This window comes from Anomaloglossus baeobatrachus, chromosome 4 (assembly GCF_048569485.1).
Source record: "Anomaloglossus baeobatrachus isolate aAnoBae1 chromosome 4, aAnoBae1.hap1, whole genome shotgun sequence".
NCBI lineage: Eukaryota > Metazoa > Chordata > Amphibia > Anura > Aromobatidae > Anomaloglossus > Anomaloglossus baeobatrachus.
Genome location: NC_134356.1, coordinates 613,628,307 through 613,700,395, shown reverse-complemented (window position 1 = coordinate 613,700,395; position 72,089 = coordinate 613,628,307). Strand labels below are relative to the sequence as shown.

Here is a 72,089-nt window from a genome sequence, read left to right as displayed (position 1 = left end):
TGAGCATGGTTTTCAGGGTTTTATTGAAACGCTCGACTAAACCGTCCGTTTGAGGATGATACACAGACGTACGCAACTGCTTGATCTGGAGTAGCCGGCATAGCTCTTTGGTCACTTTAGACATGAATGGGGTCCCCTGATCCGTAAGGATCTCCTTGGGCAACCCCACCCGGCAGAACACAGCAAACAACTCCCGAGCTATAAGCTTTGCTGCAGTATGTCTGAGAGGTATCGCCTCGGGATACCGGGTGGCATAGTCAACGATCACTAGGATGTGTTGGTGCCCTCGAGCGGACTTTACGAGGGGCCCCACCAGATCCATCCCTATCCGTTCAAAAGGGACTTCTATAATGGGTAACGGTACCAACGGACTGCGAAAATGGGTCAGGGGTGCGGTAAGCTGACACTCCGGGCAGGTTTCGCAGAACCGTTTTACCTCCCCAAAGACTCCGGGCCAATAGAACCTTTGCAATATTCGCTCCTGCGTTTTCTTGACCCCTAGGTGGCCACTCATCAGGTGTTTATGAGCCAAGTCGAGGACCCGCCGGCGATGCGGCTGGGGCACCACCAACTGCTCTACCCCCACGCCCCGTATTTCATCTACCCGGTAGAGTAAATCCTGCTTAAGAGCGAAATGGGGGTACCTTACCTGGGCACCGGGCAGCTGTGCCACCCCGTCAATTACTGTCACCCGACTCCGGGCATGTATTAATGTAGGTGTAATACTACTGTATGTTCTGAGGATTTCGATTGCGTTAGGGCAATGACAACAGAGACGAGTTCTTGGTACAAGATGTTATATAATGTCACCACGGTAGATACACAACGGGAATAAACACAGTAAAACAACACACAAAACGGAGCGAAGGGGATTCCCGGGGCCACGCACCGGACTCCCCCAGGGAGACCACCAGAGCGAACCCCTGTACAGGGACTGTCCGGCAATCAACCCCGGAAGGCCTAAATGTGCGGCAGCCGGTACACAAGGGGCAAGTGGTATAGTCCAGGAGTGTCCGTACGGGATGATTGTCCAGAGTGGTTACGAACCGGGCAGAGTGCTGATCAGAGACGGCAGACGGAGTCCGGGCACAGCTTGAAGAAAACCGGGTATGGTCCAGAGTCGGTCGGTAGAGTTTCAGGAGAATCCAAGGCAATCAGGAAGTAGAAACAGCAAAGCAGGAGCACACAGCAAGCAGTATACTCAGGCACTGGACTGGGCTGAGAGGCGGCCTTTTAAGCAGCTGGACAGGAAGTAGGGCAACAGAACCTTAAACTCCATGTTAACTGAGGGCAAGCTCATTCAAAAGAGAACTGGAAAACCTGGAAACCTGACAGTAGGGTCCTGGAGTTGGGCAGTCCCAAACGTATCCGGGGACGCCTCCAACTCCGGGATGGGTTCGACCGTCTCAGCCTCTCCTGCCAATACCTCTAGGGGCGACCTATCGGGTTCACATTCTGTCCCTATCATGGGGACCCCTACGGCAGGTGTCCCGGATTCAGGATTGTAGGGCTCAGGTCCCGGACTGACCAATATCTGAGGAGACTTAGGGGGTCCCTTCCATAAAGTCCTAAAATAGGGCAGATCCCTTCCTAGGATCACGTCATAGGGAAGAGTGTTAAGAAGTCCCACCTCATGTTGCACCTGACCGCAAGGTGCTGTGATGGTGACAATCCCTGTGGGATAGTCTCGGCGGTCCCCATGTATGCAAACCACCCCCACGGTACGTCCTGTGGCCTTTACTTTAGCCCTCAAGGTGGATCGCACAAGGGTCACTAAGCTTCCGGAATCCAACAATCCTGTAACCGGACATCCATTCACCTGTATTTGGCACAAGTGGGGCTCCGTCTCTGGGGAGCCAAGGTCAGCGGTACACACCACCTGAGCATACATTGAACCCCGCCGGGTAACCCCACAATCCATGGGCTCCGTGGTGAGTGGACACTGGGCTTCCATATGTCCCACCCGCTGGCATCGCCAACATCTAATGGGGACAGAAACCCCCTTGACGGGTTGTCGTTTAGGGTACAGAACCTTCCGGACCTCAGGAATGGCGGCCGCGGCCTCAGACGGGACGGTAGGGGACTCCTGCACCGTTGTCAGCGGTGGGTCCTTGGCCCTAGGCTTGGAGGGGCCGGACCGACGGGCGGTACGCAAAGTCTCAGTGTCCCGTATCAAGTCCTGCGTAGCCACATGCCGCTCTACCAGGGACACTAATTGGTCGAGGGTACTCGGGTCACCCTGTCCTACCCACCGTTGAACGGTGACGGGTAAAGTGCGCACAAAACGATCCACTACTACCCTTTCCACCATTTGCGCTGGGCTCAGGGTGTCAGGCTGCAACCACTTTTTTACAAGATGCAACAAGTCATAGGCCTGGGAGCGTACGGGTTTGGCTTCCTCATAGAACCACTGATTTACCCGCTGAGCCCGTACATAGGTATTCACCCCCAACCGAGCCAGTATTTCGGCTTTCAGGGTCACATAGTCAATGGCGTCCTCGGTACAGAGGTCCAGGTACGCTTTTTGGGGTTCCCCCGTCAGATAGGGCGACAATACCTCAGCCCACTGGGGGGTCGGCAGCTTTTCCCGCTCGGCCACCCGCTCAAACACCGCCAGGAACGCTTCCACATCATCCCCCGGGGTCATCTTTTGCAACGCTTGTCTCACCGCTTTCCGTACGCTGCCGTCGTCACCCGGTCCCGGGGTTGTTGCTGCCGGTCCGGCACAGATCGACTTGGCCAGGAGAACCATCTGTTCTTGATGTCTTTGTTCCTGCAATTGCAAGGCTTGCTGCTGACGTGCATTGGCCTGAACCAGCTGTTCTTGGTGCCTTTTGTCCTGCCCTTGCAAGGATTGCTGCTGACGTTCCAACGCCCGGAGCAGGTGTGCATTGGTCTCTTGCTGCTGTGCATTAGCCTGAGCCAGCTGCTGTAGTATGTCCTCCATGGCGTCACCGGGTTTGGGCTGTAGTATAGCCGCTCGAATCCAGGACATGTGCTACTGGGTCACCAGGGATGGATGCTACACCTCACCGGCTGGCATGCCCGCATTCTCCACCATATGTGAGGTAGCACGGTCGGCTGCGCAGCAGAAGACACGGGATCCAGGCATTAAGGTTCACAGCACACGGTTTTAATGTCCAAACAAAAGTCCACAACAATATACATGTGCCTCTCCAGCAGATAACTCAGGGAGTTCTGTTCACTCCCTCACACCCGGCACACCTGCCCTTGTTCCTGTTTCCATTTAACCCTTCCTTCAGCCTGTAGGGAAACAGCATTAACCCTAGAGTGGATTTACTTTCTATCATGGAGTGAGCACAACCGGGGCGATACATACCGGCCGTCATAGATAACCCCGGTCACAGTCTCACAATATATATATATATATATATATATATATATATATATATATATAGTCTTTGTATATTCGCCGACATCATGATTAAGAGTGCTGTGTTACTTGAAGCACTGAAACACGTCGCTGACGTCGGTCATGATATCATCTTGACTGCAATGTGCCATTATACTTGTGCCAAAGAAAAAAAAAGAAAGAATGTTGAAGCTGGACTTCATTTCTTCTGTGGATTTTGCTTCAGGCATAGCAGTACCTTGTCCGTTGCTCCAGAGGGTGTTTGAGACTGATGAACACAATGAGCTGAATCTCTTTGTCTCTTGTAATGCAGTATGAGCCCCAGATAGCCTCCTATATACATTATGAGTCCCACATAGCCTCCTGTATACATTATGAGTCCCACATAGCCTCCTATATACATTATGAGTCCCACATAGCCTCCTATATACATTATGAGTCCCACATGGCCTCCTATATACATTATGAGTCACACATAGCCTCCTATATACATTATGAGTCCCACATAGCCTCCTATATACATTATGAGTCCCACATGGCCTCCTATATACATTATGAGTCCCACATAGCCTCCTATATACATTATGAGTCCCACATAGCCTCCTATATACATTATGAGTCCCACATAGCCTCCTATATACATTATGAGTCCCACATGGCCTCCTATATACATTATGAGTCCCACATAGCCTCCTATATACATTATGAGTCCCACATAGCCTCCTATATACATTATGAGTCCCACATAGCCTCCTATATACATTATGAGTCCCACATAGCCTCCTATATACATTATGAGTCACACATAGCCTCCTATATACATTATGAGTCACACGTAACCTCCTATATATAGTATTAACCCCCACATACCCTCCTATATATATTATGAGCCCCCACAAAGCCTCCTAAATACAGCATGAGCCTTCACATAGCCTCTTGTAATGCAGTATGAGCCCCACATAGCCTCCTATATACATTATGAGACACATACAGTATGAGCCCTCACATAGCCTTTTTATAAATATATATATATATATATATATATATATATATATATATACATATATGTATATGTATATATATATATATATATATATATATATATAAATATATAGCTCTGAATCATGCTGCATACAAGCCATTCAAGGTTATCCTGGAAAAACAGTTGCTTCCTTCTGCTCAAGCAATGTTCCCCAACTCTGAGGACTGGTTTTTCCAGCAGGACAATGCGCCATGTCACACAGCTAGGTCAATCAATGTGTGAATGAAGGACCAACACATCAAAACCCTGTCATGGCCAGCCCAATCTCCAGACCTGAACCTCATTGAAAATCTCTGGAATGTAATCAAGAGGAAGATGGATAGTCACAAGCCATCAAACTAAGAACTGCTTACATTTTTACACCAGGAGTTGTATAAAGTCACCCAAACACAGTGTGAACGACTGGTGGAAAGCAGCCAAGACGCATGAAAGCTGTGATTAAAAATCATGGTTATTCCACAAAATATTGATGTCTGAACTCTTCCTGAGGTAAAACATTATTAGTATTGTTGTTTCTAAATGATTATGAACTTGTTTTCTTTGCATTATTTGAGGTCTGAAAGCAATGCATTGTTTTGTTATTTTGACCATTTCTCATTTTCAGAAAATAAATACAAAATTGATTGCTTGGAAATTCGGAGACGTTGTCAGTAGTTTATAGAATAAAAGAACAATTTAATTTTACTCAAAAATATTCCTGTAAAGAGAAAAATCATAAAATCTGAAAATTTGGAAGTGGTCTTAATTTTTGCCAGAGCTGTATATTATGAGCCCCCACGTAGCCTCTTAAATACAGCATGAGCCCTCACAAAGTTTCCAAATTATGCTGAGTCCTTCATAGCCTCTTATATACATTATGAGCCACATATTGCCTCCTATATACATTATGAGCCCCTCATAGCCTCCTATATACAGTATTAACCCCCACACAACCTCCAATACACAGTATGAGCCCCGGCATAGCCTCGTATATGCAACATGAACGCCCACAAAACCTCCTATATACTTTGAGGCCAACTTAGCATTCTACTGTATATACATTATAAGTCCCACTTAGCTTCATATATACAGAATGAGCCCCCATGGCCTCCTATATAAATGATGAGCCCCACATAGCCTCCTAGATATGTAGCGCCCCTGAATACATCAGGGTGCTACAGGGAACTGCATCCTGTCCCCCAGGGAGTAGTGACAGGGGGCACGGTACTGCCACGGAGGGCAGACCGGCAGCCTTGTGTTACAACCGGGCAGGGGCCAGGGCACGACGGGGTACGTGGACCCTAGGTTGGGAAGTAGCTTCACGCAGCCCAGTAATTCACCCGACGGGAACGGAATCTTCACGAACCGCTCTCCACCCGCTCCAAAATCGAGGTACTAGCGCAACGGAGGGATAGCACTTCCCAAAACTGTCCAGAAAATCCCAAGCGTGAACCCTGAGAGCAAGCTCACCCTGCTAGCCACGCAGGTGAGCGGGACCCAAGTATTTCTAGGCGAAGGGGATCCACCAAGTGTAAACACGGTGCCAAGGGACAAGGCTTCAGACCAACCAGCAACGCCAAAAGGGCATGGACCCAACGTGTTCGGATTAAGGCTGCAGGACGTTCAAGACTTTGGTTTACCTGGTGTCAGTGTCAGCATCTCTGGACTGTGTGAGTATGTGGTGCCCCTTTGCTCCAGCACCGAGCCCCGGGACAACCTTCCCCTGCCCACGGAGGGGTTAACATCTACAGCTGCCATTCCATCGCTCCCGGGCGCTCCCTTTTCCCCTAAATGCAGCAGCGGTGGTATCCCAATTTTTACCACAAACCGTGGGTGGCGTCACGAACATTATCCAAATCCACCCTTTCTACCCCCCTTTTTATTTTTGAGAGGCTGCGCGACCCCGCCTCGGGTCCGGAGACCCCTCGAGCCACTGCGGATCCGGAACTGAGCAGCCCGTCGGCTGTCGCGGGTGTGAAGCCCCACAGGTGTAGTGTCGGTGCATTACCTTCAGGGACTCCACTCAGCTGGATCTTGTCACAGGTAGGAGATCTTCTTCTTGTCGTGACGCCACTCTCAGTATTGCGGCCAGTAGGGACCGCCACTGCAGGTTGAGGGTCGCCTGGGGCTGATGGTATGTGCAGTTAGTTGGAATAGCCTCCTGAGAGTGAGGCAAGCCCCAGGGCCCTGTGTAGATGCGTAGAACTACAAGGCGCAGAATGACTCAACACAGGCAGGATGTCTTTCAGGGTTTTTACTCACAGTTGATGGCAGGGTGAGTAACCCGGGCGTAGCTGGGATGAACCAGGCGGGAACCAGGTGTCCTTCAGGCTGACTTGTGAGGGTGACTACTAACTCGCCTTCCTTAGCCCTTGGTGGTTTGGGGTGACCCCGACTTTGAGTCCCTATGGGGGTCACCCAGGGAAGTTGCTGAAGCCTCACTCCCCTTCAGTTGCCGTTTGCTTGTCGCCTGGACCAGATCACTCCAGCTGCTTGCCTCCTGTGACCTATGGGCCCTAACTGTGGCTACGTGGCTGCGGCTTTTGTGGTGTTGTGGCGTGGGCTTTGAGAGCCCCACACCGGCAGGTTTAGCAAAAGAAAGCTGGATCTATCTCCGCTTCGGGATCTGCCGCCCGTTTGGGCCTGGTACTCTCTAGCAGTCTCCTTACTTCCCACTCCGTTGCTCTCTCTCTAGCTGAAGATGGATTTCGGGTAGCACTCCTAGTTGACCGTTCTCCCCCGTCGGTAGCCACTGCGCGGACGCTGTCAGACTACAGCAGCCCAGGGGAAGGGGTCAGCTCTCCTCGGAGCTCCCTGGACTCTGCTCTGAACCGGCTCACATCTGGGACCTTCACTGCTGCTCCTGTCTGAGCTTCACTTTCCTGCTCCTCACTCCTCCACACTCTGCTGCAGACTCTAGACTGTTTACTCCTCCTTCTCTTTTCCCTTTTTGTGCCTGCCTACGCCACCTAGCAACCAGACTCTCTTACCACACCCCTTGAGAGGAGATGGAGGCTTTTGGCCCCCTCCACTATTCCAGTGAAGGTGAAGGCTTTTCCCCCTCCTGGGATCCCCAGGGGTCCTCTCATGGGTACATGTGTGAGACCTGATCACTATGCGCCTGTGTTCCACACCCCGGTCAGCCTTCTGGATTACCTGTATTGTACTGTTCCCAGCATGGGTGCAGTACTCAGTGGTGCCTGACCAGGTCAGGGGCGCCACATTCCCCCTTAGTTATCACCAGCACGTCCTCGGGCTGCAAGACAACATTTTAAAATGCATAAAACATTAAAACATGTAAAACATTTTAAGAGCACCAGGTACCATACATCACCACCCTCCACCCACAAGTCCGTTAACCCACCCAAAACCCTCTCACGTTGGCCGCGACTTCAGCCACTTCTGGCAGGATGTAGAGGCGGCTTTCATGGGCTGGTGGTTTCAGGGTATACCTGGCCTGGTGGATCCGCGCCTTCAGCCGCTTCTGGCAGGATGCAGAGGCGGCCTCCACAGTTGGTGCTGACCAGGTACCCTCTTTGTGGTGGAGAGCCAGGCCCCATAAACAGGCATGCTCTCTGGTCGCAGGCGAGCCAAGGCCCTATATACGGACGGGCTCCTCCTGGTTGCAGACGAGCCAAGCCCCTAAACAGGCTGACTCTGGTGGTGGTGGCGCCCTTTTGGTGTAACTATTTACACTGCGAGAGTTTGTGGCTATAGCCAGTTCATAGCCTTAAGGTTTATTTCTCACATCAGTTTATGTGGGCACATACTTGAACTTGTAAAACGTTGCAAAACAAACTTTCCAAACTGGTAACTTGCTTACTTTACTTGAACTTATGCAGACTCCTCTTCACCAGGGCTTGGGCCTGTAGGGCTGCGGCACCTGTTGGTTTCTTGACCTTTTTCCTCATCTGTAGTTGTCTCTTCAGTAGGTCCTTTGTCTTTTCTTTCTTTATTACTGTCTTTCCTTTCTTCTTCTTTGGGACATGGTACTACATCTAGCGCGTACCAGCCTCTTTCGCCTTGATGCAGGGTAAACTGTACGGAGTCTCCCATCTTTAAGTTTCTGCCAGGGTGTCCTCTGGGCAGATTAGCTCTGACGTCTCTCCTATTGACAAAAATACCTTCTTTTATACCAGGTGCTACGATGAACCCATATCCTGACTTCAGGCTGAAGTCCTCCACTACTCCTCTGCAAAGGGGTCCTCTGGCCTGGGCTTTGGCTCTTCTCAGGAACCTTTTTTCTTGTAGGTCTCTGGCCGTGATGTCATCTCTCTGCTCTGGGGATGGCGGTGCAGGGGAAAACTGAGTTCTGCTGCGGCGCTGTATCTTGCGGGTTGGATTCTGCGAGGTGCAGCTTACAAGCTCCCAGGTGAGGCTTTGGGGCAGGTCTTCTTCGTCAGCAGGAGGTGTCAGGTCTTCCTCGTCCCAACGGGAATATGGCAGCATCTCCGGCTCTGGGACTAGCACTGCTGCTGGCTCCGGGGGCAACTCCTCAGCTTCTTGCCCTCCTCTCCCCCTTAGTTCTTCGCTGCACTCTGGTCGTGGCAGCGCTGGGGATGAGTGTTCCTCAGCTGGCCCAGGCGGTGGACTCTTCAGCGTGGTTGCTGCAGGGGTTGCCTTAGGGGTGTTCGGAGGGAGCATGTATCGGTCCACCATCTCCTGTGGGAACTTAGCCTCCAGGTCAGCCTTCAGCTGCCAGTATGCGGAGTCTTCACCTATCAGGGATTTCCTAGTAGGGACTTCCTTAGGCTGGGGAGCGGTGTCTGCTCTGGCCTTGCAGGCCGGGGTAAATGGTGATGCAATCTCTTGGCGGGCCGCGCCCTGTATGGCGGCGGCCTGGTCTTGGCGGGCCGCGCCCTGTATGGCGGCGGCCTGGTCTTGGCGGGCCGCGCCCTGTATGGCGGCGGCCTGGATCTGCGTCGCTGTTGCGGCCAGTTCTTGGCGGGCCGGACTGGGCGTTGCTGCAGGGACCGGGTCTTGGTGGGCCGAGCAGGGCATCGCTGCGGCGGCCGGGGCTTGGCGGGCCGAGCAGGGCATCGCTGCGGCGGCCGGGGCTTGGCGGGCCGAGCAGGGCATCGCTGCGGCGGCCGGGACTTGGCGGGCCGAGCAGGGCATCGCTGCGGCGGCCGGGGCTTGGCGGGCCGCACCTGGCATGGCTGCGGCCTGGCTCAGCGTCGCCGCGCCGGGCGCCTCTTCTGGGACCGCGGTCGTAGCAGCAGGGGTTGGAGCACTTGCGCTGGCCGGGGCAACTCTGGACTCACCCATCAGTGGCACCATCGGGATCTGAGTCGTCGCCGCTCGATCTGGCAGGCGTCGCGCGGCTCCCTCCTCGTAGGTCCGAACCGCCGCAGCCATCTCCAGAAGCTCCGTGCGTCCCTCACTGAGCTGTCGCATAATCCTGGCCTCCAGCTGATCGCAGAAGATAGCAAGCTCCCGGCACCACCAGGCAGCAGAGCCTGGTTCTGGGTATCCACGTCCGGACTCCATCTCTTCTCTCTGCAGCAGCAGGCTTGTGGCTCCCTTTCCTTCACGCCGTCTCTGGACGCTTCCGCTCTCTTCACAAGCGAGGTCAGAACTCTGCAGGGGATCTCTGGGTAGCCACGCCTCTTCGTGGGCGGTAACTTCTTCCAGCGCGGGCTGCTGTTGTTTTTCAGCGCGCTTTCCATGGTGGCAATATGGCGGCGCTTCCAATTTTTCAAGCGGACCGCCCAGGCACATGGTCACCTGTCTGAACAGGTCTAGTCCTTATCCTGTTCGTGACGCCAGATGTGAAGCCCCACAGGTGTAGTGTCGGTGCATTACCTTCAGGGACTCCACTCAGCTGGATCTTGTCACAGGTAGGAGATCTTCTTCTTGTCGTGACGCCACTCTCAGTATTGCGGCCAGTAGGGACCGCCACTGCAGGTTGAGGGTCGCCTGGGGCTGATGGTATGTGCAGTTAGTTGGAATAGCCTCCTGAGAGTGAGGCAAGCCCCAGGGCCCTGTGTAGATGCGTAGAACTACAAGGCGCAGAATGACTCAACACAGGCAGGATGTCTTTCAGGGTTTTTACTCACAGTTGATGGCAGGGTGAGTAACCCGGGCGTAGCTGGGATGAACCAGGCGGGAACCAGGTGTCCTTCAGGCTGACTTGTGAGGGTGACTACTAACTCGCCTTCCTTAGCCCTTGGTGGTTTGGGGTGACCCCGACTTTGAGTCCCTATGGGGGTCACCCAGGGAAGTTGCTGAAGCCTCACTCCCCTTCAGTTGCCGTTTGCTTGTCGCCTGGACCAGATCACTCCAGCTGCTTGCCTCCTGTGACCTATGGGCCCTAACTGTGGCTACGTGGCTGCGGCTTTTGTGGTGTTGTGGCGTGGGCTTTGAGAGCCCCACACCGGCAGGTTTAGCAAAAGAAAGCTGGATCTATCTCCGCTTCGGGATCTGCCGCCCGTTTGGGCCTGGTACTCTCTAGCAGTCTCCTTACTTCCCACTCCGTTGCTCTCTCTCTAGCTGAAGATGGATTTCGGGTAGCACTCCTAGTTGACCGTTCTCCCCCGTCGGTAGCCACTGCGCGGACGCTGTCAGACTACAGCAGCCCAGGGGAAGGGGGTCAGCTCTCCTCGGAGCTCCCTGGACTCTGCTCTGAACCGGCTCACATCTGGGACCTTCACTGCTGCTCCTGTCTGAGCTTCACTTTCCTGCTACTCACTCCTCCACACTCTGCTGCAGACTCTAGACTGTTTACTCCTCCTTCTCTTTTCCCTTTTTGTGCCTGCCTACGCCACCTAGCAACCAGACTCTCTTACCACACCCCTTGAGAGGAGATGGAGGCTTTTGGCCCCCTCCACTATTCCAGTGAAGGTGAAGGCTTTTCCCCCTCCTGGGATCCCCAGGGGTCCTCTCATGGGTACATGTGTGAGACCTGATCACTATGCGCCTGTGTTCCACACCCCGGTCAGCCTTCTGGATTACCTGTATTGTACTGTTCCCAGCATGGGTGCAGTACTCAGTGGTGCCTGACCAGGTCAGGGGCGCCACACGGGGGTGGTACACTCCCCTTACCACAACCTGCAGGTGGCGTGACAAACATTTATCCCCTGTAAATACCCCTTTACATTTGAGTGGCCCCAAGCCCTTGGGTCCGGAGACCCTCGAGCCACAGCAACCCCGGATCCAAGCAGTTTGACTGCTGCAGGGGCGGCACAGATACTCCTTGTGGATGCAAATAGCGGTGACATCAAGCGGCTAGCAGCAGTACCAGTGGACAGGCGGCAATGGAGGGCAGAGTGGGTCCCATGGTCACCTGTTTTCAACACTTTGGCTGTCTCAGTCTAAAAAGCAAGACTTGAACAGCCAGAGGGCTGGATGTGGCCACGGGTCACACTTTGCCCAGCCCTGGATTAAGTTCTTGAGATCAGGAATATTTCTATACAGCATCTCATTGCTCTGAGTGGGGTCAAAAGTGGTCAGGGGGATTCCTTTTATGATGTTACATCTTGTTCTAATAGAACAAACCCTTAAATATGTCAGCTTTTTTATATTGATCCCTCTGTATAACACCACACACAAGAACATCTGAAAATCTCTTTAAATCAAGTTTATTAGAAGAGAAAGTTAATAACCAATTCTACTCTGTTCGGTAGCAAAACAACAGATCTGTTCACAATCCTATGCCTGTTATCTTTTACAGCCCTGCACAAAGACGGATATTGTGGTTTACATGCGCAGTAATTACAGTCTATGCACACAATAAGGCACAGAAGTAGTTGTCTTAAAGGAAGTAGACACTTTTTTATGAATACATTAATACATATAATGTGAACATTATATTGAGTTTTGACTTATTTATGATATTGCCTGTTGTTGCACCCCACACCCCCCAAAAAAGGGCTCTGTCTACTAGTCATGTGTTTTGTCTATTCGTAGGAACATCGTACAGTGCGGCATAACTAACTCTCAAGTTCATGGTTCTGTGTGAAAGTTCTTTGTACAGAATCACCTACTAGGTAGAAGCAACAGATCTACGGTAAAACAGAGACTTGACTGTAAATGCACTGCTTCTCCTGCGCATGCGCCGAGTACAAAGGTTGGCACATGCCCAAAAGCTGAATGTCTGCGCATGACTAAAAGGATGAAGAATTTGTAACATGTGGAGTAGAAACTAAAGAGCAGGAGAACATAGAGTCATGGACGTGTTGTCAAGTGAACCCCCCTAAATTATGATGTTGCAAGTTTTTCATGACTAGTAGAGAGCACTGTTTACCGATAGCTGGGGGTTGGGGGGGAGGGGAGTACAGCAAGAAGGGAAATCAGTAATTTAGCATAATTAAAAATAATATTATATTATTAATATCTAGAACTTAAAGGGTAATTTGGGACTATGTATATTTTCCCCATATGACTAAGAACTCGCAGGCAGGTAGTTGCTAACTACCGGCTTGTTATGACCGGTGCCGACAGACCTCTCCAGCTGGCAATTGTCTGCTTTTGGTGATGTCACATTAAAAAAGCAGCATCTGACATCATGCTGATTGACAACCTCCTCACCACAGTAAGATAGTGGGGAGCCAGCTGTCAATCAGCATGATGTCAGCTATGACGCTCCATCGATAGGGCAACATGGAAGGGGAAGAGCTACCTCTGTTGATATAAGGTGAAATGAACCAGCAGAATCGCCGGCTGGAGTGGTTTGTGACCGCTCTGAGCCGATGCCATGTAGAATAGGCAGATAGTCACCAACTACCTGCTTGTATGTTCTTAGCCCCATAGGGAAAAATAATCAAAGTCCTACATAATCACTTTAAATATAGTTATAACAAATTGACCAACCACCTTAAAAGAACACGGAACCTAATGTTATAAAACCTCATCTTATAAAAGCAACTGGAAATAGCTTTCACACACGTATAGAAACATTTTGGAAGGTCATCAGAATGGAACATGTGAGATAAAGCAAATATCACGAGGGGCTGAGATCTTACTGAACGTCCTGGCAATAAGCCATCCCTAAAGTGGCCAGTAACAGGAACTGATAGGCTTTATTCAGCCAGAATATGGAGAGAATATAGACTTTACATGAACAAATGTGAACACCAGGGCATCAGTGCATTGTCCATAGACTTTGAGAGCTCTGCCGTCACAATAAAGTCATACATACAAATGAAGAAGCAAAATATAGAAAAAAAACGTACACAAAAAAAAAATCTACAGGACCATAACATGTTCTTATTATGCTCCTCAGTGCTGTAGGCAAAGACTCCACCCCATGGCAGGTGTACATAGGGTTTTGAGGGTCATCTGAGATCTTCATCCTTACATTCGTTGGGCAGTAATGAGGTGAGAGCACAGTGAAAGTAGAAGTCATGGAAGAAGAATATTCTGCAGATCTTTATGGGTGTTATCAGATATGGCTTCCATCTGTTTTATCCTGGTCTCTATGTTATTCCATGTTTTGAGAAGTTGAAGAGTCAACCATTCTTCTCATCTGGTTCAGTTTCCATCCGTTCTGCTGACGATGGCGCTTCATCCCCACCCCCACTGAACTGAGCAGCAATAACAATAATCACAATAATTATAAGCAAAAGGACTATCCCTCCAAAAATAAGGTACCAGCGCCATTTCTCCCAGTACGTTTTACGTTCCACAGTTTGGGCTGTCTTCTGGAAGTTCATGGCCTGTAGGTGGAAACATGGAGTTAAGGTAATGTTTCACTATATTCTCTACATATAGAAGAGCTCAGTAGTCATGCTTATCAGTGAAAATAATGCTTTGGTTTCTTGAGTTCAAAGGTTGCAAGGTAACAAATCTCAGATTATGGCTGCAGGTTTACCACAACAAACTTATTAGGTTAGAAACAGAATATCCATGATGAGAGCGATGATACCAGGAGACTTCTCTTGTATGCTCAGTTTACACTTCATCATAGATTTAAAGAGAGATTGAGCTTAGGCGACTCACCCAACGCTAAAATCTAGAGACTCCACCAAAAGGAAGAGACGCCATCTACAGGTGGCTATTTCAGAGTTATTGCTTTCTGTAGGTAGGTCCCTCTTTCCTTTCGAGTAGTCTTTGATTTGGTGGATCTTACATAGATATTACTCAAGAAGGGACCAGAACATATCCAAATAACAAAATGAATAGTGTTGTTAATTCTCCAAAAGCTGCACAGTGAGCTGAAAAAACTATACCATGAAAGGGGTTGTCCCGTATAGAACGGCAAGTTTAAGGTCACTGTATGTGACTGCAGACTTGTGAATCCTCATATCACGCCCACTGCCACACTGTATCTCCGATGTCAGCACCAGGAATGGTCAAGTAATCACAAGTATGCGATAAGCAGAAGACTAGACTAATTCTGGCCTCGCACAATACACTTTTATTTAGAGCCCCGGAAACAGTTTAGTGTATTGTGGCCGGGTAGATGCAACCTGAAAACTTGACGTCACATAACCGCCGTTCCTGGCACTGACACCGAATAATCCTTACAGTGCGCAGTACATGTCATGTGAGGATTCACACATCTGCAGTCACATAGAGTGACTGTAAACTTATTTTGGTTTTTAGACCGGACAACTCCTTTTATTTTGCTATTTTTAGGTGTGATGTGGTCTCTTGATGAATTAAAGGGGTCCTGTTACCATGTTTTTCCCTTATAAGCTGAAGTCAACACCAGTGAGCCCTTATATACAGCATCCAGTATACTGTGTATAAGAGCACAGGCTGCTCTGTATAACCTAAAAAAGACCTTCATAATACTCACCTAGGGTGTGGACCAGTCTGATGGGTGTCACTGCTCTCGGTCTGGCGCCTCCTCCATCTGGCGCCGGCCCCAGTCTCCATGATTCACTGGGCTGTGGGCGGAGTTTCCCCGCTGGTCACAGCCCAGCGTAACAGCGCAGCACCTCCCTGCTCCCTCCTCCTTCACTGCAGAGCACAGCAAGCAGGAGACACGCTGGGCTGTGACGAGCAGTGAATTGCCGCCTACACCCCAGTGACTCACGGAGAATGGGGCTGGCCACGGTGATGTCAGGTGAACAGGAAGTTGATGTGACATCACCGGATCCCCAAGGTCACAGAGCCCGAGGGTCAGGCAATGGGGAAGAGTAGGCTGCAATAGCACCACCCATAGGCACTATTGGCAACACAAGGTATTTGTTAGAAACCTTGTTTCTCAACATAATATCGTTGTGGCCAATAATAACTATGGGTGAACCCCTTCTTTAAACACTATGAAACTAAGATGGCAACGTCTCCTCATTTGAAAAACCATGTGACACTATAGGTGACAACCTTTAGACTATCTTTTGGTGTTTGTCTTCTGCTCAATAGTGTGGATCTGTTGACAAATGAAATGTGTCTAGACGGCGTGAGGCAATTTTACGAACACTGACCACATACCATGTTCTTGAGCTCATCTGCGCGAACTTCTAGATTGTCAAGCTTTCCTTCTCTCTCAAATATTTTGTCCACGTTGTCTTTCATTAATACCTTCACCTCGTCAGCATTCCGCTGACATTCCTCCAGCTTCTGGGAAGTCTGCAATTAAGGGAGAAAAACAAGATATGAATAATCAAATTACTATTTTTATTTTTTTTTTACATATTTACTACAGTGTATTTCACCTTTCATCTCAGTCAATTAAACCACCTGTAATCTTTATTCAGGCAATAACCTACATTTATCACACTCATTACACCATTAATAATTTCCACCACTTCATATGCGCTGTACCAGCCCTTACACTCTTTCTATTCTGCAGAACTTCACTTCTAATGAACCAGCCCTTATATTCTCCAGGACTTATCTCAGGCTACACTAGTCCTTATATCGTCTCTACTTTCCAGGATTTCTTTTGTACCCCACCAGCCCTTATGTTCTTTTTATTTTAAGGACTCCTTTTACGCTGCACCAGCCCTTACATTTTTTCTAGTTTCTATGACATCATTTGTGCTGCACCAGTCCTTACACACTTACCAGCACTTTTTTGATGTTGCACAATCCTGTACATCTTTTCCACTCTCCAGGACGTCTCTTCTACCACACCAGCCCTTATGTTCTTTTTATTTTAAGGACTCCTCTTGTGCTGTACTAGTAGCCCTTACACTTTTTCTAGTTTCTAGGACTTCATTTGTGCTGCACCAGCCCTTACACTGTTTCTAGGACTTCATTTGTGCTGCACCAGCCCTTACACTGTTTCCAGTTTGTAGGACATCATTTGTGCTGCACCAGCCTTTACACTGTTTCCAGTTTCTAGGACTTCATTTGTGCTGCACCAGCCCTTACACTGTTTCTAGGACATCATTTGTGCTGCACCAGCCCTTAGACTGTTTCTAGTTTCTAGGACTTCATTTGTGCTGTACCAGCCCTTACACTGTTTCTAATTTGTAGGACAACATTTGTGCTGCACTAGCCCTTACACTGTTTCTAGTTTCTAGGAATTCATTTGTGCTGCAGTTTACACACTTACCAGCACTTCCTTTGTACTGCACAATCCCTTATAACCTTTCTACTCTCCAGGAAGTCTCTTCTACCGCACCAGCCCTTATGTCTGTTATATTTTAAGGACCTCCCTTGTGCTGCACCAGCCCTTACACTTTTTCTACTTTCCAGGACTTCAATTGTGTTGCAACAATCCTTATGCACTTACTATTTTCCAGAAATTCTCTTGTGCTGCACCATCCGTTATATCCTTTTTACTCCCCAGGACTTCTCTTGTGCTTTACAGCCCCATGGAACTTTTTCCCTTGGATCAGTAGACTATTACTTACCATTCTGTGTACAAAAAAAATTGTTTAAAAGAACAGAGAGTCCTCAGTGGTTGATACCTTTTAATGGCTAACTGAAAAGATGGTAATAATTGCAAGCTTTCGAGACTACTCAGGTCTCTTCATCAGGCATGGTATAACACAAAATCTGAAGAGTCACGTATTTATACACAACAGGACTTAGAATAGTGCAGTAAAAAAAAAAAAAAAAAAAAAAGAACAAGTTATATGAAACAGAACTATCTCTATGGCAGGGGGACAAGCTGTTCTAGCCATAAATACTGATGCAGTTCAGTGTGAAAGTTTTATTGTCCTTTGATAAGGGTCTGGTCCAGGGCTGTGACATGCTCGGATGGTCAGAGGAGCACATCTTTTAACTGATGTAAAAAGACATGAATCCATGAGACACATTCATTCCTTCTCTGAATGTGTCAAAGGTCATCATAAGGAAAAAAGGATGGATCTACCTGTGGCCAAACATTTTTGTAACCCAGACCACAGCATCATGGACATGAAATTGCTGGTATTGAAAGGAAACTTCAAGTCCCAGAGAGACAGGAGACTATGGGAGTACAAACTTATGATGACCTTTGACACATTCAGAGAAGGAATGAATGTGTCTCATGGATTCATGTCTTTTTACATCAGTTAAAAGATGTGCTCCTCTGACCATCCGAGCATGTCACAGCCCTGGACCAGACCCTTATCAAAGGACAATAAAACTTTCACACTGAACTGCATCAGTATTTATGGCTAGAACAGCTTGTCCCCCTGCCATAGAGATAGTTCTGTTTCATATAACTTGTTCTTTTTTTTTTTTTTTTTTTTTTACTGCACTATTCTAAGTCCTGTTGTGTATAAATACGTGACTCTTCAGATTTTGTGTTATACCATGCCTGATGAAGAGACCTGAGTAGTCTCGAAAGCTTGCAATTATTACCATCTTTTCAGTTAGCCATTAAAAGGTATCAACCACTGAGGACTCTCTGTTCTTTTAAACAATTTTTTTTATCTCTACTGGCTAACACGGTACAAAGATATATTTTACTTGTATCATTCTGTGTACAGTACTTTGAAAACCGATTTCATTGTAAGCGATTTTATCACACAGGCTCCAATTCATAATTTGAGGGTTTATTTGTCATTCTCTTTTATTGTATTGTGGTACAATTTTCCATTTTTAGTGCCAAATTAATCAAAATGGTGCAGGTGATTCATGAATTTGCCACAAAGTAAAAAATGAGCTTTTTTTCCTGTCTTGAACTGTTTTTGTGACTTGTGGCCTACTATTTTGGTGTCTTCAAAAATATACCAAGGGGAACTGAGGTGGAGTTGCGCCAAACTTGGAACTTTTTAAAAAATGGCATTTTAATCAGGCTAAAACATGTAAAATTGCTGGACTCTGCCCACAAAGCAGAAAAGAAACACTCCAGCGAGCATGTAAAAAATAGATTTTAAAAAGGTACAAATAGAATGATGAATTAAATGCAAACAAAAAAGGCGCAAAACACACAAAACTAGACAAAAAACAGGCACAAAGGACTGATAGCCAAATGAAATGAACACATTTACAGCTAATGGCCCACATACAGATAACTAAAACGATTGTAGTGCGCATGCGCGGGCGGTCTACGACCTTTCCTTGCGCCTACGCATTACAGTACTTTGCTTTGCTCTCAGCATGGCAGAAAAAACTGTGCGTGTGCGCAGGAGCACAATGGGGGCCTCTGTGTGTGTGCCGCCCCTGTGCCAGCAGCCGGGCTGTTCGGATTCGGATCCGCGATGGCTCTCCGCACCTGGGAGTCGTGCAGCCACTCAAATGAAGGGGGTATTTACAGGAGATTGTGTTAGAGTTTGTGACGCCACCTATGGTATGTGGTAATTTGGAGTACCACCGCTGCAGTTGGGAGTACCCGGGGGTGATGGAATGGTGCAGCCAGGTGTAAGAACCCTCCACGGGTAGGAGGATGCCCCGGGGCTCGGTGATGGTGAGGGGGAGTGTCGTGAGGAGTGAAGATGTCACTTGCGTACTCACTCAGTCCATTAAGCTGACACCAACAACTGGATAAACCAAAGTTCTGGATACTGCTGCCGTTGAGGGGAGCTAGTTCGGGTGCCGTCCCCAATGGTTCTGCCTGGGGATCCGTGACCTGCCTCCTGACACTAAGTTTACTTCTCTGTTGGTCCCGGTAGTATGCAACTTGCCGGGATCCGCTCCCCACTATGGATAAGTGTGGGAGCTTGCTCTCAGGGTTCACGGTTGGGATTTTCTGGATCGTTTGTGTGGAAAGTCCTATCTCCCTTGTTGCGCTAGTACCCCGATTTTGGAGCAGGTGGAGAGCGGATCTTGAAGGCTCCGTTCTCGTCAGGTAATTTGTCAGGTTGCCTGAAGTTACTCCCTGACCTAGGGTCCACTTACCCCGTCGTGCCCTGGTCCCAGTCTGGTGATGGTGCAAGGCCGCCGGCTGTCCTCCTTGCCCCGATCACCTGCGACCGGGGGTCCAGCTCCTCTAGGCCCAGACCACCATCTGCCACCTAGATAACTACCTAGGAGCCCTGCTCCTGACCTCCTCTCTCCTTCACTTCCAAACTACTTCTCCCTGTTCCTGACAATCCTGACCTCCCCTAACCAACCCACCAAGTGGGCGACCCTATTCCACTCAGGCCGTCCACTGGTGTGTCTGGTGGGTGTGGTGCAGAGAGTACCTAGGATTTTGATTAGCTGATGTAGGCAACACCATGTAGTTGGGGACCTGTAACCAAGAAGGAGGTGCATATTGCACGGGAGGGCAGATTGTGCAATACCCTGTGACGACATGATAGTCCAGGGGTGTCACATGTGGATGACGTAGGACGCGTTATCCACACACAGCAGGGAAGAAGGATGGCGATGGAAGGAAGAAAGGAGGCGCCAGACCGAGACCAGTGACGGACATCGGACCGGACCACCCCACAGGTGAATATAATAAAAGTTGTTTTTTTATGTTATACAGAGCGACCTGGGCTCTTATATACAGTATTCTAGAACTGGTGGTGGCCGCAGCTGATAAGGGAAAATCCTAGTGACAGGTTCCCTTTACGATCCACTTTAATTTATGCTAATGAAAAAAATCTGAAAAGATGTAAAGTTATATGTAAACAGGAGACAGTGAAGGAGGTTTACTTGCTCGCAGACAGGGCCGGCGTCAACACCCAACACACCCGGTCAAATGTCAGGGCCTGGAAAAACTGGGAGGTCAGTAGGGATGGTGGCTTTCTCTGTAGGTCATAGGCAGATTCCCAGGGGGATGCTGGTGCTGCGCCTCCTCTTCATCTGTGGGAGGGGAGCGCATTGTGCACTTTCTCCGCCCAAAGATTGACTTCAGTGCACATGCTCGCACTACAAGTGGGGGTTGAAAGGGCCCGCAGCCAGCAAAATACCAGTGCCAGCCCGAGCACTGTGCGAGCATGAGCATTGAAATTAATCTGTGGGCGGAGTTAGCGCGCAATGCTCTCCCATCCCACAGATGAAGAAGAGCCGCAGCGCCAGCATCCCCAAGTGCTGTATGCCCTCTGCTCTATCAACGTGTATGCCCCCCAGTGCTGTATTCTCCACCAGACCAGCATTGTGTATGCGCCCCCAATGCTGTATGCCCCCCACCCCAGTAACTTGTATGCACCCCCAGTAATGGGTATGCCCCCAGCAATATAATGTGTATGTCCCCCCAGTAAAGTGTTTGTGTATATAGTAACGTGTATGCCCCACCAGCAACATGTATTCCACTCAGTGCTGTATGCACCCCAGTAATGTGTATACCCCCCAGTGATGTCTATGCACTTCCAGTAATGTCTATGCCCCAGTGATGTCTATGCCCTAATGATATCTATCCCCACTGATATCTATGCCCCCCAGCAATGTGTATGCTACTCAGTAACATGTATGCCCCCAGTGGTGTCTATGCCCCCCAGTAATGTCTATGCACCTCAGTAATGTGTATGCTACCCAGTAACATGTATGCACCCAGTAATGTCTATGTCCCCAGTAGTGACTATGCTTCCCCCAGTAATGGGTATGCCCAGTAATGTGTATGCCCCCACAACTGTCTATGCCTTTAGTGCTGTCTATGCCCCACAGTAATGTCTATGCCTCCAGTGATGTCTATGACCTCCAGTCTCCCAGTGATATCTAAACCCCAAAATTTTATCAAAATTATTGTCCCACAGACTTAAGGCCGCTTTACACGCTGCGATATCGTGACCGATATCCCTAGCGTGCGTACCCGCCCCCATCGGTTGTGCGACACAGGCAAATCGCTGCCCCTAGCGCACATCGTGCAGATCCCTCACACTACTTACCTGCCTAGCGACGTCGCTGTGACCGGCGAACAATCCCTCCTTTTAAGGAAGCGGTTCGTATAGCATCACAGCGACATCACAGCAGCGTCACCGAACCGCTGCCCATTAGAAGCGGAAGGGCGGAGATGAGCGGGACGTAACATCCCGCCCACCTCCTTCCTTCCTCATTGCGGGCGGCCGCCAGTAAGGTGAGGTTCCTCGTTCCTGCGGTGTCACACATGGCGATGTGTGCTGCCGCAGGAGCGACGAACTACTTCGTACACCGAGCAGCAGCGATATTCGAGAATAGGGGGGCATGTCACCGATGAGTGATTTTGACCGTTTTTGCGACAATTCAAAATCGCTCATAGGTGTCACACGCAAAGACATCGCTAAAGCGACCGGATGTGAGTCCCAAATTCCGTGACCCCAATGAGATCGCTTGAGCGATGTCGAAGCGTGTAAAGCGGCCTTTAGTAAAATCCTCCCATCCCATTTCTGATCTCTATGGATCAGCTAAGATTTTTAATGGGCAGACAAGCGAGAGATGACACAAGATGCATTGTAGATATACTATATATAGCGGATAAATCTGGGAACCCCTGTGCACTATTTTCTCTTTTGATAGGGTGCTCTGAGGATACCTGGATTATTTTTTTTTTCCGAGTTTGACTTGTCTGTCTTCATTAAATAAGCAGTAATGTCCTTAAATACTAACCCTAGTGCTAGAGTCTTGGCATCTGGTTCCTGTCTGCCCCGTTCAAAATAAGAAACAATACTCGTCAAGGATGTCCACTGTCGCCTGTGACTTTTGCAGTGGTACAATGTAAAGGAGCCTTTGGCTTTTGAAAAAAGGTATCACTTGTTATAACCGAGTAGCTACATATCCAGACGGCTCTAACACTAGAACAGACCTTCTTAAACTTTCACATATGGCAAAAAGATAAGCTATCATCCAAATTATCCTCAATCATTATTGCAGCCGGCAAACTCCTCATATCCCCACTATGGCGCTCAACTAAAGGGATACGTAAGAAGAATCTCTTACTTAAAAATGATCAGCTACTGTATATCATATTGAGGAACTAGTTGCTCTCACCCAGCATAATATAACTCCTTTCCGGAGAGTCTGGAAACCATGGCAGGCGTATAGAACGGCACCTAAGTGCACATCCTCCACCAGTACCTACACATAACACGAAGAGGAGTTGAGGAGATTTCTGGTTGCAGACTGTGGCCGGAGACTGAAAACCTAAATAACCTTGCCATACCCGAAGAGAAATATCGGCAACCCTACTACAGCAGTTCCTGTAACAGCTGCTACCGAACATTCCTGCCCTCTACCGCCTATTTTCCTAAATTATCCTCTACACCCCCTCTCCCCTCCTTTTTATACCCATATCACTCACCTCTCCTACGCTTTTGTTTCCCTTTGCACCTCTCCTTTTATCTTTATTCCCCACTAGTTGTAGTACCCAGCGTTGCACAGGATAGTAACTCTTTCCCTCTCTCTCTGTCTATCTCCCTCTACCTGTCTCTCTCTCTATCCATCTCTCTCTGTCTCTCGCTCTGTCTGTCTCTCTCTGCCTCTGTCTGTCTCTCTCTGCCTGTCTCTCTCTCTCTCTATCCATCTCTCTCTGTCTCTTGCTCTGTCTGTCTCTCTCTCTGCCTCTGTCTATCTCCCTCTACCTGTCTCTCTCTCTCTATCCATCTCTCTCTGTCTCTCGCTCTGTCTGTCTCTCTCTCTGCCTCTGTCTGTCTCTCTCTGCCTGTCTCTCTGTCTGTCTCTTTCTAACTGTCTGTCTCTGTCTATCTCTCTCTCTCTGTCTCTCCCTGTGTCTCTCTATCCGTCTCTCCACAGAAATCATATTACCTCACACATAAGCTTCTCATACTAAGAATGTCATTCATTGCCTATAGCAACCAATGACAGCTCCTATTAATGACGTGTAGCTCCCAGCTCCATTGACTTTAATGGAGGTAGGTTTTTTGGCAAATAGCTGTAAAGCGCGGGGTTAAATTTTCCCCTCAAAATATAGTCTATGACGCCCCCTGAGTCAAATGAGGCGGCTGTGCAAAATTATGTGATTGTAAATGCAACGGTGTGGATTCCTTTAGCGGACATACACACACACATACATACATACATACACACACACACATAAACTCAGCTTTATATATTACATTTCCGCTGTTTATGCAGAGTCCATCCGCTCTTGTGAAAAAAAAATGAAAAGTATCCAAGTAGGGAAAGAGTCATTATATAGGCTTGTAAGCTGATGATGCAATTGTGTCCTGTTCTGACCCAGAGGGATCTCTCTCAGCCCTTTTGACTATTCTTTCTACATTTTCTAGAGTATCAATTTACAAACTTAGGCTGGTTTCACACTACGTCTTTTTAACATCCGTTGAAAACGTTATTTTAGCGGAAATACGGATCCTGCTTTTACAGCAAATAACGTATGCAAACGCATCTGTTATTTTGCAGGATCCTGCACTGGATGTTTAGGGGCGGGCATTGGAGTCATGTGATCGGCAGTGAGGGGAACTAGACTGGGAGCCGGCTTCTGACAGCTGCAGACGCTGGTAACCAAGGTAGACATCGGCCTTGGATACCCGATATTTATCTTGGTTACGAGTGTCTGCAGCTGCTAGGAGCCGGGCTGTCTGCACACGTAACCAACGTAAACATCGGGTAACTAAGAGAAGTGGTTACCCGATATTTACCTTGGTTACGAGTGTCCGCAGCTCTCAGGTGGGAGAGAGAGGAAGGGGGAGGAAGGGGGAAAGACAGAGATAGAGAGAGAGGGTGAGGGAGGGAGGAGGAGAGACAGACAGATCACGCGAGACTGGTTCTGGGCATGCTCAGTACTTTCTGGGCATGCTCAGTACAAAAGCAGGATCCTGTCTATCAGCATGCCAGCGTTCACCTGCGTTTGCATGCTGTTTAGTCAGGATCCAGCAATTTGCAGTATTTGGACGCAGCTCAAAAACGCTACAAGTACCGTTTTTGAAACATGTTAAAAAACTGCAAGTCACTGGATCCTCACTATAACGCACGCAAACGCAGGTGAACGGATGTTAACGCGAGTCCATTGCAAATGCATTGAAATGAAAACGCATTTGCACTGGATCCGTACTTCCGCTAAAATAACGTTTTCAACGGATGTTAAAAAGACGTAGTGTGAAACCAGCCTTAACGCTTCTGAATATGTTATACTCCCAATAGGCTGTCCAGAATGACTTCTAGCACAGTTCAAATCTAAGCTTCCCTTTATCTGGGTGGAGAGAAATATTAGGTATCTGGGTAGAAACCTAATTACTGGTGATGAATAGTAACTATTCAGGTTCAGATTCTTCATAACGAATGCCAAAGTACTATACCAGTATTCAATACGAATAACGAACCTAATGTAAGTCAAGGAACCCGAGCATTTTCATGCAAATTTCCCAGAAAAATGCTGGGCTTCCCCTTTGATATGCATTAGGTTTATTATTCATGACAAATACTAGAATAGTACCTTGGAATTCCGCACATGAATAGTTACTATTCACCCATTACTAATAATTACATCTGCTGATGAGTTGGTGTCACACAGGGTTCTCGCCAGGTGTCATGGCGGCATCAAATCCTGTTCACACGACAGACTCTAACACTCCACACTGTGGTTCCTCTGGTGCATCTGAGTTACACAGGCAGGCTCGAGTGTCAATCAGCTGTATGTTTATTTGTGGTCAGGCTAGCAGGAGTTAAATCCTACTGTCCTGCTACTTACCTTTGGGATCACATGTTGTGGGAAGACCTATCACAGCTGCTCCTTGCCTTTTTAAGAGGAGGAATCTGTCTTCTCTTGCCGACTATAGCTTTTGCTACACCAGTCCATGTGTTGTTGTATCCCAGTCCTGCTGCCAATTGTAGTCTTTTGTGTATGATAGTTATCAAGTTATTTCGTTGTTGCCGCATTGTTCTTATTTTCCTTTTTATCACTTGTTGTCTAATTCCTCTGTGTGAGCGTGCTGAGTTAACAAATTTTGTTTTTTCCTGTTTCTCCATATCTGTGGGTTCTACCACTCCCTTCCCAGCCCTCACTTGTGTTGAGGGAGATGGGGTATTAGATCAAAGCTGTATAAGGAGCAGGGCTAGGAAGGCGGCACAGATATTGTCACCATCAGACATATCTCTGAGATCACGGACAGCTAGGGCTCCCTTAGCCTGAGGGCCAGTTTAGGAGCCCCGGTCGCCAGTTATCCCATCACACCCCGTGATAGTTGGCAAGACCAAATATCACTGTCATCGCTCGACTCTGGGCTCGATCTGGTGACCTCTGGTTGTGTAATCAGTTTCCCTCTCTGTTGGACCAAACCCTTTTTTTTTTTTTGTCCAACGGCTGATAGCTCTCTTGTCTTTCCTTGCTTGCCTGTTTCACTTCTATTCAGGTAATTTTGTTTGCCCTATCACATCTTGGAAGGGGTTATTTAGACTCAATATGCACATGCCTTCATTGCTGGCTATGCAAGTATGTAGTATGTCTCCCAAGTTTGTACCCTATCTTAGTCGCCCCACCTCCATCCTCTAATTATTTTTTATGGTTAAGTTAACATTCCCCTCTCTAAACATTAGAGGGCTAAAAGCCCTATAAAACGGAGCCAGATATAGTATTATCTACACACAAAAAAGGAGTTTCAATAGCTAATTCTTCTGAAAAGGCACTTTAATTCTTCTTCTGTTCCTAAGTGTTCAAATAAACACTACAATGTCTGGTCCCATGCTACTAAACCAAATAATAAAACAAAGAGTGTTTGCTTGCTTTTCACAAGTCTCTTCTCCTTTGAATCTTGGAGTCACGAGTTGATTCGGAGGGTAGATATATGTCTATTGCTAACCGGAACATGGTATTTGATAACATTTATTTTCCCAACACAAAACAAACACCATTTGGAGTCAAAGTTTTACAGACATTTGCTCAGTTCACCAGGGGTTCATCTATAATTCTGGGAAGAGGTTTCAATATACCCTTTGATCCCTCTGTTGACTCTTCGATGGGCAGGTCATCTCTTTCTTTTTCGACGATCCACAGTATCAAGAAACAACTTGTGAAGCTTCATTTAGTTGACATGTGATGTGTACTTCATCCAGACCAAAAAGAACTTTAGACAATCACTCAGTTATTCACAACACTTATGTAACACTTATTCCGGTGTCCCTGCACTGTCCTTCCCCTCTTCTCTGGTTGGGACGGTGGAATGCTCATCCTCCCGGTTGGTCTACAGTGCCTGCTTCGTCCCCAGTCTCTGCTGACAACTCCCAGGGTCTGCGCATGCTGCACAGGCCTCCTGGGTGCACTGTTAGGGCATGCGGGTATACCTTTTCTTAAAGGGCCAGAGCACCCTAACCCAGAAGTGTCTCTCATCCTATGACTGAGAGTATACAAGTATTTAAGGCACCCTTTCTTTATGGGAGGTGCCTGGGCAACATAGTTTATTCATCACATCGGCCGAACCTGCCTCTTCAGAGACTGTCTGTGTCCATACCCATCGGGTCGGCTGTCGCAGCACCAAGTCTCCCTGAGAGGCACCTGGATTCTACCTGCAGGGCAAATCCACCCTCACCATCAGAGATGCTGATGAAAAAAGGTGTGCACCATAGTCACGCTCTCAGGTATTCTGTGTGCTATGGCCTAGTATATCTACTCCTCTCTCCCACCAGCGAGCATTACAACCTTACAGTCGTCTAGACTATATTTTTTATATCCCATAACCTATTAAACTCTTCCCCTACATGTTCTGTAGACTAATTCCTGTGGTCTGACCACACACCAATTTTGGGGTCAATTGACAAATGTACCTCCTACAAGATCAATCATGCATCAAAGAGGTTAAGGAGTCTATGATGATTCCACCAGCCCTACCATTAAATAGTAGGTGTTGAAATGCATCTTGAGGGGTATTTTCATAGCTCATAGATCTAGAATTATAAAAGAAAAATCCAAAGCTCTTGATACATTGCTTGCCTCTCTTGCCCAGTTGGAAAATACTGATAAGTCCATAATTTCTGATATTGTTAAGGCGGAGATTTCTGATGTACAGAGACAAAACCTCCAAATACTAGATCATAAATCCCTTTGTTTATGTGATAAAATTCACAAGGGTTATTTTTCAATATGGCAATAGATGTGGCAGGTAGCTTTCTTCAGCTCTCCACCCTCGATTATTTACTTCACATATCTTGAACATTAATTCTCCTTCGAGGGGTCAGATTTACTCTGACATTTTGGAGGAATTTAGATAATATTATTCTGCCTTATATAACATTGGAGGATCCACTTCGGGGAAGGTAGATAAGACCAAGGAAATTATAGCTAGTGATACGCGACCCGAGCACCCAAGTATAATGGAAGTCAATGGTGGACTCGAGCATTTCTCTGGGAAATCTTTTGAAAAGATGCTCAAGTCCCCCATTGACTTCCATTATACTCAGGTACTTGAGTCGCCCCCATCCGAGCATCCAACTGCTCTTAACAAGTACCAAGCACCCAAGCATGGTCATGCTTGCTCATCACTGATGACAACATATATGGATAGCTTCGCTCCTCCGTCCCTGGATGCGTGTCAGTCACGGGATTTGGAAAGACACTTGAGTTGAACAAGATTTTGGGCATGATTAAGGATTTGAAGTAGACAAGAGTCCAGGTCCTAATGACTTTTCACGTAGGATTTTCAAGTTGTGTAAGGAACATTTGGCTCCAGTCTTATTGTAGTCTTTTAATTCTATAACCCATGATGGGAAATATCTCATGCAATCATTGTTGGCTCATATTACGGTTATCCCCAAGGCGGAGAGACCATACACAATGTAATAATTTCCGACCAATTTAATTAACATAGATCCAAAGATATATTTCAAAATGCTAGCTCTCAGGTTGCAACCCTTAATTCCAGGTATTATGAATAAAGAACAGGTGGGTTTTGTTCTGGAGAGGGAGGTCAGGGACAACACAATTAATACCGTGTTCATTATTGAGAGGGTGCGCTCTCGGGGTACCCCATCCTGCCTAATGTCTATAGATGTTGAGAAAGCTTTTGATACTGTAGGGTGAGATTTCCTTGGGGCGATACTGAAAAAGATTGGTCTGGGCAGCAATATGATATCATGCATTATGGCCCTTTATACTTCTATGGCTCAGGTCAAGGTCAATGGTAGTTTTTCTAGACCTTTCAATATACATTATGGGAAGAATCAGGGATGTCATTTGTCTCCTCTTTTTATCTTGGTTATGGAGGCCCTAACCTCCTTGTACGTCAGCTGGGTCTTTTCTCCTACTGTGTTCCCTAATGTGTTTACCTATTTTCTGTTTTATGTTCTTCTTCCCTCCCCCCAATCCCTTTTGTTTGTCATTGTTCTGTCTCTGTTTTTTCATTCAATACATCATTTTATATCATATAGTATTTAATATTGAGCAGTATTACTAGTAGAATTGGAAATCACTATTTGTGTTCTACAATTCGTCATGTAATTCTTTCCATGTTTTCAATAAAATTGTAAAAGATATTTGTTAATGACTAAATAAAAACTTATTGAACCAAAATGTATTCTCCACCATGTGTTATAGAGGTTGCGGTCTGCTCTGGACTATGAGCCATTCCAAGCCTTCTTCATACTTTCCTCTTCCCATCATTCTGGTACAGGTTGGTCTTAGGGCGGCTTTGCGCGTTGCGACATCGCAAGCCGATGCTGCGATGTCGCACGCGATAGTCCCCGCCCCCGTCGCAGGTACGATATCGTGTGATAGCTGGCGTAGCGAAAATTATCGCTACGCCAGCTTCTCACGCACTCACCTGCCCTGCGACCGTCACTGTGGCCGGCGACCCGCCTCCTTCCTAAGGGGGCGGGTCGTGCGGCGTCATAGCGACGTCACACGGCAGGCGGCCAATAGAGGCAGAGGGGCGGAGATAGGCAGGATGTAAACATCCCGCCCACCTCCTTCCTTCCGCATATCCTACGGAAGCCGCAGTGAGGCCGGTAGGAGATGTTCCTCGCTCCTGCGGCTTCACACACAGCGATGTGTGCTGCCGCAGGAGCGAGGAACAACATCGGACCGTCGCGTCAGCGTAATTATGGATTACGCCGACGCTGCACCGATGATACGATTACGACGATTTTGCGCTCGTTAATCGTATCATCTAGGCTTTACACAGTACGATGTCGCATGCGATGCCGGATGTGCGTCACTTTCAATTTGACCCCACCGACATCGCACCTGCGATATCGTAGTGTGCAAAGCCCGCCTTAGGGCGGCTTTGCACGTTGCAACATCGCACGTGCGATGTCGGTGGGGTCAAATCGAAAGTGACGCACATCCGGCGTCACTTTCGACATCGTTGTGTGTAAATTCTAGATGATACGATTAACGAGCGCAAAAGCGTCGTTATCGTATCATCGGTGCAGGCTCCGACTTTTCCATAATTACGCTGCCGTGACAGGTACGATGCTGTTCCTCGTTCCTGTGGCAGCACACATCGCTGTGTGTTACACCGCAGGAGCGAGGAACATCACCTTACCTGCTGCCGGCGGCTCTACGGAAGGAAGGAGGTGGGCGGGATGTTTACATCCTGCTCATCTCCGCCCCTCCGCCGCTATTGGCCGCCTGCCGTGTGACGTCGCTATGACGCCGCATGACCCGCCCCCTTAGGAAGGAGGCGGGTCGCCGGCCAGAGCGACGGTCGCAGGGCAGGTGAGTGCATGTGAAGCTGGCATAGCGATAATTTTCGCTACGCCAGCTATCACAAGATATCGTACCTGCGATGGGGGCGGGGACTATCGCGTGCGACATCGCAGCATCGGCTTGCGATGTCGCAACGTGCAAAGCCCGCCTTAGTTTGTTTCATCTGTCTAAAGAATGCTTTTCCAGAACTGGATGGCCCCTCTACATGTTTTTTGGCAAAGTCTAACCTAACCTTTCTATTTTTAAAGGCTATATCCTGGACTTTAATAAAAATAATAATAATAATGTGCCTAAGCACTAACTGGCAGGTAGTTTGTACCTGCCTGTTGTGTGTGGCACCGTTTGCCGGCACAGAGCAATCACAGACCACTCCTGTGAGTGATTCAGTTGCTTCTACTAATGTAGCGTCAACAACTGACATCATATTGATTGACAGCCGACTTCCACAGTTAGGTAGCGAGGAACCTGCTGTCAATCAGAATGACGTTGGCTATCCCGCAAAGTCTACAGAGCAGAAAAGAAGCCTCCGCTCTATTGACAAAGCCACTGTATTGCCAGCAGGACCGGTCTTTGACCCTCGGGGTCAGTGAAGAATGGCACTGGGCACAACAGGCAGGTAGGTAGCAACTACTGGCCTGTCAGAGCTTAGCCACATTTTTTTTTAATAACTTCCTGGATATATCCTTTAAGGCTGATTAATGGTTTGCACCTTGTGGTGAACCCTCAGTATTTACTCTCCTGAAGTCTTCTATTTATGGAAGACTTAAATACTAAATCACCTACTTACTGGAGAGTGTTCTTCATTTGGGTGGATGTTGTGAAGGGTTTTTCTTCACCATAGAAAGGATTCTAAGATTATCCACTGTTGTCTTCTGTGAATCTCCAGGCCTTTTTGAGTGCCCAAGCTCACCAGTGCACTTTATCTTTATCTTTATCTACCAAACTGTTGATTTGGCCATTCCTAACATTTCTACTATCTCTCTGATGGATTTATTCTTTTTTCAGCCTAATGATGGTCTGTTTCTCTTCCATTGAGTGTGCCTTTGACCACATGTGGTTACATGACCACATGTGGTTACACAACCACAGCTTCCAAATGCAAATCACACACCTAGAATCAGCTCCAGACCTTTTATATGTTTAATTAATGATGGATTAATGAGGGAATAGCCCATGCCGCCCATTAAAGAGATTTTGAGATAATTCTACAATTACCATTACTATTGATTATATAAGTGTATCTTGACTATGTTTTGGTAAACAGCTAACATGACAAAATTGTTTCACTTTCCAAATATTTCTGGACCTAACTGTGTATATGTGTAGGCACAAACAATACAATAGCTTAATTTTAACAGTACCTCCCAAATTAGCACTTGAATTTTATCCATACTGGAAACTCCCTTCAAAATGAAAGAACTGTAGCAATAAACAACTGCATCTAATCATCGAGATGCTTTTCATCTGACACTGATCAGATGAACATGGCATATGCAGACTCATTGATGTCAACATCGAGCTATACTTACATATGTGACTCAATCAGTGGTGTTGTTGACATTTGGAATTAAGGAGACAAGCCCCTAAATCTCACATTGCCCTATGGAATCCTAGGAGTTTTACCAACATCCTTGAATCCAATTATCATAGCGAATAATTATTTAGATTAGTCCAATTACAATAGCAGAGGTGAATGTTTGTTTATCATGATCTCTTCTTAGAAAAATATGTCATTATCAAGTTCCGCTCTCACCTTCATTTTTGGGAAGTATTGACATTTGCTCAAGTATCTGGATGCACAAGTGGTAATATTGAGCAGTTAGTCTAAAGCAAAACCTGCCTCTACTTTATTAGACAGAAAAGTGTTCGGGCTCAATAGAAAGTGTGTTGGCACAGAAGATGTCTGCTCATGCTCGAGGGTAGGCTGACTACTTCTCTTCCCTGTGTTGGGTAATCGGTATGGGTCTTGGGACCAAGCTCAGGCGCGCCGCTAGAACATATAAAAATGATTTCAAAGTTTAGTTACATTTTAAGTAAGTAGGACAAAGCTGCAATACACGATACAGCCCTAGACCAAAAGTGGTGTTGTGTTTGTAAAGGAATGTAGAATTTTTTCCAAATCCTGAAAACCCCTTTTAAGACATATAGGTATCAGCTGGAGGTCCACCACTGTCTTATCCAAGGGCAGAGATGTTGTGACTCGCAGTCTAGCGCTCCCTGTTTTTACAGCTGATTTCGCAGGGTCCTGGCACATGAACTACAACTGTGTGAAGAGGACCTTTGACCGAAGAAATTGATTCCAGGAATTATTTTTACTGGTTTTTGTTTCAAGTGGAAATGTTCTTTAAAGGGAACCTGTCAGGTCCTGTATGCAGCCAGGACCACGAGCAGTTCTGGGTACATATTGCTAATCCCTGCCTAACCGTCCCTGTATCTAGTAGCATAGAGAAAGAGATCTTTAGAAAACGTATTTCTAAAGATCCTTTATGAGATGCAAATGAGCGCAGGGACTAGTCGCAAGAGCCGTATTTCCCCCGACAAGTCTAACCTCTTAGCATGTTAGCAAACCCCTGTGGGTGTGCTAACATGCTATTCAATGCCCATCGTCATTGGCATGGACGCACGTACCTGTCAGTTGTCACCACCTCTGACACCGAGTTTAGGGTCAGTGCACATGATCAGAAGTCCCCGGCATTTCTGGTCTTGTGCACTATGAAGCCGTGTGTGCGCGTCCCGGTTCAGATGGGTCTAGTACACATAACCGGAAGTGCCGGGACTTGTGATCATGTGCACTGAGCCTAAACCCAGCGTTGGAGGTGGTGACAACCAACAGGTATGCACGTCCATGCCGATGATGCTGGACATTGAATAGCATGTTAGCACACCCACAGGGGCATGCTAATATGCTAAGAGGGCCAACTTGTCAGGGCAAATAACGCCCTTGCGACTAGTCCCTGTGCTCATTTGCACCTCATTAAGGATCTTTAGAAATACTTTTTCTAAAGATCTCTTTATGTGTCCTAGTATATGCTGGGACAGATAGGCAGGGATTAGCAATATACACCCAGAACTGCTCGTGGTCCTGGGTGCATAGGGGACCTGACAGGTTCCCTTTAAACTATAAAATATAACAACATCACAGCTAAGAGCCCATTAGACAGTATGGACATCATAGCGAGACCTTCTCTTAGCCAGATCCCTGGCGGACCCAGGCCAACTAAGTCAACTAGACCATATGAAGGGTTTTTGAAGTTGAGGTGCATCTGAAACCCTCTGTGATGGGATGAGTGGTGCCATTTTTTCATTGCCAATGGCCATGAACTTAAGTTTCTCATTGCTTCTCTTCACAAACCTCCCATCATGTTGGCGCAGCTTGAAGTTGCATCATTTCCTTTTCACATAGTTCTTGGTGGCACATGTGAACTGGCCAGTAAACTAGTAGCAGCCAACCTGAATGTAGCCCATTGGCGCTCGTTACCAAGCCAAAATCAGCCTATCTAAATGGGTCTTTCTAAGCAGGAAAATGAACCAACTATTCTTGATGTGCCAGAAATGCTCCTTCGACCAATCACTGGCCACAGAAGTGACTCGCCGCAACCTGTAATTGGCTGTAAGGGCATTTCCATCAGTTTCCAGCCTATTAAGTGGATCAGGAAGCACAGAGCAAGGACTGGCTATGGACCGGGGATCACTGAGGGTACGTATCATATCTTTTATTAATTTTAACGAGTCTGAGCAGTTTTAAAAAATAAATGTTAGAAAACCTGACAAATACCAGGAAGGATCAAAAACAAAGCAACTTTATTTAAAACATGATATACCAACAAGAGACAAAAATTGCTGGTCAAAAAAATGCAATAAAAATACTTGAAAAAAAAATGCAATTAAAAAAACGTAACTTAATTCATCGAAATGCTGCAACTTGAAAAACTCATCAAAAGTTCATCGTGGGAACGTAACGTAAACATATATGAGCTGGGGTCATTGGGAAACACCATATCCATTCTATGACATGATCGCCGTGTTACCGCTCCAACCTCAACCCTCAATCTTTGCATCACTCACTCGCTGTTATTGTTACATCCCTTTTTAATACAAAACTTCTATTATTTTTGCTCATGTCAACACTTCCTGTGTAACTTTTTGGTTTGCTACGTGGCTTTCACTTTTCTTCTTCACCCCTATCGTTTAGCTGAATATCTGATATAGAGACAGGCGTGAAGAGTTATGGGGTTTAGAAATGTGTTTTGTGATGCCAAAGTGCCCAAACACTTTTCTCCATTTTATGCCATAATGCAAACCTAAGATACTGGTATGTAGGGGTACTTCTTACAATATAAACCATTATGTTCAATATCCTTTTGGATGGTGGTGTTCAAAGGGCTGTTCCTCATGAGATTCAGATAAGGCTTTGTTCACACTGTTATCAGAGGATTCTTGTCCCAAGTCTGCATCATCAGTTCTCTTCAATTTGACTACAACAGCTTAGTATATAGGGATTGATATTCTTACTAATAAAATGATATATCCTCAATGGACCTCATTGTAAAGGCCCCGTCACATGCAGCGATATCACTAGCGATATCGCTTGCAAGCGTACTCGCCCCCGTCGTTTGTACGTCACGGGCAAATCGCTGCCCGTGGCGCACAATATCTTTCGGAGCCGTCACACGGACTTACCTGCCTAGCGACGTCTCTTTCTAAGGGGGCGGTTCGTGCGGCGTCACAGCGGCGTCACTAAGTGGCCGCCCAATAGAAGCGGAGGGGCAGAGATGAGCGGCCGTAACATCGCACCCACCTTCTTCATTCCTCATTGCCGGAGGCCGCAGGTAAGCTGTAGTTTGTCGTTCCCGAGGTGTCACACATAGCGATGTTTTCGACCTCTGAACCGACGAACAACCTGCGTCCTCAACAATCAACGATTTTTTGAAAATGAACGACGTGTCAACGATGGACGATTTGGTGAGTATTTTCCATCGTTAACGTCCACTCCTTGGTGTCACACGCAACAACGTCGCTAACGATGCCGGATGTGCGTCACAGAATCCGTGACCCCGGCGGTATATCGTTAGATACATTGCTGCGTGTAACGGGGCCTTTATGGAGAACACAGGAGCACTCGGCAAAGTGAGCAGCCCTCTATATGTGAGACTCTGGCAAGATAGTCGCCGGCTGAATAATCAGCTGTCTATATGTATGGGGGCTTTAGTTAAACACTTGTTCAGCAGACAAATATGGCCTAATTCAGATGGCTGTATTATCAACCTGGCACGATGAACTTATAATGAACAAATATCATGTCTAATAAATTTAAGATTACAACATCTATATATCTAAATCATAAGAACCACCATCAGTACTCGACTACATTACCAGAACCATTATCATCACATAAATACATCACCACAACCACCATTGGATCAGCAGTAACAAGCCGGCACCAGAGCAATGTCAGAATTACCGGCATGCAGAAACCAGTGCTGCCCCCGCAAGTGACGCCACTGGTCTCTGAACTCTTAGTATTGTGACACCACGTACATGAGTACATTACCAAATCTATCATCAGTACATGACTACATCACCTGAACCACTGTCAGTACACGACTACATTACCAGAATTACCAGAACCATTATCTGCAAATACATACATCGCCACAACCATTAGATCAGTAGTAACAGGCCAGCACCAGAAAGGTGTCAGAATAACCGGCATGCAGAGATCAGAGCCATCCCTGCAGATGACGTCACTGGTCACCACACGCCAAGTATTGTGGCACCTATCTGGTGCTGGTCAGTTGCCGCTTATCAGAGTTGGCAACAGAGAGGGAGATGTCGTGCAAATCGCAAATCGACTAGCCCAGCTCCAGAAACAAGCATTACTGATGATGCTTTGTTTCAGGGAGAGGCAGATGCTGCGGCAGTGACCGCCTCATCTGGCCCCTGATGATACTTCTTTTAAGTATCCCAGCATGCACTGGGATTCTCAAATGAAGCGTTATCAAAGAGAAAGTAGGGAAATAAATAGAAAGCAATTAGACAGTGTAGTGAGGGAATGTAAGGAAATTTTTAATGCAAATATATTAGAAAATAGTTTAGATTATGGCACAAAATAGATAAGGCATAAAAATGAAAATTACTTTGCCTTCGGTCCTCCTCATTAACATTTGGGAGATATCTTGTTTTAGGTCCGTTACTTTTGAGCAGATTAGTGCAGCAATGTGTCTTGAGACCCCCATAGATGAAGTGCACGGCTCAGGAGACAGGACTATGACTGCCCTGTACTCTCTTATCTCATGAGCTGCACTTTTCTTATAGATCTTTTGAGCGATTTGTGGGGACTCGGGACAAGGTTCCCCAGAGATATGCTCAAAATAAATGACCTTAAAGTATATAAAATAAGTTCTAAAATGTTTAGTTACTCTTTAAGATACATTTACACCGCAGCTGATTATCGATCTACCTAAATAAGCTGTCAATCACCCGATGCAGGAGCAAAACATCAAAACATTTGTTCGTATGGAAACATTTTTAAAGTTAAAGGGAGTCTGTCACCCACAAAATGGCAATTACACTGCGTAAATGTGTCGCCCAGGGTTATGGGGTACTCGGTCCCGGGCGGCGTATAACTGGGGAATGTCACTTTGGTGGCTGTTGCCCGGTTCCGTGCCCTGGGTGCTTTTTAAAAGGGGAATATGTACAGGGGGATTTTTGAATAAAGTTCACACGTGACGCCACTTGCGGTTTGAAACTGCCGCTGCACAGTTCTCACTACGGGGGTTGGTGTTGGTGGCAGCCTGAATGTTAGGCCCTCCGCAAGTAGGACCAGGCCCCAGGAATAGATGATGTAGATGGGTCTTGAAAGAAGGTAGGCCACACAAGTGGTTGCAGTATAACTGGTTCCTTTACTCACAGTAAGCTGGAAACTGGTCACCCGAGGCCGGCTGGTCTCAACCACAAGTCCCCTTAGTCCCAGTGCCGGGTTAGTGACCTGGTGGCTTCTTTCCCCTGCACCTGTCTTTGGTTGGTGGGACCCCGTGGCGTAGGGCAGCTGGGGGTCCTCTCCTGATTGTCTTTTACAGCAGTCCGTATGACGATAGCGTGAACCCTGTGGGGTTAGAGTCTCTGGTCCTGTGCCCGGTTCTCCAGTTGCTACTGTGTCCAGAGCTTCAAGGTTAGTGAGGTCCTTGATGGTCACCTCACTGTGCAGATTTTATCAGGTCTGCCTGGAGCGTTTGCCTGACCCAGGATTCTGTACCCCGTTGGTGCGTAGTTCCAGGAGTACTCCACTGTACTCCACTGGCAACTAACCGCCTGGGCCCTCAGGTCACCACTACACTCAGGATAGTCCTTCCTGTCTCTCCATCACCGATTCACTAACTCACTGTCTCTCTGTCCACTGTCTGCCCCTCCCACCTGGTCGTCTAGTGGACTGGATTGGCTCCACCTCTAGGCGGCCATCCATTGGTCCAACCCTAGCCTGGTACCAGTCTATGGGGGAATTTGGGTTTAAAACAGGGATCAACTGGAGTGTTTGGTTGTTACCGGCACTGGTCTTCTGGGTCCCTAGGGGGTAGACCCTGCATCCTGGTGGGGATGCAGTACCTTGTAGCTCCCTGATGGCTTTAGGGGCGCTACATAAACATTCATAATAAGGAACGTCACCCATACAAAAGAAACACCAGGTGTAGACAGTTGAACATAAAATTTGCTGAAAAATCCACATTTATTTAATATGCAAATGAGGGCGTTTCCATGCACACTTGCCATGGCCTTATCCTTGGTGCACTGTTATGTCCTAATATTTGCATATTAAAACCAGTCCCTTGCCTTGATTGACAAAAGACTGTTGAAAACAGAGATTTCTCCCTGTGATAGAGCAGGTGCACACACAATGCTTTTACAGGCGCACTCTGATGCGTGGATCCTGCCTGTCCGTGGATCCTGCCTGTCAATGCACCCGGCAGTATAGTGAGCGACTTCAGGAAGGAGAGCACCATGCCACGTGCACACACTGTCTGTTCACTTAAACACCCCTCATCCTCCTCATTGAACTCACTCAAGTCGCGGCCAAAGCCAGGCAGGAACCAGACATCAGAGTGTGCCTGCAGCCACAAGGAGTGCACGGCCACACTGACACTTGGAGCGCACTGATATTAGGCAGCGATCCGCTCACTCTTAGGCTATGTGCGCACGTTGCGTACTAGCCCTGCAGAAATTTCTGCAGCGATCTGAAGAGCACATGTGCGCTTTAGATCGCTGCAGAAATGTCCGTAGTGAGCGCCGATTCCATGCGCTTTGCCTGCAGCTCCTCCCATAGACAGAGCAGGAGCTGCCGGCAAAGCGCAGGAAAGAAGTGACATGTCACTTCTTTTTGCGCAGCGCTTCGGCAGTAGCCGAAGCGCTGCGCTCTGAGACGCCACGTGCGCACGGCCCCTGCACAATCTCCATAGACTGTGCAGGGGACGCAGGACGCATGCAGTTACGCTGCGCTGCAAAGCGCAGCGTAACTGCATGAATTTACGCAACGTGCGCACATAGCCTTAGGCTATGTGCACATGCTGCATTTTTTTGACGCTGCGTTTATGTGCGTTTTTGGCCGCTAAAATCGCACAAAGACGCACCCGCGGCAAAAAAAGCGGCAAAAAACGCATGCGTTTTTACCGCGATTTGGTGCGTTTTTGATCTCTGCGTTTTTCCAATGCATTGCATGCGGGGAAAACGCAGAAAAACGCAGGAAAGAATTGACATGTCCATTTTTTTTTTAAGCTCAAAAACGCAGCTTAAAAAAAAAGTTGTGTGCGGACAGCAAAAATGAATACTCATAGACTTTGCTGGGGAAGTAAAGTCATGCAGTTTTGAGGCCAAAAACGCACCCGAAAAACGCGCAAAAACGCAGCGAAAAACGCACTGTTTGCACATAGCCTTACTAATCTAGGCTCTAATATGCAAATAGAAGAAAATGAATAAAAAAGACAAAAGAAGATTTTTCATTATTAGGTTAAACTGCTTATGTTTACATTCCCTAAATAAATGTTTGTGCAGTTAAATTGGCATATGGGGGGTGACAGACGCCCTTTAGATATCATGTTTCTTGGCAGCGCATTGTCCTATGAACACATGCTCATGTGAAAGTTTGCTCTGTGCAATGAAAGTGCAGTCACAGACTGTCTACACGCTATTAAACCACTGATGATCTGCTTGATATCGCTGATCAGCAGCCGTTTAAAACTTGAGTGTCGCCCCAGGGCTATGGGGTACTCGGTCCCAGGTGATGTATTGCTGGGGAAATGTCATGGGGTGGCTGTTGCCCGGTTCCGTGACCCTGGGGTCGCTTTTAAAAGGGGGAATATTTACAGGGGATTTGAAATAAAACTTTTTGTTGTGACGCCACTTGCGGGTTGCAGTTATTTTAGTGGAGCCGCCGCTGCACAGTTCTCACTACTGGGGCTGGTGTTAGTGGCAGCCTGGATGTTGGGCCCTCCGCAAGTAGTCCCCCAGGGGATAGATGATGTTGTTAGGTGCGGAAAAAAGGTAGGCCATACAAGGGGTTGCAGTGTAACTGGTTCCTTTACGGACAGTATGGTGGTATCTGGTAACCTGCAGACGGCTGGTCTTGACCGCTGGTCCCCTTAGTCCCAGTGCCGGTGTCACCTGGTCACTTCTTTCCCCTGCACCTGTCTCTGGTTGGTGGGTCCACTTGGCAAGGAGGTCTGGGGGTCCCCTCCTGGTAGTCTCTCAGTCTCAGTCCGTATAACAGGTAGCTTGAACCCTGTGGGGTCAGTTTCTCTGATCCTGTTCCCCGGTGGTTCTCCCGTTGCTACTGTATCCCGAATTTACAGTCAGTGAGGTCCTGGATGGTCCCCTCACTGTGCAGATTTTGTCAGGTGTGCCTGGAGCGAACGGACGCCTCTCTGGACTATGGCAGTACTATCTTTCTAGCATTGTCTGTTCGGCTGTGGATCCTGTTTGACTGGCGCCATGGATCTGCATATCTAATACCATATCTTCTTGGCCTCCTGATGAACCACATGTATAGTATGTGGGGAAACGCGTCGAGTGGAGACTGTTGTAAATCTACCATGAAATTGATGGCTCACTTCTGCTAATATAAAGAAATTGATGGCTCACTCCTGTTAACCCCTTCAGCCCCCAGCCTGTTTTCACCTTAAAGACCCGGCCATTTTTTGCAATTTTGACAAGTGTCACTTTGACAGGTTATAACTCTGGAACACTTCAACGGATCCTGGCGATTCTGAGATTGTTTTTTCGTGACATATTGTACTTCATGTCAGTGGTAAATTTAGGCCGATATGTTTTGCGTTTATTTGTGAAAATTTCGGAAATTTGGCGAAAATTTTGAAAATTTTGCAATTTTCAAAATTTGAAATTTTATGCCCATAAATCTGAGAGATATGTCACACAAAAAACTTACTAAATAACATTTCCCACATGTCTACTTTACACCAGCGCAATTTTTGAAAAAAAAAAAATTTCCGTTAGGAAGTTAGAAGGGTTCAAAGTTCATCACCAATTTCTCATTTTTCCAACAAAATTTACAAAAAAAATTGTTTAGGTACCACATCACATTTGGAGTGATTTGAGAAACCTAGGCGACAGAAAATACCCAAAAGTGACCCAATTCTAAAATCTGCACCCCTCACTCTGCTCAAAACCACATCCAAGAAGTTTATTAACCCTTTAGGAGCTTCACAGCAACCAAAGCAATGTAGACGAAAAAATGAAAATTTTACTTTTTTAACACAAAAATGTTACTTTAGCCATAGAAATTAGTATTTTCACAAGGGTATCAGGAAAAATGCATCATAAAATGTATCGTGCATTTTCTCCTGAGTATGCAGATACCCCATATGTGGTGGTAATCAAATGTTTGGGCACACAGCAGGACTCGGAAGGCAAGGAGCGCCATTTGAATTTTTGAGTGCAAAATTAGCTGCACTCATTAGCGGACACCATGTCGGGTTTTAAGACTCCCTGAGGTGCCTAAACAATGGAGCTCCCCCACAAATGACCCCATTTTGGAAACTAGAGCCCTCAAATATTTTTTCTAGATGTTTGATGTGCACTTTGAACCCCTGGGGGCTTCACAGAAGTTTATAACGTTGAGCCGTGAAAAGAAAAAAACATTTTCTTAACAAAAAACTGTTGCTTCAACCAGGTAGCTTTTTTTATCACAAGGGTATCAGGAAAAAATGCACCATAAAATGTATTGTGCATTTTCTCCTGAGTACGCAGATACCCCATATGTGGTGGAAATCAAATGTTTGGGCGCACAGCAGGACTCGGAAGGCAAGGAGCGCCATTTCACAGCAAAATTGGTTGGAATTATTAGCGGACGCCATGTTTCATTTGGAGACCCCCCTGAAGTGCCTAAACAATGGAGCTCCCCCACAATTGACCCCATTTTGGAAACTAGACCCCTCATGGAATTTATCTAGCTGTTTAGTGAGCACTTTGAACCCCTGGAGGCTTCACAAACGTTTGTAATGTTCAGCCGTGAAAATATTTTATTCTTTTTTTTACCACAAAATTGTTTTTTCAAACAGGTAGCTTTTTTTTCCACAAGGGTATCAGGAAAAAATGCACCATAAAATGTATTGTGCAATTTCTCCTGAGTACACAGGTACCTCATATGTGGTGGAAATCAATTGTTTGGGCGTACGGCGGGGCTCAGAAGAGAAGGAGCGCCATTTCACAGTAAAATTGATTGGAATTATTAGCAGACGCCATGTTTCATTTGGAGACCCCCTGAGGTGCCTAAACAATGGAGCTCCCCCACATGTGATCCCATTTTGGAAACTAGACCCCCCCCCATACAAAAAAAATTAGTTTGGCGAAATAAAAAATACAGACATTAGTAAAAAAAAAAAAAAAAAAAGAGCGCCTGCTACTAAGACCAGTGCCAAACGTGAGAGCAATGCACGAGTCTCGCATCGCATCATCCACTGCAGTCTGGAAGCGAGCAACTGCGCTGGATAATGCGATGCGAGAGGGCGGGGCGGCAGATGAGAAAGGGCACAGCGGATGGAAGATGGGAAAGGGCACAGCGGGTGGAGGAGCGGCAGAGGATGGGAAAGGGCGCAGCGGATGGATGATGGGAAATGGCGCAGCGGATGGATGGGAAATGGCGCAGCGGATGGATGGGAAATGGCGCAGCGGATGGAGGAGCGGCAGAGGATGGGGGGGGGGAAGGCGAGATGGGGATACCTACCTTACAGGATGGATCTAGGCAGCAGGATCACAGCAGACAGAAGAGGCAGCAGATGAAGGAGGCAACAGATCGAGGAGGGTGAGAGGGGGCAGTAGATGGAAAATGGGAGAGAGCAGGCAGCAGATCGGGGAGGGGGGCAGAGTCTGATGGGAGAGAGAGATGGCACATGGAGGAGGGGGGGCCCCGGGGGGAGGGTGGCTTGCAGCACATGTGGGGGGAGGGTGGCTTGCAGCACATGTGGGGGGAGGGTGGCTTGCTTGCAGCACATGTGGGGGGAGGGTGGCTTGCTTGCAGCACATGTGGGGGGAGGGTGGCTGGCTTGCAGCAGATGTGGGGGGAGGGTGGCTGGCTTGCAGCACATGTGGGGGGAGGGTGGCTGGCTTGCAGCACATGTGGGGGGGAGGGTGGCTGGCTTGCAGCACATGTGGGGAGAGGGTGGCTGGCTTGCAGCACATGTGGGGGGAGGGTGGCTGGCTTGCAGCACATGTGGGGGGAGGGTGGCTTGCAGCACATGCCAGCCACCCTCCCCCCACATGTGCAGCACATGCCAGCCACCCTCCCCTCACATGTGCTGCAAGCCAGCCACCCTCCCCCCACATGTGCTGCAAGCCAGCCACCCTCCCCCCACATGTGCTGCAAGCCAGCCACCCTCCCCCCACATGTGCTGCAAGCCAGCCACCCTCCCCCCACATGTGCTGCAAGCCACCCTCCCCCCACATGTGCTGCAAGCCACCCTCCCCCCACGTGGGGGGAGGGTGGCTTGCAGCACATGGAGGGATAGGTGGTGTGGCGATGGAGAAGAAGGGGCAGCCGATGAAGGAGGCGGCGGCGGCCGCCGATCGGGAACAGTGGGGGCCGATTCGGGGGCAGCAGCGGCTGAAAAAGGTGGGTGCGGGGACAGTGGCGAGCATGGCGGCGGGGACAGCGGTGGAGCGGGAGCGGCGGCGGGGACAGCGGTGGAGCGGGAGCGGCGGCGGGGACAGCGGTGGAGCGGGAGCGGCGGCGGGGACAGCGGTGGAGCGGGAGCGGCGGCGGGGACAGCGGTGGATCGGGAGCGGCGGCGGGGACAGCGGTGGATCGGGAGCGGCGGCGGGGACAGCGGTGGAGCGGGAGCATGGCGGCGGGGACAGCGGTGCATCGGGAGCATGGCGGCGGGGACAGCGGTGCATCGGGAGCATGGCGGCGGGGACAGCGGTGCATCGGGAGCATGGCGGCGGGGACAGCGGTGAAGCGGGAGCATGGCGACGGGGACAGCGGTGCATCGGAAGCATGGCGGCGGGGACAGCGGTGAAGCGGGAGCATGGCGGCGGGGACAGCGGTGCATCAGGAGCATGGCGGCGGGGACAGCGGTGAAGCGGGAGCATGGCGGCGGGGACAGCGGTGCATCGGGAGCATGGCGGCGGGGACAGCGGCGAAGCGGGAGCATGGCGGCGGGGACAGCGGTGCATCGGGAGCATGGCGGCGGGGACAGCGGCGGAGCGGGAGCATGGCGCCGGGGACAGCGGTGCATCGGGAGCATGGCGGCGGGGACAGCGGTGCATCGGGAGCATGGCGGCGGGGACAGCGGTGCATCGGAAGCATGGCGGCGGGGACAGCGGTGCATCGGGAGCATGGCGGCGGGGACAGCAGTGCATCGGGAGCATGGCGGCGGGGACAGCGGTGCATCGGGAGCATGGCGGCGGGGACAGCGGTGAAGCGGCAGCAGCGGCGGGGCGATCGGAGACAGCGGCGGGGACAGCGGTGAAGCGGGACCAGCGGCGGGGCGATCGGAGACAGCGGCAGCAGCGGCGGGGCGATCGGAGACAGCGGCGGTGAAGCGGGAGCAGCGGCGGGGCGATCGGAGACAGCGGCGGGGACAGCGGTGAAGCGGGAGCAGCGGCGGGGCAATCGGAGACAGCGGCGGTGAAGCGGGAGCAGCGGCGGGGACAGCGGTGAAGCGGGAGCAGCGGCGGGGCGATCGGGGACAGGGGCGGGCGGCGGGGACAACAACTTACCGCTCTCCTCGGCTTCCAGGGACGGTCACAGGCCGCAGATCCACATTGATTGGAGAGAGCGGTCACAAGACCGGTCTCTCCAATCAGAGCTGGGGGCGGGTGAAGAATCGATCACCCAGCTCCAGCCAATGGCCAGTGCTACAGCAGCACTGATCAGGGCTGGATTTCAATGTTCCAGCCATTTTCAATGGCTGGAACATTACAGTGGCTGTAATTGGCTGAGCGGCGTTCGTCAGCCAATCACAGCCTCTGTAGGTTCGGGGAGGAGGCACCACCCCTCCTGAGGTCAGGCAGAGGTCCCCTCCTTCCCGAATCTACCGTTTAAGTAAACAAATTTCACTTCCCGGGGCTCCGGGACCGCGATTTCGCCATGACGTACTGAGTACGTCATGGGTCGTTTAGCACCATGTCACCATGACGTACTCAGTACGTCCAAGGTCGTTAAGGGGTTAATATAAAAACTAAGGGGACACTTGGAGAGCATCGGTATATACTCACCTGGACTTTCATGGACAGCAAACCTTCTGCATCTCTTTAATATGTGGCGCTGCCTGAATAAACCTAAACACGGTCTCAAAGTTAAGTCCTGAGCCCCGATTTGATCCCCTTTATGTGAACCCTTCTCTTTTAAATATTTAATGTCTACCTTCAATTGATATTGTATATTGATATTGTATCATGTGTATTGTGACCTGATGGTCAAAAAATCTTTTTTACACTGCTGGTGTGTTTTTCTATATCTTAATAAAATTTCTTTTTGGGAATAACGCATATATTTTTTGCTGAAATAATAATCCCGGGCTTTGGTCCCCAACTTTGATAATACTGCCTGGAGCGTTTGCCTGACCTAGGATTCTGTACCCCGTTGGTGCTATGTTTACAGGAGTACTCTACCGTACTCCACCGGCAACCACACGCCTAGGCCCTCAGGTCTTCCGTTACACTCTCCTGTCAGTGCTCACGTCCAACTCCTCTCTCTCCGACTTACTAACTCTGACTGACTGTCTTACCCCTCCCACCTGGTTGTCGTCTAGTGGACTTGATCGGCTCCACCCCTAGGTGGCCATCCATTAGTTCCAACCCTAGTCTGTCACCAGTCTTTGGGAATGGGGGAAAAACAGGGATTAATTTGAATGTTTTTTGTTGCTTTTATCGGCACTGGTCTTCTGGGTCCCTGGGGGTAGGCCCTGCATCCTGGACAGGATGCAGTACCTTGTAGCTCATGATGGCTTCAGGGGCGCTACACTTGCATTTAACTAATGTATTTACCACCCCCTACATTTGGCCACCCTTAGATCCTTGGTACCTCACAGGTCCTGGTTTCATGATGACTTCTCACCCCCAGCTTGTCTTTTGAGACCGTCATCCTCTCCGGTCTTCTGCAGCACATTCCGACATTGTGCCCTTAAAAATAAGTGTCAATGAAATAAAAATAATCACGCATGCTGTGCCCTAAAATAATCCCTATGCCATCCCCCCTTATATACCATGACTACCACCACATTGTTCCCCCTTATATATCATGACCACCACACAGTCCCCTCTTATGAATTACACCCGCCACACCATCCTCACTTATGAACTATGACCTGTAGACTGCCCCCACACCATGCTGCCACCTCTTTGAACTGATTCCCTCACATTACACTTCTCTATACGGAACCCAACCCACGTTGCCCCCTTTTCCGTACTGAGCCCACCTCATGCTGCCTTCTTTTCCATACTGAGCCAACCCCATGCTGCCCCCTTTTGTTTTCTGAGCCCACTCCATACTGCCCCTTTTTCTATTCTGAGCCCACCCCACGCTGCCCTTTTTTTCATATTATCCCATACCGCCCCATTTTTCATATTAGCCCGTCTCAGCCTACCATTTTTCCATGCTGAGCCCACACCAAACTGCCCCCTTTCCTACGCTGAGCTCACTTCAAGTTGACCCCTTTCCTGTACTGGGCCCTTCCCACATTGCCTCCTTTTCCATACTGAGCACACCCCACGCTGCTCTCTTTGGTATTCTGAGCCCACCCTGCCCCCTTTTGTATTCTGAGCCCACCCATGCTGCCCCTTTTTGTATTTGAAGCCCACCCCCACATGCTCCCTCAGTATTTTCGGCTCACTGAGCATGTACGGCTCCTGGCTCCAGTGAAATCTCCTCCTCATCAGCGCTCAGCAGAGATGCAAGTAGCATGATGAGGTAAAATCATCGCGCTGCTATGACGTCAGGAGCGTAGGCATGCCGCCACATGACGGGTCAAGAAGTTGATTGGAGCTTCACTCAACCCAGAAATGCCGAAGTGCGCGGAGGTTTATTTGTTTTAAAGAAAATGATTATAGTGACACTTTAACCCCTCCCCCCTCCCCGCAAAGACTCCAGTTTTCCTAAAGAGTCAGGGGAAAGGGAGGGAAAATTTAAAAACATCTATAAATAAATACTTATATTGACCCTGGCCATCCTAGGCATTGGACCTCCGGTGCCTAGTGGTAAATATGGGCCTGGTTGTAGTGAAGGAGAATCTATAAGTCCAGAAATATTTGTCCAGTGACACAGGTTTTGGCATTTTAGCTGTTTACCTAAGTATATTGAAGATACAGTTATATAATCAACATGGGCAGAGTACAGACTCTGAACTTGCATGTAAAAGGTCTGGAGCAGATTCCAGGTGTGGCATTTGCTTTTGGGGGCTGTCGCTGTGAACTCTCAACATGCAGTCAAAGGAGCTCTCAATGGAAGAGAAATAGGGAAATTAGTCTGAAAAAAAAGAAGAAATCCGACAGAGAAATAACAGAAATGTTAGAAGTGGTCAAATCAATAGCTTAGTATATTCTGCAAATAAAAATAAGAGAGAACTGGTGAGCGTGGGAACTCAAAAAGGCCTGGACATCCACGGAAGACAACAGTGTTGGATGACCGCAGAATACTTTCCATGGTGAAGAAAAACCCCTTTACAACATCCACCCAGGTGAATAACACTCTCCAGGAAGTCGCTGTTTCAGTTTCTAAAGCTACTCTAAAGAGAAGAATTCATGAGAGCAAATACAGAGGGTTCACCACAAGGTGCAAACCATTAATCAGCCTTAACCTCTTCACGACATTTGACATATTGGGAACGTCATGGATTGTGTCAGGTTAATCCCTGCCGACTGCTGCGGGCAACCAGCAGAGATCCTCGCACACGTCAGCTGATTTGAACAGCTGATATGTGCGGATATCAGGCACGAGTGGAACCGCTCTCCACTCATGCCTGTTAACCCCCTTGCATCTTGCTGTCAAAATGTGACAGTGAGATGAAACAGCACCCCGGGGTAAGCATTCACTTACCCGGCGCCATCGGAAGTCAAGTGTTGTGATTACGTAGATCTGATGGTTGTCATGGTAGCACAGCGTCATATGATGACTCCTGTAGTTATTATAGTTACATAGTTACATAGGTTGAAAAAAGACCTAAAGGGGGCTTTACACGCTACGACATCACTAATGCGAACTCGTTGGGGTCACGGATTTTGTGACGCACATCCGGACGCATTAGCGATGCCGTTGCGTGTGACACCTATAAGCGATTTTGCATCGTTGCAAAAACGTGCAAAATCGCTCATCGGTGACATGGGGGTCCATTCTCAAAAATCGTTACTGCAGCAGTAACGAAGTTGTTCATCGTTCCTGCGGCAGCACACATCGCTCCGTGTGACACCGCAGGAACGAGGAAGCTCTCCTTACCTGCCTTCCGGCCGCTATGCGGAAGGAAGGAGGTGCGCGGGATGTTCGTCCCGCTCATTTCCGCCCCTCCGCTTCTATTTGGCGGCGATTCAGTGACGCAGCTGTGACGTCGCTGTGACGCTGAACAAACCACCCCCTTAGAAAGGAGGCGGTTCGCCGGTCACAGCGACGTCGCCGGGCAGGTATGTGTGACATGTCTGGGCAATGTTGTGCGGCACGGGCAGCGATTTGCCCGTGTCGCACAACAGATGGGGGCGGGTACCCACGCTAGCGATATCGGGACCAATATCGCAGCGTGTAAAGTAGCCTTAAGTCCATCTAGTTCAACCTTCCTCCACCAATTCTACATTTTGTCCCTAAGTCACTTATAACTCATGAGTCACTACCTCTTACACCCAGCAGAGCACCATGTGTGAGAGTAAAGGGTACTCTTGCTAGCGAGATCGCAAGCAATCGTATCCGCCCCCGTCGGTTGTGCGACTCGGGCAAATCACTGCCCATGGTGCACAACCTCATTAGTCCACGTCACACGGACTTACCTGCCCTGCGACGTCGCTCTGGCCGGCGAACCGCCTCCTTTCTAAGGGGGCGGTTCGTGCGGCGTCACAGCGACGTCACACGGCAGGCGTCCAATAAAAGCGGAGGGGCGGAGATGAGCGGGATGTAACATACGGCCCACCTCCTACCTTCTGCATTGCCGGAGGACGCAGGTAAGGAGATGTTCCTCGCTCCTGCGGTGTCACACACAGCGATGTGTGCTGCCGCAGGAACGAGGAACAACAACGCTAATAAGCAGACAACGATTTTTGGTTTCAGGACGACCTCTCTGCGGCAAACGATTTTGACCTCTTTTGCGACCGTTTAAGATCGCTCGTACGTATCACACACTGCGATTTCGTTAATGACGCCGGATGTGCCTCACAAACACCGTGACACCGACGATAATTCACTAACGATATCGCAGCGTGTAAAGCCCCCTTAAAGTAGTTTTTCTGCATATCTCAGCTGTGCAGCTGTGATCTACAGAAAGGAACAAGCGATCAGACTGTTGATCCTTCTAGACCCCTAGAGGGACTAGTGAAATAAAAAAAAAAAAAGTTTTAAAAAAACCTAAAAGTTCAAATCACCCCCTATTCGCCCCATTGAAAATCAAAGGGTAAATAAATAAAAAATAATACACACATTTGGTATCGTCGCGGTCAGAAATACCCGATCTATAAAAATATAAAATCAATTAATCTGATCGGTAAACGGCATAGCGGCAAAAAATTCCAAATGCCAAAATTATGTTTTTGGTCGCCGCAGAAGATGCGATAACAGGCGATCAAAAAGTAGCATCTGCACAAAAATGGTACCGTTAAAAATGTCAGTTTGAGATGAAAAAGCTACGGGTCGCGGAAAATGGTGCAAAAAGTGAACCATTTTTTTGGACAAAATTTTAATTTTTTTAAATTTTTTAACCCCTTAGATAAAAGTAAACCTATACATGTTTGGTATCTACGAACTCGTACCAATTTGAGGCATCACACCGGCACATCAGTTTTACTATACAGTGAACACTGTGAATAACATATCCGAAAAACAATTGGGCAGTCACACTTTATTTGCAATTTTTCAGATTGACAGATTTTTCAGATTGACAGAAAAATAAAAAAGTTACGGCTCTCGGAAGAAGGGGAGAAAAAAAGCAAAACGGAAAATCGCCTGGGGGTGAAGGGGTTAAAAATTGAAATGCCAATTTAGACTTTGACAACAAAAAAAAAATCTAAAGAAGCCACCCAGTTCTGGAAAAGCATTCTGAAAAGCATACAGAAACTGAGTATTCTCTGACAGAATTGCAGGGGTGCCAATACTTTTAGCCAGCACTGTATGTCCGAGGATGCGAATATCCAATGGTTCTGGGTCATGGTAGTGTTTACTGATGATGTGACTGGAGACAGCAACAGCCGGATGAATTAAAACTACATTCATAGCTCGGGCTTCTAACATAGAAGGTGATATGCAGAGCAGCTTGTCCTGGAGAGTCCCCAGAGAGGAGGCCGGCGCTGGACACCAGAGAGAGCAGCAGTAGGTGAGTATATTATCATACATCACATGCACATACACATATTTAGTGAATACAAAATTTAATAGCAGGCTTCTTTAACAATGGTAATGTTGTTCCCAGAAAACAGATCTATCTCTCCACACTGTGCAACCACGCTCCCACTTCAACATATAGTACCCCTACTTCTCCATACTATCCCCCTATGCTACCACTTATCCACACTGTTCAATCTATGCTCCCACTTCTCCATAATGTCCCGCCTACGCTCCCATTTATCCATACTGTCCCCCCTACACTCCCACTTATCCATACTGTCCCCTTACGATCCCACTTATCCATACTGTCCTCCTTACACTCCCACTTATCCATACTGTTCCCCTATGTTCCCACTTATCCATACTGTTCCCTGTGCTTCCACTTATACATATTATATCCCTATGCTCCTGTGACACCCCTCAACTAGTCAGGTGTCACAGGGAACTGCACTCCTTTTTCTTATGGTGCAGAACCCACCCTCCAAGGTTCTGGGATCCTAACTATTGGGATTGCTTCCATCAGCATTCAAATCCTAACCACACCTCACACCACACCCTGTCAGGCACACCAGTGGGTAGTCTAGCTGGAATAGGTCCACCTGCCTAGGGGTCAGGAAGGCTGGTGGGAGGGATTATAGTCAGATCAGTGGTAGCCCTCAGAGAGTGAGGAGCTGAGGGAGTTGTAGCTCCCTGGGAGACTTTGGCTAGGTCGCAGACGGTGGTCTGGGCCCGGAGGAGTCGGAGACCTGGTCGCAGGGTATTGGAGAGAGGTGCCAGACTTAAGGGTGATTTACATGTTGCGACATCGCTAGCGATTGCTAGTGTGACGCCCTGGACACCCCAGGGGTCACAGGTCATTACACTCACTACATACACCCCCACCCCAGTAAGGTCAACCAAAAGACCTGATTGCCTCCCTCAGAGTCAGACAGGCACACCAGGTGGGCGGAGTCAGGCGGATAGACACGCCCTCCGAGGAGTCTGCTGGCCTGAGGCAGGAAAACACAAGTAGAAGGAGTGTGAGAGAGGAGAGATTGAGTTAGGAGAGAGGAGTGAAAGGAGTCAGTTCTGCTTGGGGCCTGGATTGGAGCCTGGATTGGAGCCTAGGACCCCAGATCAGTCAGGTAGGCAGAAGGTAGTGGCCGCCTACAGGAGACCGGGAATACGACCGGCGGAACCGTAAGGGACCGGGACAGGGTAGTGGCCCGCCGGAACCGAACCGGGGAGCACCAGGCAGGGTACTCAGACCCCGAACTAGGCTATAAGCCACCACCATAGTCAAATCAACTGATTGCGGTCTGGACCTCAGGGGTTCATTCCCACCTAAGTCCCGATTGAAGGCAACAGTCCAACCCGTCCGGATAGGAGCCACCGCCAAAGGCCAGAGATCCATGGGGCCAGCGTCTGCGGGCAAACGGGCTCCTATGACACATATACGCCGGGGAGCGGGCTACCAGTGCCCAGGTACAATAGCCAAGATCACATACAGGTGCAGGAGAAAGGCGGACATTACCAACCGATCTGGAGAAACTGCAGCCGGCTGCGGGCCCCGTTCGTCACCCCGTTTGGTTTACCAGTGACTCTGTGTGGTTTAATCGTGAGTACACCAGTGCCCTCGGGCATCGCACCGCATCGCACCACAACCCTGCGCCCTGCAACCTCACTACCGGGCCCCGGCACATACCGCCCCTACCCACGAAGGGGTTAACACCAAGTTGCGCCACTACACCGCTCCCGGAAGCCCCCATACCTTCACCGCAGAGGTGGTGTCCATCATCACCACAACTCGTGGGTGGCGTCACGAACTATACAACACAACCACCCCACAACCCCTGCGTGCACCGCCACTACACCCCTTCCAGAGCGACGTGATCCCCGGGTTGAGAGGCGCTCGAGCCACCGACATACACGAGCCCGGACCCGAGCGGCTCGGCGGTCGCAGCCGAGGCCGCGGGGCGGTACACTAGCGATGTCGAGTGCGATAGCACCCGCCCCGTCGTACGTGCGACATTTGGTGATCGCTGCCGTTGCGAACATTATCGCTACGGCAGCGTCACATGCACATACCTTGTCAGCGACGTTGCTGTGACCGCCGAACAATCCCTCCTTCAAGGGGGAGTTGCGTTTGGCATCATAGCGACGTCACTGCGGCGTCACTAAGCGGCCGGCCAAAAGAAGCGGAGGGACGGAGATGAGCGGGACGTAACATCCCGCCCACCTCCTTCCTTCCTCATTGCTGGTGGACGCAGGTAAGGAGATGTTCGTCGCTCCTGCGGTGTCACACATAGAGATGTGTGATGCTGCAGGAACGAGGAACAACATCGCTACGTACGAGACAACGATTTTTGGTGTTTGGACGACCTCTCCAAAACGATTTTTGTCTCTTTTGCGATCGTTTAAGGTCGCTCGTACGTGTTACATGCTGCAATGCCGCTAACGACGCCGGATGTGCGTCACAAACACCGTGACCCTGACGATAAATCGTTAGCGATATCGCAGCGTGTAAAGCCCCCTTTAGTTTTGGAGAACGGTCGGCATCGGAATATCTAGTAACCGGACCGGTACCAAGCACAGCGGGGTACTGGACCCTAGATCAGGGCGTAGCTTCACGCAATCTGATAATTATCCGGTGGAGGATAGTCTCTTTATGAACTTTCCCCAAGAGCTCAGAGATCAAAGGCACCAACACAACGAGGGGGATAGGGCTTTCCAACCCATGCGGCCCACTGAAATCCCAAGTATCAGCCATCGAGAGCACAGCTCCTCTATTTAAGTATAGGGAGCGGGACCCCGACAGCTTCATGCGAGGAGTCACTCAAAAACGTCTAAACATCAGTTCATGGAGGCAGGTCGGGACCATCAGCAATACCAACGGGAACGGATTCCTGGACGAGCTCTCCAGAGAGGCAGCGGCACCCAGAGACTTGGCTTACTCATGTGTCAGAGTCTACTTAATGGTTGCACCAACATCCACACGGCCTGAGTGAGTAGGCTACTCCCCCACTGCGTCCTGCCTGCTGCATGGTCTGCACCACGCTTCCCTGCGCCTCTACCATCCAGAGTCCCAGGGCCTTCCCCTACCCGTGGAGGGAACATCATCTGGCTGCCCCACTCCGTTTCCCCTGGTTACTCCCATGGGCAGCGGCAGTACCCCCCCTTACCGCGAACCACGGGTGGCATCACGAACACTAAACACTAATCCCCTGTAAATACATTCCCCCCTTTTATTTTCGAGTGGCTGCAAGCCCCCGGGTCCGGAGACCCTTGAGCCACAGCAACCCCCGGATCCGAGCAGTCCGACTGTTGCAGGGGCTGCACACTCCTACATATCCATACTGCCAACTTTTACTTCCACTTATCTAAACTGATCTCCCTGTGCTCCCACTTATACATACTATTCCCCTATGCTCCCACTTATACATACTATTCCCCTATGCTCCCACGTATCCATACTGTTCCCTATGCTCCCACTTAGTCATACTATACCCCTATGCTCCCACTTCTCCATATTGATTTCCCTATGCTCCCACTTATCCATACTGTGCCCCCAAGTTCTTATGTTTCTATACAGTCCCCCCCCTTCTTTATACTGTTCCTTCACTTCTTAATACTGTGCCCCCCTATTTTCCATGTGGTCCACCCACCCCACGCTGCTCCCTCTCTCACTGTCCCTCAGTGTGCACTCACAGTCTCTACAGTCTGACACTGTGTCATTGCAGCCTCCGCAGCACAGCAGTAAGCAGTGCTGACCATTAACCGTCTCTGCTATGCACCGCGCGCTGATGGCAGTTCCAGGCACATACCAGTGATGCTTCATGGCCGCTGGCCTATCAGAGGCAGCTTGCAAACATGTGCGACCTTTGATAGGTCGGTGGCCATTAAACGTCGCTGCATGGTGATGTCAGTGCTCGGCACATAGCAGTGACGTTGGATGGCCCATAGGCCCGCTCTATATCAAGCACCCGCTGTCTAGCCAGGCCAGTCAGACCCTGGTTGTGAGGGGGCCCTTCTCCCCTCTGGGCCCTGGTACCGGCTATATGTCCACCAGTGTGGCCATGTACAGTATATACTATGTCTACAATGTGAGCAGAGCACATGGACTTGCTCCTGAACCTCCACTGATATTGACCTTCAGGCAAAAGTAAGAACTGTAAATATCAATTGTCCTTGATGAACACACTTCAAACACTGATCTATAACAACAATCTGGGCACTATAATGCTCAGATAAGAAGTGGAGCTGAATGCATAGTAAGGGTGCCTTCACACTTTAGCGATGCAGCAGCGATCCGACCAGCGATCTGACCTGGTCAGGATCGCTGCTGTATCGCTACATGGTCGCTGGTGAGCTGTCAAACAGGCAGATCTCACCAGTGACCAGCCCCCAGCCAGCAGCGACGTGCAAGCGACGCTGCGCTTGCACGGAGCCGGCGTCTGGAAGCTGCGGACACTGGTAACTAAGGTAAACATCGGGTATGGTTACCCGATGTTTACATTAGTTACCAGTGCACACCGCTTAGCTGTGTGTGCAGGGAGCAGGGAGCCGCGCACACTGAGCGCTGGCTCCTTGCTCTCCTAGCTACAGTACACATCGGGTTAATTAACTCGATGTGTAATGCAGCTACATGTGCAGAGAGCCGGAGCCGGCAGCACTGGCAGCGTGAGAGCTGCGGAGGCTGGTAACTAAGGTAAATATCGGGTAACCACCTTGGTTACCCGATGTTTATCTTGGTTACAGCTTACCGCAGCTGCCAGACGCCGGCTCCTGCTCCCTGCTCGCTTCATTTGTCGCTCTCTCGCTGTCACACACAGCGATCTGTGTGTCACAGCGGGAGAGCGCCTTTGAAGAAAACGAACCAGGGCTGTGTGTAACGAGCAGCGATCTCACAGCAGGGGCCAGATCGCTGCTCAGTGTCACACACAGCGAGATCGCTAATGAGGTCACTGCTGCGTCACAAAAAGCGTGACTCAGCAGCGATCTCGGCAGCGAGCTCGCTGTGTGTGAAGCACCCCTAAATCTTGAAAAGTACAAAACTTTATTTATTACAAAATCACACGTAAAAACAGGAAAAAAGCCCTCAAAGTGGAGCACATCATCCCCAGTTAATAACCCTCAGAGAAATATATACAAGGATACATCCACAGGTATATTTATATATATAGCCACGAGTGGCTGATAATAGAGACAACAGAAGTCTATTAGTCTCTTCAGGCATAAATAAGCCAATTTAGAATATCAATGCTATATCAGCCAGTAGATAGCAAAATAGTAAGGTGCTACTATTCATGAAAATGTTCAAGATAATATCACCTGCCCATCAGCACCAGATAAAATGTGCATTATTAAATAGGCTATAAACAGCATGCAAATAACACACTGGTTTGCACCTGCATAAATCTACCTTGCTGATGAGGAGGTGGTGGAAAGCAAAACTTCACAGAGCTAATTAACATTCAGTAAGCACCCATGGTCTATCATGAAACACTATATGGCTGATAACAGAGACAACAGAGGTCATATCAGTTGTCAGCTAACATATCACACAGGCATTCATGACAGACCACTAGAAGATGACATTGCATAAAATTACATAATACTATCCACAATCATATACCTGGAAAGGAGGGTAAACTAGGCGAGTGCTCCACCACCCCTGACGCCGTTCCGCCTCGCTTCTTCAAAAGCCCGTTTTTTTCTGGCACGTGTTTCACGGATCACACCACTGCGTGGTCCGTGGAACATCAGTGATGCCAGAAAAAAATGGACATGTCTCCGTGCGGCAATCACGCACACGCGGGTACGCTGCACGGAGACACGTGCAGTGAAAAATCACTGACGTGTGAGCAGACCCATTCATTATAATGGGTCTGCGTATGTCAGTGATTCTGGTACGTTTAAAAAAAAGCACAAACGTACCAGAATCACTGACGTGTGAAAGGGGCTTTAGGGCTCTTTTCCACTTGAGATTTTCATGTGCGAGTGGAATCCGATGAAAAATCGTATTGCACTCGCACCAGTGTTAATCAATGAAGCAGTGTCCTCTTTCTTTTTATTTCTCCACACGAATCGTGCTCTCGGTGCAATCACAGCATGCTGCGTTTTGCAGCGAGTCTTGGCTCACGCGAGTGTAAAATCGCACTGTACTCGCATGTTATGTGACTGCAGTGCGATATACACAGAGACAGACAGCCGAGGAGATGGGGAGAAAGTGCTCCCTCCATCTTCTCCGCTCCTGTGATGTGATCGCTTCACAGTTGCTTGACCCTCGGCTGACGCACGCAGCAGAGGGTCAGTAGCATATCGCCTCTGATGCTCCCGCATCGGAAACGGTAAGCAAATGGAAAAGAGCCCTTACATGCAGGAAACACTCTGAAAAACCAGATCACACTTGTCTACCCATCACAATTTTCACCAGTTTTTTGCGTATGAGCTGTAGCCACTCCCAGTGAGCCCTTCTATAGAGTAGTCCAGAATACTGTATATAAGAGCCCAGGCTGCTCTGTTTAATCTAAAAAACACCTTTATATAGTCACCTATGGGGCGGTCTGGTCTGATGAGTGTCGCTGCTCTCGATCCGCGCCTTCGCCATCTAGTACAATAGCGGTCCTCCTGCCCAGCCCCATGTGCAGTCAAAGTATTGTAGTGTGCATGCGGTCTTTGACCCTTCCTTGCGCCTGCACACTACAGTACTTTGCTCTCACGGGACAGATGAAAGTGCGCATGCGCAGGAGCGCAATGGAGGCCTCTGTGTGAATAGTGCAGGACGCATCATGTACACAGGGCTGGGTAGGAGGATGGAGATCGCACTAGATGTAGGAGGCACCGGAGTGAGGGCAGCATAAGCCATCAGACCAGACCGCCGCCTAGGTGAGTATTATAAAACTGTTTTTTTTATGTTCTACACAGCGGCCTGAGCTCTTATATACAGCATATTAGGGTGGCACAGTGGCTCAGTGGTTAGCACTGTGGTCTTGCAACGCTGGGGTCCTTTGTTCAAATCCCACCAAGGACACCATCTGCAAGGAGTTTGTATGTTCTCCCCGTGTTCACGTGGGTTTCCTCCCACACTCCAAAGACATACAGATAGGGACTCTAGATTGTGAGCCCCAATGGGGACGGTGTTTCCAATGTATGTAAAGCGCTGCGGAATTAATAGAGCTATATAAATGAATAAAATAATAATAATAATTATTATTATTATTATTATTATTATTATTATTAAGAGCCCACTGGCGGTGGCCACAGCTTATCATTGCCAAATCTAGTGACAGGTTCCCTTTAAAGAACTGGCTGTTCACTTACAGCCTAATAGATCCACTGGTTGGCATGGTCACAAATGCTATTTACACTGGCGGACATTGAGAGTAAAGGGCTCCTATGGAAGATCAGCATACGGGGCCCCTCTCTCGTCCAAAAGCTCATCAAATTGCACAATTCCACCTGTTTTGAAGGTGGAAATGAGCCCCCTTAACTCTCCGGCCCCTGTGCAGCTGACCAGGTTGCACCATGATATGTCCACCCCTGGTTATTTACAGTACCTGTCAGTTAATGCTTTATCATGGGTTTAAACGGGACATACTAAAAAGAATGATGAAAAGGAATAAATAAAAAGAATGAAGATAATAACTTATTAGGTGTATATTATATAGATGTATAAAAGGTTTCTTAGGCAAGTTAGACATGGAATGAACATGAAATATCTGTAGATAATAGGAGAATGAACACATATCCCATATAACCAGGTGTATATTATGTTACCTGAGCATTATAGGTGTGGAATGATCATGAAATATCTGTAGATAATAGGAGAATGAATGCATATGGCATATAACCAGGTGTATATTATGTTACCTGAGCATTATAGGTGTGGAATGATCATGAAATACCTATAGATAATAGGAGAATGAATGCATATGGCATATAACCAGGGGTATATTATGTTACCTGAGCATTATAGGTGTGGAATGATTATGAAATATATGTAGATAATAGGAGAATGAATGCATATGGCATATAACCAGGTGTATATTATGTTACCTGAGCATTATAGGTGTGGAATGATTATGAAATATATGTAGATAATAGGAGAATGAAGGCATATGCCATATAACCAGGTGTATATTATGTTACCTGAGCATTATAGGTGTGGAATGATTATGAAATATATGTAGATAATAGGAGAATGAAGGCATATAACCAGGTGTGTATTATGTTACCTGAGCATTATAGGTGTGGAATGATTATGAAATATATGTAGATAATAGGAGAATGAAGGCATATGGCATATAACCAGGTGTATATTATGTTACCTGAGCATTATAGGTGTGGAATGATTATGAAATATATGTAGATAATAGGAGAATGAATGCATATGGCATATAACCAGGGGTATATTATGTTACCTGAGCATTATAGGTGTGGAATGATCATGAAATACCTATAGATAATAGGAGAATGAATGCATATGGCATATAACCAGGTGTATATTATGTTACCTGAGCATTATAGGTGTGGAATGATGATGAAATATATGTAGATAATAGGAGAATGAATGCATATGCCATATAACCAGGTGTATATTATGTTACCTGAGCATTATAGGTGTGGAATGATCATGAAATACCTATAGATAATAGGAGAATGAATGCATATGGCATATAACCAGGTGTATATTATGTTACCTGAGCATTATAGGTGTGGAATGATCATGAAATATATGTAGATAATAGGAGAATGAATGCATATGGCATATAACCAGGTGTATATTATGTTACCTGAGCATTATAGGTGTGGAATGATCATGAAATACCTATAGATAATAGGAGAATGAATGCATATGGCATATAACCAGGTGTATATTATGTTACCTGAGCATTATAGGTGTGGAATGATCATGAAATATATGTAGATAATAGGAGAATGAATGCATATGGCATATAACCAGGTGTATATTATGTTACCTGAGCATTATAGGTGTGGAATGATCATGAAATACCTATAGATAATAGGAGAATGAATGCATATGGCATATAACCAGGTGTATATTATGTTACCTGAGCATTATAGGTGTGGAATGATCATGAAATATCTGTAGATAATAGGAGAATGAATGCATATGGCATATAACCAGGTGTATATTATGTTACCTGAGCATTATAGGTGTGGAATGATCATGAAATATCTGTAGATAATAGGAGAATGAATGCATATGCCATATAACCAGGTGTATATTATGTTACCTGAGCATTATAGGTGTGGAATGATCATGAAATATCTGTAGATAATAGGAGAATGAACACATATCCCATATAACCTGGTGTATATTATGTTACCTGAGCATTATAGGTGTGGAATGATTATGAAATATATGTAGATAATAGGAGAATGAAGGCATATGGCATATAACCAGGTGTATATTATGTTACCTGAGCATTATAGGTGTGCAATGATCATGAAATATCTGTAGATAATAGGAGAATGAATGCATATGGCATATAACCAGGTGTATATTATGTTACCTGAGCATTATAGGTGTGGAATGATCATGAAATACCTATAGATAATAGGAGAATGAATGCATATGGCATATAACCAGGGGTATATTATATTACCTGAGCATTATAGGTGTGGAATGATTATGAAATATATGTAGATAATAGGAGAATGAACGCATATGGCATATAACCAGGTGTATATTATGTTACCTGAGCATTATAGGTGTGGAATGATTATGAAATATATGTAGATAATAGGAGAATGAATGCATATGGCATATAACCAGGTGTATATTATGTTACCTGAGCATTATAGGTGTGGAATGATTATGAAATATATGTAGATAATAGGAGAATGAATGCATATGGCATATAACCAGGGGTATATTATGTTACCTGAGCATTATAGGTGTGGAATGATCATGAAATACCTATAGATAATAGGAGAATGAATGCATATGGCATATAACCAGGTGTATATTATGTTACCTGAGCATTATAGGTGTGGAATGATCATGAAATATATGTAGATAATAGGAGAATGAATGCATATGGCATATAACCAGGTGTATATTATGTTACCTGAGCATTATAGGTGTGGAATGATCATGAAATACCTATAGATAATAGGAGAATGAATGCATATGGCATATAACCAGGTGTATATTACGTTACCTGAGCATTATAGGTGTGGAATGATCATGAAATATCTGTAGATAATAGGAGAATGAACACATATCCCATATAACCTGGTGTATATTATGTTACCTGAGCATTATAGGTGTGGAATGATTATGAAATATATGTAGATAATAGGAGAATGAAGGCATATGGCATATAACCAGGTGTATATTATGTTACCTGAGCATTATAGGTGTGGAATGATCATGAAATACCTATAGATAATAGGAGAATGAATGCATATGGCATATAACCAGGTGTATATTATGTTACCTGAGCATTATAGGTGTGGAATGATCATGAAAGATCTGTAGATAATAGGAGAATGAACGCATATGGCATATAACCAGGTGTATATTATGTTACCTGAGCATTATAGGTGTGGAATGATCATGAAATACCTATAGATAATAGGAGAATGAATGCATATGGCATATAACCAGGTGTATATTATGTTACCTGAGCATTATAGGTGTGGAATGATCATGAAATATCTGTAGATAATAGGAGAATGAACGCATATGGCATATAACCAGGTGTATATTATGTTACCTGAGCATTATAGGTGTGGAATGATCATGAAATACCTATAGATAATAGGAGAATGAATGCATATGGCATATAACCAGGTGTATATTATGTTACCTGAGCATTATAGGTGTGGAATGATCAGGAAATATATGTAGATAATAGGAAAATGAACGCATATGGCATATAACCAGGTGTATATTATGTTACCTGAGCATTATAGGTGTGGAATGATTATGAAATATCTGTAGATAATACAAAAATGAATGCATATGGCATATAACCAGGTGTATATTATGTTACCTGAGCATTATAGGTGTGGAATGATCATGAAATATCTGTAGATAATAGGAGAATGAATGCATATGGCATATAACCAGGTGTATATTATGTTACCTGAGCATTATAGGTGTGGAATGATTATGAAATATCTGTAGATAATAGGAGAATGAACACATATCCCATATAACCTGGTGTATATTATGTTACCTGAGCATTATAGGTGTGGAATGATTATGAAATACCTATAGATAATAGGAGAATGAAGGCATATAACCAGGTGTGTATTATGTTACCTGAGCATTATAGGTGTGGAATGATTATGAAATATCTGTAGATAATAGGAGAATGAAGGCATATGGCATATAACCAGGGGTATATTATGTTACCTGAGCATTATAGGTGTGGAATGATCATGAAATACCTATAGATAATAGGAGAATGAAGGCATATAACCAGGTGTATATTATGTTACCTGAGCATTATAGGTGTGGAATGATTATGAAATATATGTAGATAATAGGAGAATGAAGGCATATGGCATATAACCAGGGGTATATTATGTTACCTGAGCATTATAGGTGTGGAATGATTATGAAATATCTGTAGATAATAGGAGAATGAATGCATATGGCATATAACCAGGTGTATATTATGTTACCTGAGCATTATAGGTGTGGAATGATTATGAAATATCTGTAGATAATAGGAGAATGAATGCATATGGCATATAACCAGGGGTATATTATGTTACCTGAGCATTATAGGTGTGGAATGATTATGAAATATCTGTAGATAATAGGAGAATGAAGGCATATGGCATATAACCAGGGGTATATTATGTTACCTGAGCATTATAGGTGTGGAATGATTATGAAATATCTGTAGATAATAGGAGAATGAATGCATATGGCATATAACCAGGTGTATATTATGTTACCTGAGCATTATAGGTGTGGAATGATTATGAAATATATGTAGATAATAGGAGAATGAATGCATATGTCATATAACCAGGTGTATATTATGTTACCTGAGCATTATAGGTGTGGAATGATCATGAAATACCTATAGATAATAGGAGAATGATTGCATATGGCATATAACCAGGTGTATATTATGTTACCTGAGCATTATAGGTGTGGAATGATCATGAAATACCTATAGATAATTGGAGAATTAATGCATATGGCATATAACCAGGTGTATATTATGTTACCTGAGCATTATAGGTGTGGAATGACCATGAAATATCTGTAGATAATAGGAGAATGAAGGCATATGGCATATAACCAGGTGTATATTATGTTACCTGAGCATTATAGGTGTGGAATGATTATGAAATATCTGTAGATAATAGGAGAATAAATGCATATCGCATATAACCAGGTGTATATTATGTTACCTGAGCATTATAGGTGTGGAATGATTATGAAATATCTGTAGATAATAGGAGAATGAATGCATATGGCATATAACCAGGTGTATATTACATTACCTGAGCATTATAGGTGTGGAATGATCATGAAATATCTGTAGATAATAGGAGAATGAGCGCATATGGCATATAACCAGGTGTATATTGTTACCTGAGCATTATAGGTGTGGAATGATTATGAAATATCTGTAGATAATACGAAAATGAATGCATATGGCATATAACCAGGTGTATATTATGTTACCTGAGCATTATAGGTGTGGAATGATCATGAAATATCTGTAGATAATAGGAGAATGAAGGCATATAACCAGGTGTATATAATGTTACCTGAGCATTATAGGTGTGGAATGATTATGAAATATCTGTAGATAATAGGAGAATGAATGCATATGGCATATAACCGGGTGTATATTATGTTACCTGAGCATTATAGGTGTGGAATGATCATTCTCCTATTATCTACAGATATTTCATGATCATTCCACACCTATAATGCTCAGGTAACATAATATACACCTGGTTATATGCCATATGCATTCATTCTCCTATTATCTACAGATATTTCATAATCATTCCACACCTATAATGCTCAGGTAACATAATATACACCTGGTTATATGCCATATGCATTCATTCTCCTATTATCTACAGATATTTCATAATCATTCCACACCTATAATGCTCAGGTAACATAATACACACCTGGTTATATGCCATATGCATTCATTCTATTATCTATAGGTATTTCATGATCATTCCACACCTATAATGCTCAGGTAACATAATATACACCTGGTTATATGGCATATGCGCTCATTCTCCTATTATCTACAGATATTTCATGATCAATCCACACCTATAATGCTCAGGTAACATAATATACTCCTGGTTATATGCCATATGTGTTCATTTTCCAATTATCTACAGATATTTCATAATCATTCCACACCTATAATGCTCAGGTAACATAATATACACCTGGTTATATGGGATATGTGTTCATTCTCCTATTATCTACAGATATTTCATAATCATTCCACACCTATAATGCTCAGGTAACATAATATACACCTGGTTATATGCCATATGTGTTCATTCTCCTATTATCTACAGATATTTCATGATCATTCCACACCTATAATGCTCAGGTAACATAATATACACCTGGTTATATGCCATATGCATTCATTCTCCTATTATCTACAGATATTTCATAATCATTCCACACCTATAATGCTCAGGTAACATAATATACACCTGGTTATATGCCATATGTGTTCATTCTCCTATTATCTACAGATATTTCATGATCATTCCACACCTATAATGCTCAGGTAACATAATATACACCTGGTTATATGCCATATGTGTTCATTCTCCTATTATCTACAGATATTTCATGATCATTCCACACCTATAATGCTCAGGTAACATAATATACACCTGGTTATATGCCATATGTGTTCATTCTCCTATTATCTACAGATATTTCATGATCATTCCACACCTATAATGCTCAGGTAACATAATATACACCTGGTTATATGCCATATGCATTCATTCTCCTATTATCTACAGATATTTCATGATCATTCCACACCTATAATGCTCAGGTAACATAATATACACCTGGTTATATGGCATATGCGTTCATTCTCCTATTATCTACAGATATTTCATGTTCATTCCATGTCTAACTTGCCCAAGAAACCTTTTATACATCTACATAATATACACCTAATAAGTTATTACCCTCATTCTTTTTAGTTATTCCTTTTCATCATTCTTTTTAGTATGTCCCGGTTTAAACATTGCTCTATAACTGCATCTAAAGTCGTGACTGCAACACTTGGATCCCTGTATGTATGAAACCACACTCAATCACTATAGGGGTGTCATGGTGGCTCAGTGGTTAGCACTGCAGTCTTACAGCACAGGGGTCCTGGGTTCAAATCCCTCCAAGGACAACATCTGCAAGGAGTTTGTATGTTCTCCCCGTGTTTGTGTGGGTTTACACCTACCCTCCACAAACATATTGATAGGGAATTTAGATTGTGAGCCCCAATGGGGACAGTGTTGGCAACATATGTAAAGCGCTGTGGAATTATTAGCGCTATATAATTAGAGAATAAATATTATTATTACTTCAACACTCAGACCCCCTGAATTAATTTTGTCACTCAAGTCAGATAATAGCCGCCTGATCATACCACGTATCCCGCGACTCCGGCCTGCACCCACTTAGCTGATCCCAAATGTAGCGTAATCTAAAATGATAAGGTGGTCGTCACCCCCCATACAAGTCAATGGAAACTTAACCCTCGTGAGAAAGAATCCTATACATCTAGAAAATCTCTTTTCTATTGACTTACATGGGTGTAAAAAAAAACAAAAGATCTGTCGAAACGCGTCTAACCCTCGCACCATGGAAATGATTTGTCCTCTAGTTGCAGCCTGTGTGCACACAAAAGCATAAAGTCCCATGTACAGGAAATAAGCGTAAAACAAAAGCTACAACACACAGAGAGCATAAAACATCCAGCTCCAGAAAATGCTAGAAAGGCTGATGATACTGATGTAATGCGGACAGGCGGAGGGCCAATGTAGCTTCTCGTGCCCCTATGTTGGGCAGTATGCTATATACTTCTTCCCACAAATGATCCATAATTCTGCTCGAAAGTGAAAGTTGCAGGGAAAAGCTTAGGCACATGAGCAGAGGAATAGGAGGGATACCAGGGATCAGGGGGGCAGTGCCAGGAGGACTTACCATGACTTGCAGGGGTCCTGGCAGTGTGAGTGGTGCCTATAGGTGTGTTACATTGTAGTCCTCAGGGAGTCCAGCTGACACTGTGCTGTGCTGTCAGGGACTGCCTGCCTTCCTGTCCTCCTTTCCTCCCCCTCAGTTCCCAGCCTATTCCTGTTATCCACCCCTGGAAAGGAGGAGTTGCTGAAAATAGTGTCACCAAACAAGCAGGCATGAAAAAACACTCATTATGTGACCTCTCCGCGCCCATATACCTCCATACAGCACCGTGTACTTACTGCCACTACCACCCCAGCCACCTATAAAGTATGAACCTAAAAGGGAAATCGCATGTGTGACAATTCCCTACTTGTTCTAACAATATTATTGTTTATACATTTTATTAAAACAACATTGAGAATTGCTGCAAAGAACCGCTAAGTTAAGTGACTGGCTGCAGCGCCGCTGATGTGGCGTCACTACTGCAGCCAAACAACACAGTCTTGGGCAGCAGCGAAGATACAGCGCTGGACACACGATACTGAGGTTGTTTTCTTAGGCTGGTTTCACACTTGCATTTTTTTCCTTCAGTCGCAATCCGCCGTTTTGGAAAATCCGTTAACAGATTCCGCTGCTTCCCATAGACTTGTATAGACGACGCATTGCGACTCATGGTCCTGCGTTGCATCCGCCGGCCGACGTTGCGTTGCATCCGCCGGGCGGAAAGAACGCAGCATGTAGTGTTTTTCTGCGCTTCCCTGAGCGTCAAAAAAACCGCAATTTGCTGGATTCCGTTGGCGTCCGTCATTTTTATAATGGAAGCCTATGGTGGCGGAATCCGGCGGAATCCGTCATTGGAGGGATTCCTGTGCCGCATCTGTGCCGCCCCCGTGCCAGCAGCCGGCGTTGCTCACATCCGGGGCCTACGGTACCCCTCGAAGGGTTCCCCGGGGGTCTCGTGGTCACTCCGAATAAAAGGGGGACGTATTTGTATGGGGTTGATTGTAGAATGTCTGTGACGCCACCCACGGTGTGTGGTGAAGTGCGACACCACCGCTGCTGTTGTGGGATACCCGAGGCAGATGTAATGGTAGCCGGATGTTAACCCGTCCGTGGGTAGGGATGGTTGCCCCGGGGCCCAGTGTCTCTGTGCAGGGTATGGCAATGGCAAGGGCTCGCACGCCCAGGTGGACCAGGGGATAGTTGGTTACTCACTATTGAATGAATTACACATGTCTTTTGGTAAGCCAAGGTGCTGGTCGCCGGCCGCCACGGCCGGTTGTACTCCAGTCCCCCACCCGGGCTGGTGGTCGCTGTCATTTTCTCTGCACTGTTTTTATGTATTGTAGGCTGCCTAGTTTGGAAGTCAGGAGTCTGCTCCCGGCTTGCTGTGTGACTTATTTGCCGTGCCCGCAGACGTTGACCCATGGGATCTATGGGCCCTGGCGGTTGCCCTATCTGTGGGTGGTTCTCTTCTTTCGGGGCTTTGGTTGGGACAGGACCTATAATCCTGCCCTCAATCGGTTAATTAGCTAGGCCGCTGGTTTCGGTCCTGGCCTCAGGGTCCGAGTACCAACTCTGTGCACGGTTTCCGGTCGGGGTCTCCGGTGTCGGTACCGGTGGGCTTCAACCCTTCTCCGGTCCTTCTCGGATCTGCCGAGTCATCTTTCCGTCTCCTACTGATGGAGACCACCATCTGCCACCTAGCCAAGGTACCAGGGCTCCGGCCCTGGCACCGTTCAACTTGAACTTCCTCTGCTGGAGCTACACCTAGCTCCAGCCCACACTCCTCTCCACTTAAACTCCGAGCTAATCTGTTTTTTTTCCGCCCCGGGCTGTCTAGACCCCTAGGTGGGCGTTTCCTTACTGCCTGGTCCCGCCCACTGGTGTGCCTGTCTTGCCCTAAGGGGGGTGACTAGGGTTTCAGGTCGGCTGTATGTTACCTAGGTGAGGGAAGGTGTTATGCGGGGGGCTATGTGTGACTACCTGGTTTTGCCAGGGTGTCACATTCCCCCTTGGTTTAATACAGACCGTCCGCGGGCTGTCCGACCACCAACATTTATTGAACAGGAACTGTTGAAAAAGGTAAAAACACAATTACAAGCATAATAACATATGTACATCGAAGTATACTCTAATTCTTCCCTTACGGGAGGCACTTTTCTGAAACGTTGCACATTTAAAACCGGGACGGGACGGACCGGGTCCTTCTCACCTCACCCACCCAAAACAACCTAGCTCTGGTGCCACTGTGGCGCCCCTGACCTGGTCAGGCACCACTGAGTACTGCACCCATGCTGGGGACAGTACAATACAGGTAATCCAGAAGGCTGACCGAGGTGTGACTACACAGGCGCATAGTGATCAGGTCTCACACATGTACCTTTGGGAGGACCCCTGGGGATCCCAGGAGGGGGAAAAGCCTTCACCTCCACTGGAATAGTGGAGGGGGCCAAAAGCCTCCATCTCCACTCAAGGGGTGTGGTAAGAGAGCTTGGTTGCTAGGTGGCGTAGGCAAGAACAGGAGAGGAGGAGCAGTGAGCCGGTTCAGTGCAGAGTCCAGGGAGCTCGGAGGAGAGCAGACCCCTGGGGCTGTTGCAGTCTGACAGCGTCCGCGCAGTGGCTACCGACGGGGGAGAACGGTCACCTAGGAGTGCTACCCGAAATCCATCTTCAGCTAAAGAGAGAGCACGGAGTGGGAAGTAAGGAGACTGCTAGGGAGTACCAGGCCCAAACGGGCGGCAGATCCCGGAGCGGGGATAGATCCACCTTTCCTTGCTAAACCTGCCGGTGTGGGGCCCTCAAAGCCCACATCACAACACCACAAAAGCCGCAGCCACGTAGCCACAGTTAGGGCCCATAGTTCACAGGAGGCAAGCAGCTGGAGTGATCTGGTCCAGGCGACAAGCAAACGGCAACTGCAGGGGAGAGAGGCTTCAGCAACTTCCCTGGGTGACCCCCATAGGGACTAAAAGTCGGGGTTACCCCAAACCACTAAGGGCTAAGGAAGGCGAGTCGGTAGTCACCATCATAAGTCAGCCTGAAGGATACCTGGTTCCAGCCTGGTTCATCCCAGCTACGCCCGGGTTACTCACCCTGCCATCTGAAGTGAGTAAAACCCCTGAAAGACATCCTGCTTGTGTGGAGTTATTCTGCGCCTTGTGGTTCTACACACCTACACCGGGCCCTGGGGCTTGCCTCACTCTCAGGAGGCTATCCCAACTGACTGCACACACCATCAGCCCCAGGCGACCCTCAACCTGCAGTGGCGGTCCCCACTGACCGCAATACTGAGAGTGGCGTCACGACGAATAGAGGATTTCCTACCGGTGACAAGATCCAGACTGACAGCGGAGTCCCTGAAGGTAATGCACCGATACAGCGTCCCCGGGGCTCGACATCTGGCGTCACGAACAGAATAAGGACTAGACCTGTTCAGACAGGTGACCATGTGCCTGGGCGGTCCGCTTGGAAAATTGGAAGCGCCGCCATATTGCCACCATGAAAAGCGCGCTGAAAAACAACAGCAGCCCGCGCTGGGAGAAGTTACCGCCCACGAAGAGGTGTGGCTACCCAGAGATCCCCTGCAGAGTTCTGACCTCGCTTGTGAAGAGAGCGGAAGCGTTCAGAGACGTCGGGACAGAAAGGAAGCCACAAGTCTGCTGTTGGAGGAAAGAGACGCAGAAGAAATGGCGTCTGAACACAGAGACCCAGAGCCAGGCTCCGCTGCCTGGTGGTGTCGGGAGCTCGCCGAGTTCTGCGATCAACTGGAGGCCAGGGTCGGAAGGCTGATCAGAGAGGGACGTGCGGAGTTCCTGGGAATGACCGCGGCGGTTCAGGCCTATGAAGAGAGAGCCGCGCGCCGAGTGCCAGACCGGGCGGTGACGACTCAGACCCCGATGCTGCCACCGATGGGTGAGTCCAGTGATGCCCCTGCCAGCGCGAGTGCCCCGACCCCTGCTGCCACGTCCGCGGTCCCTGAAGAGGCGTCCGGCGCGGCGACGCTGAAGCAGGCCGCAGCCACGCCAGGTGCAGCCCGCCAAGCTCAGGCCGCCGCAGCGATGCCCTGCTCGGCCCACCAAGACCCGGTCCCTGCAGCAACGCCCAGTCCGGCCCGCAGAGAACCGGCAGCCACCGCGACCCTCATCCGCGCCGCAGGTGTGACGCTGACCCAGGCCGCCGCCATGCTAGGCCCGGCCCGCCGAGACCTTACCGCAGCCGCAACGCTCGTCCGCGCCGCAAGTGAGGTGCTGAACCAGGCCGCAGCCACGCCAGGTGCGGCCCGCCAAGCTCCGATCGCTGCAGCGACGCCCAGCCCAGCCTGCAAAGATCCCATCGCAGCTGCGACGCCGATCCAAGCCACGACAGCGACGCTGACCCAGGCCGCCGCCATGCAGGGCGCGGCCCGCCAAGACAAGATTGTATCACCATTTACCCCGGCCTGCAAGGCCAGAGCAGACATCGCTCCCCAGTCCAAGGAGGTCCCTGCTAGGAAGTCTACGCTGGGGGAGGACCCCGCATACTGGAAGCTGAAGGCTGACCTAGAGGCTCAATTCCCACAAGAGTTGGTGGACCAGTATTTGCTTCCTCCGCACACCCCCAAGAGGATTCCGGCAACCCCTGCAGCAACCACGCCAAAGAGTCCCCCGCCTGGGCCTGCTGATGAAAGTCCATCCCCAGCACTGCCACCAAAGGAGTGCTCAGAAGAACTAAGGGGGAGGGGAGGCCAGGAAGCTGAGAAGCTGACTCAGGAGCCACCAGCAGTGGATCCATGCCCAGAGCCGGAGATGTTGCCATATTCCCGCTGGGATGAGGAAGACCTAACACCGTCTGCTGAAGAAGATCTACCCAAAAGCCTCACCTGGGAGCTTGTAAGCTGTACCTCGCAGAACCCGGCCCGCAAGACACGGCGCCGTAGTAGAACCCAGTCTTTCCCTGCACCGCAGTCTCCAGAGCAGAGAGATGAAATAACGGCCAGAGACCTAGAGGAGAAACGGTTCCTGAGAAGAGCCAAAGCCCAGGTCAGAGGACCCCTGTGTCGAGGAGTAGTAGAAGATTTCAGCCTAAAATCAGGATACGGCTTTATAGTTGCACCTGGTATGAAAGAAGGCATTTTTGTCAATAGAAGAGACGTGAGAGCTCATTTGCCCTGAGGACATCCTGGAAGAAACCTAAGAATGGGAGACACAGTGCAATTTACAATGCATCAAGGAGAAAGAGGCTGGTATGCACTAGATGTAACACCATGTCCTAAAGAAAAAGAAACAGACAGAGATAGAGAAAGAACAGACAAAGAACCCACTGATGAGACTACCACAGACGAAGAAAGAGGTCAAGAAAGCAACAGGTGCCGCAGCCCTACAGGCCCAAGCCCTGGTGAGGAGGAATCTGCATAAAGTAAAGTACACCAAGTTACTGTTTGACCAGTTTGAAGTTTTGCAACGTTTTCAAGTTTAAGCAATGTGCCCACATAAACTAATGTGAGAAATGAACCTTAAGGCTATGAACTGGCTATAGCCACAAACTCTCGCAGTGTAAATAGTTACACCTGAGGGCACCACCACCACCAGAGCCAGCCTGTTTAGGGGCTTGGCTCGTCTGCAACCAGGGAGCACGTCCGTATATAGGGCCTTGGCTCACCTGCAACCAGAGAGCATGCCTGTTTATGGGGCCTGGCTCTCCACCACAAAGAGGGTACCTGGTCAGCACCAACTGTGAAGGCCGCCTCTGGATCCTGCCAGAAGTGGCTGAAGGCGCGGCTTCACCAGGCCAGGTATGCCCTGAAGACCACCAGCCCATGAAAGCCGCCTCTACATCCCGCCAGAAGTGGCTGAAGGCGCGGCCAACGTGAGAGGGTTTTGGGTGGGTTAACGGACTTGTGGGTGGAGGGTGGTGATGTATGGTACCTGGTGGTTTTAAAATGTTTTACCATGTTTTTAATGTTTTATGCATTTTAAAATGTTGTCTTGCAGCCCGAGGACGTGCTGGTGATAACTAAGGGGGAATGTGGCGCCCCTGACCTGGTCAGGCACCACTGAGTACTGCACCCATGCTGGGGACAGTACAATACAGGTAATCCAGAAGGCTGACCGAGGTGTGACTACACAGGCGCATAGTGATCAGGTCTCACACATGTACCTTTGGGAGGACCCCTGGGGATCCCAGGAGGGGGAAAAGCCTTCACCTCCACTGGAATAGTGGAGGGGGCCAAAAGCCTCCATCTCCACTCAAGGGGTGTGGTAAGAGAGCTTGGTTGCTAGGTGGCGTAGGCAAGAACAGGAGAGGAGGAGCAGTGAGCCGGTTCAGTGCAGAGTCCAGGGAGCTCGGAGGAGAGCAGACCCCTGGGGCTGTTGCAGTCTGACAGCGTCCGCGCAGTGGCTACCGACGGGGGAGAACGGTCACCTAGGAGTGCTACCCGAAATCCATCTTCAGCTAAAGAGAGAGCACGGAGTGGGAAGTAAGGAGACTGCTAGGGAGTACCAGGCCCAAACGGGCGGCAGATCCCGGAGCGGGGATAGATCCACCTTTCCTTGCTAAACCTGCCGGTGTGGGGCCCTCAAAGCCCACATCACAACACCACAAAAGCCGCAGCCACGTAGCCACAGTTAGGGCCCATAGTTCACAGGAGGCAAGCAGCTGCAGTGATCTGGTCCAGGCGACAAGCAAACGGCAACTGCAGGGGAGAGAGGCTTCAGCAACTTCCCTGGGTGACCCCCATAGGGACTAAAA

At 47.8% G+C, this 72,089-nt stretch overlaps 1 protein-coding gene across 1 annotated transcript; it reads right to left on the bottom strand.

The window, feature by feature from the left end:
• Window positions 1–11,958: 11,958 nt before the first annotated feature.
• Window positions 11,959–65,525, bottom strand: VAMP5 (vesicle associated membrane protein 5). The gene is made up of 3 exons (XM_075342936.1): window positions 65,385–65,525; window positions 15,774–15,911; window positions 11,959–14,050 (listed from the first exon to the last, which is right to left on the bottom strand). Exons 1-3 carry the CDS (start codon window positions 65,385–65,387, stop codon window positions 13,844–13,846), a joined length of 348 nt encoding a protein of 115 aa, XP_075199051.1. The 5' UTR covers window positions 65,388–65,525; the 3' UTR covers window positions 11,959–13,843.
• Window positions 65,526–72,089: the final 6,564 nt, after the last annotated feature.

Coding starts and splice junctions, on each gene's coding strand:
- VAMP5 (XM_075342936.1), bottom strand. Junction 14,051..15,773: donor CAGATGAGCTCAAGAACATG/GTATGTGGTCAG, acceptor TTCCACCTACAG/GCCATGAACTTCCAGAAGAC.